Raw genomic sequence first — 60,948 nt, 5'->3', positions numbered from 1 at the left:
AAGTGACCATGTTAGTCACTTCAGTTTGTCACAAAGAATTCACGTTTTCTCCGTCATATACAGGAAGCAAACAACATTCCAAGTCACGGCTTTGTTTTCATTTAAAGGGTGTTTGATGTGTAGGATCATCTTGCCTTCAGTCCGGTCTGCCATTTTGCTTAGTTTGCCAAAGGTATTTTCTGTCACTGTCTGTGGGTAATTAATCTGTCTCTTCTCTTAACCTTCATTAACCAGGGCAGTAAAGGATATACTGAAATCCCCACTGAAATGAATATCAGGGTAAGCAAAGGGTGAAACAGAAATAAACTTGCTAACATCTGAACAGGCAAACTTAGGCCCTGCCGCTGTTTCTGATACAGCTGTCTGTAAGTATTTCACAGTGGTCCACAAGCTTCTCTCACTCTCTTGCCAAAGTAGATTTGCCAGTAAATCTCCAGCAGTGTACATTTACTGACTTCGATATGGCAACTTATTTCAAGAGCCCTACTGTTGCTCACATCTGGCTGCTTTGCCAGTTGTTAACTGACAAGCTATTCTGTGAGCGCTTCCAGGTCATTGCTTTTCTCATGTTTCTGTTCTAAGTCCATCGCTGGCCTTCCCGTATTTCCACCATAAACGGTGTCCATATTCTCAATCTCACGTAGAGGGCATCTGCCAGGAAATATAGTAATAGCTCAGCCCATGTTCGTATGATCCTGTTCTGTTGTTGTCACTTAGCTCCTGCTTGTCGCTGCAAGCTGTTTCCTGTGTCTTCTCTGATGCATCTTTTGGCAGCAGCTACTTAGAGACGCACCAGATAAACACTGACTCCGCAAAAAACGAAGCAAAACCATGGTGGCTAGTAAATCCGGTTAGGGTAAGCTGGATCCATCACTTCTGCTTGTAATAGCGAGTTCTGTGGTCCTCAGATAACTTGCTCTATAATTTGCTCCTCCAAATAGAAGCATAACGAGATGCAGTTGCTGTGGCTGTGAATCATGGCATCTATGCCAAATTAGCATGACTACTCGCTGTGGCCAAGTGCCACGCAGTGAGAAAGTGGAGCATACAGCAAGAGATCTTCATTTTGAAAGCTGTAAGGAGATTATATCGTGCAGAGGAGTTAAAAGTCCTCAGAACGGTGAAGAATTACAGAAACATTCCAGGCCCCAGTTGGGAGGAGATGATCACACCCCATGCTGTAAGAAGGGGCGCTGGCAAATCTCCCAAATCAGCTGCTCAACAGGGCAAGTGGACGGCTGTGCTGCTTTGATCGTTCTGTCTGCAGCAAGGAAGGAAGGGTAACTGGAGATATGTTAGACCTATGAGGTTACCAGCATAGCTTCAATTTTTTTCCTGATATTCATAGTATTTCTTGTTCCTTTTTCTTCAACTATTTTTCCTTCAGTTCTGCAGGGAAGCATTTAAGGTGGCATGAAAATGGTACTGGAAGCTGAAAGCCAAGAAATCAGAAAAAGTCTGGTGGAGAATAATTGGGTTTTCTGAGTCACTAATGTTCTTCAGTGTTATTCTGGCAGCAGGCAGTGTGAGACTTACAATCACCTTTATAGAAATGAAGGAGGTACTTTCTGTGTCAAAGAAAGAAGGGTCTTCAGGACCTCTCATTCTAAAAATGTGGGGTTTTTTTGTTGCCAAGGTAGGCAAGCTGGGTAAATTGTTCTCATTTGTTTCTAGTAGAAACAAGCTTTTGCTTGTATGAGAAGTTAGCCATACAGACATAGATGTTCCAGTTCTATATAGTTTTTTACATATATAGTTAAAAAGCAACTGCAATTTTAAAAGTGAGAGAAGATAGAGGTGAACAGATATGTGTAAGTAGAGATCAGATTGCTGTATTATTAACTCACCAGGAGCATATTTTTCCCTCTTCAGAATACAGGCAATGCATGTTTAAAGGAGTTAACTCAAGGGAGGATATTCGTATCCTGCAGAAAGAGAACTGGCCCCACAGAGCTGTTAAACAGGACAAGTTGCACACTATCACTTGTTTGCTACTACATTCTGCTGTTTTTTCCTGGCTGATTCCTCCACATACAAACTCCAAGGGCAATCCTGCTTCTTTACTTCTGCCTTAAGAGACTCCTTAGCCTTCTGCACTTCTATTCAGCCTGGTCTTCACAAGAATAGGTCCCAACTATTTCCGTTCTCATTAAGTTCTTTCCTTAGGTAAGAATTTGTCTACTCTGTGACTGAAGCTCAAGTAGGTTTAATAATAAGTTAACTCAGATATGGCCATATGGTATGGAGCTCAAAATGCTCTAACTGCCTGGCTAGTTACCTGAGGCTCTGAGCTCCACATTGCTGCAGCTATGCTGCTGTCAGCACTCAAAATGGCTAGTTTAATGCTAGGTTGAGTACATCTAACCAGGCAGCAGCCTCACAATTGTTTGCTGAAGAGACATACTTGCCAGATTATGCGTTCATTGCATGCTAACCTTGGATTAAATAAACCAAGGAAAGGGAGCCTGAAGTTCCCGAACTTGCACAGTGCAGTCCTGCTATTATTAAGTCTGCTGCTGAATGTGTGAAAGTGTGGGGGATCAACACAAACTTCGCAGAAGCAAAGCTCTGTGGTAGGTGGCAATGGCAGCCTTGCCACAAAATCTGCAGAATGTGCTCTGAGGCAGTGCCACTGGAACAAAGCAGAGCAGTACAAGAAACATTACTATAGATATAAAAAGGGAATTCTCTACAGGCACTCTTATTCAGATCTCCTTGGGAAAGAGAAGGGGTTGGTATGGGTAATAAACTGCAAAGTGAAGGTCTCGCTTGAGGCAAGAAGAAGAGTGAGAGAACTGGTGGCAAGAACAGTACAGAGGATGAGAATGAGTGGAGGAAAAGAAAGCAAGCTCTGGACTATTTGGTGACGAGGTGTGCATGCCCAGTGTCCTGAGGAACGAATACTGCTAGAGAATATATAGGAACTGCCAAGGCAATGTGTTTTACTTGCAGGGCCTGATACCCGAGCACTGTGAGTTACCTCCACTGACAGTGTGTCACAACCACCATCCAACTCAGCATCCTGAGGTTGCTGATATCTGGCAGAGTGATTTGGAAATATGAAGAGACAGTCCAGTGATCATGGAAAATGTGTGGTCAGAGAGATAGGGAAGACCTAGCAGAAACAGGAATGTTGTGTTCCAGGATGTGCTTTGTCCTGGGACAGCAGAAAACTGTGGAGCAATATCTGACAGATTTTGCTGTCCCTGGACAACAGAAGTTAGGATAAGCTGATTAAGATGATGACTCTTCTGTGGCCTAGTATATATCCTTCAGCACCCTCAAAAGTTGAGAGAAATCAAATTTACTTTCAGAGTTATCACATTTCCTCCCCTCCCCTTTTTGTTATAAACAGCAAGGAATGTTCTGGCTTACTGGGATCACTCCTTTTGCTGTGATGTGCAGGATTAGTAATGAGCTACTCTGTATTAAACATGATGTTGGAAATAAACATAGCACTTCTGGAAAAATATGCAACTCCTGTGATGATGTAAACCCAAGGTTTATTTCTTACTACTTGTGTCTCTTACAGATTGAAGCAAGTGTCATTTTATTTTTAGAAGCGTACTGCTCTACTGCAGCTCTTTTCAAGTAGCATTGACGGTTTTCTTTAGCAATTCATAGTTGCTGAATATGGGCACCTTTACGTTTAAGAATGTGCATGTTCTGTCTTTGCATTCTTATAATAACTTTTAAAATCTTTAGAGTTGTTTAGTTTAGTAGTACGTGCCTTTGTAATCAGGTTCTGGGGGTGGTGCCTTTCGAAATAAATTGCCTGAAGAGTTTTAATAAAAGAAAACAGCCTGAAGGCAATTGATTTGCTGCAGGCTGGAGCAGGCCCAGTTAATCTCAATGGTCGAGCCATCCCACAGCAATCATTTGAACCTTAATAATCTCAACCCTTCAAGTTCATAAGTGTTCCATGACTCTATTGATTTTGGCAAAAATTGAAAATAGGTTTCAAGAGTTAAAAATCAGCAGAACATATCATATTACTCTTTTTCTATGCCACTTACATGCAGAACTCCTTAACTATCATCTGGAGCCTGTACATTTCAATCACCCAGCCAGCAACAATAGCCTCCTTTGGTTACTAAATTTATGACAAGGCTACATGATTAAAATCAAATATGAAAAAGAGCAGATTGTGGAACTTTTTCTCTTGGAAAGCAGGTGGGAAAATAGTACGTAGTCTTCAAACATCCAAATGGTCTTCCTTTTACGCTTTCATTTATATTTAGTATATAATAAGCACAGATAAAAGTTTCTTGAAATATGAAACTGCTACAGGTAATTCATGCTGGAAGAAGGGCCTGCATGCTCAGGAAACTGGCTGTTTTACATAACTATATAAGCTGGTGAAATGAAAAATACTATTTTTTCCTTGCTCATTTTCTGAGATCAGTGTAACACATGCCCTTTGCAATTATCTCCCTAAAACAGCCGGGGGTAGAAGGACGATTTTCCCTCAACAAGCAAAGAAATGTGGAGCCAAGAGTGGACACGCAGGCCCTCTGTCAGTTGTTTTATCCGACTGTACCAGCTTGCATCTTTATACACTTATTGTGGTAACAACCTTCCTACTACCACAAAGACAGCAAAGGCCGTCCTGCTCTCATACATTCGTTGCCTCAGTAGCTGAATGTGGACCAAAATTACCTTCCTGTGCTAACAATATGCGGATGATATATTTATTAAACATATTTTTTAAATACTATCTCAGTACGGTATTTGCCACATAAGGGTCAAACCTGGTGTTTCACAGGATAGGATTCATAAAAATAATTAGGAAAAGGAGATGAAAATAAAGAACAGAAGTTGTAAATATTTTAGAAAGAGCCCCACATCTGTTATGTCAGAGGAAAAGGGTGGAAAGGCCAGGAAAAATAAGAAAGGAGTTGAGTGGAAAGATGATGCCAGGAAAACTCAAACAAGTAGAAAACTTGGGAGCAGAAACATATAGAGAGAAATGAAGAGTGAGCAGGGTCAAAGAAAAGCCTGAAGACAGCAATGAAGAGCACCTGGGAGGCAAGGAACATGTACGGTCGAGAAAGAACTTCGAGGGGAAAAAAATAACAAGAGGTCAGGGAGGAAAGAGTGAAATGGATCCGTTTGGAGAGGTTGCAGTTAATGAAGAGGTTATACTCTCTATATTTAATCAACACTATAAAAAAGTGGTAATTAAATTAATATATCCCTATCAGATGAGTCACTGTCTGACCACTGTTGTGTGCTGAGCAGAAAAGCACAGGCAGGAGGAGGAAAGATAGTTTTGCTGTAGCCGGGTCTTGTTCGACAGTTGTGTTGTATATTCACCACCCTTAAAAGAACAGCAATTCCAGCTGTTAGTGTAGGAGCTACCGTAATTGATGCTGTGAGGTGCTGAAGATGACCGCTCCGGAGGAGTCGTGAAGCAACACTTCAGGTCTCGAGGGTCCGTGTTACACAGGACCGCTGCGTGACACGACCTTTTAACCTCTGAACCCAGAGAAATGTTCTGGCTGGAGTTGCACGCCGCCTGCGAGCCGAGAGCTCGGCGCTGCCGGCAGCCCTGCCGAGCTCTCCTGCCTGCGGCCGAGGCCACAGGGGTGTTGCCACATCGCTGGTGCACGATAAGGCAAACCCACCTTTAAACTCCAAAACAAGGAGGAAAAGCAGAAAGAGGGGGTGTTTTCTGTGGCCAGGAAGCCCCTGCGACATGGCAACAACGCAGCCGGGTCACCTCCTGGCAGTTAACCTTTATGGGAACTTGACGGGTGGGCGCTCCAGAGAGATCTCCCGTCTTTCTGGGGCGGGCTTGATTTAGCTGAGACGATGCTTACAAAGCTAAACGGCTGAGGAACGGGCAAGGGAAAGGCAACGGGGAGAAACACCGGAGGAGAGGGAACAGGAGGCCACGGCGGAGAGGGAACAGGAGGCCACGGCGGCGCAGGGGGACGGGCAGCCCCGCCCGCACGGGGGCCGGCGGGAAAACCGCGGCCGTCCCTCGGGGGGGGAAGGGGAGCAGGAATAGCGCCGCTGCCGCCGCCGCCGCCTCCTCTGAGAGAGGGCCCTGCGGAAGGCCGCGGGGCGGCGGGAGCCCCGCGCGCGGGGCAGGCAGCACGTGCGGCGCCGTGGGGGAGGGGGCAGTTGCTCCCCGCCGCCGCGCGGCCGCTGGGCTCCGGGGCGGCGCGTGCGTGAGCGGCGGGGCGGAGCGGGGGAGTGGGGCGCTGGGAGCCGTTACCCGCCCCGCCGGGGAGCGCCGCCCCCGCCCCCACGTGGCCAACCGGGCGGAGCAGGCGGCGGCGGCGGCAGCGGCAGCGCAGCCCGGCGGAGTACTGACCGGCCGCCCCTTCGCCCCGTTACTACGAGCTCGCCGTCTCCGCCCCGTGGCCTCCGGGCCCTGCCCGGGGGTGGGGGAACCTCCTCGCTGAGGACCGCCCCCTTCGCCTCCCCTCCCCTCCCCTCCGGCGCGGCACCCCGGCCCCGGCGGGGACTATGCGGAGATGGTCGTCCCGACCCGAGGCAGGAACAAAGAGTCGCCGCCGCTCAAGCCCGGGCAACAGCAGCACCAGTCGCCGGGCGCCAGCCCCAGGAGCGGCCGCGGGCGCCCGCCGTACTCGCCCGGCAGGCAGCTCCCCGGCGGGGCCCGCGCCATGCGGAAGGGAGGCGGCGGCCGGCGGGGAGCCAGGAGCGACCCCCAGAGAACCTGCAGGGAGGGGCCCGCGGCTGAGGGGGAGCGGGACGTGCTGGGCCGCGCCCCCCTGAGGCTCCTGCGCGTCTGCAGAGACCGGCTCCGAGGTGAGGTGGGGGGTGAGGGGAGAGAGCCGCCCCCCTCTCTCAAATCCTGCCCCCTCCCCGCTCCTTCTGCCCCCGCTCGGCTGGGGGGGGGGACGGGAGGGGGGACAGCCCTTCCGCCCGGGGGAAGTGCGATGGGGCTCGGTCTCGCCTCCCTCCCCCCTTTCCGGGTGTCGGTAGACTTGCCCGGCACGGGCAGCGGAACGGCGCGAAAGCCCCTGTCGCACGGGGTGGCTTTTCCCTACCGCCTGGGGAAGGGGAGCGCCGGGACGTCCTTCCTTGGGAGGGCGATGCCGGGGGGGGAGGGAAGGGAGCAGAGCGAGGCTCCTTGGCCGGGAAGCGGGCACCGCTGTGGCCTCACGGCGTCTCCCCGCGGGAGGGAGGCGGGAGGGTTGTGTCTGGCACTGCCTGGGGCAGCGGCTGGCGGCCGGTTGCTTTCCCGCTCTCCCCGTGCCCGTCCTCCAGCCTGTCACAACGGGACGAGGTTAAAAACAAAAAGCTGGTGAGACCTACTGGTATCGGGTGAGAATCGGGGGCGAGGTAAAGGCAGAGGGCTTTTTACCGCTTTAGCATCCTTTGGGGGAGAAAGGGGAAAATGTGCTGGTTTTGTAACTAACTTGTTAAAACAGTCTCTCTCATCTTGTTGACTAGCTCAGCTTATAGTGTTGGCGTGACCAGCTTATTTCTTGATAACGCTTTGCTGAAAGGATGGAGGGTTGATTATTCTTTAAAAGGCTGACTTTCTGTTTGAGCAAATTTGTCAATAACATATCTATGTAGAAATCCTCTTTTGACAAGTTAAATATCTATGTAGAAATCCTCTTTGACAAGTTATTTTGTAAAAGTTATTTCAAGAATTAAAAACCTGATGATTTGTGTAGTCACCTTAATAGTCTGTGATGTTTAAAGCTTTTATGTGTAGTTACTAACTTGCTGTATGAAATTTGTTTCAGCATTTTTGAAGTCTAGTCAAGATTTTTACAGAAAACTAATGCTGCAGAGTTAGAACAGATTTCCTTTTACAGAGGCTGTTCTTAATTGATGCTTAAGGTATTTGTTTTCTTTTGACAGTATTTGTTGATGACAGAAAGGCCTTCATTGTAAAAGCTGATAGCAAGATATGGCTCACTTTCCTTCTGGGTAAGTAGAAGGAATACGTTGGAGGGGGGGGAAATACTGTTCTTTTTACCTTTCTTTCTCTGGAATTGTAAACTCTATCAAAATACATTTGCAAATATAACTTGGAAAAACAAAGCATAGCTTATGTTGAAAAGGGACAGGAAATAACTTCCTACCTGGTAACTTTTGTAAAGCTGTTATTGCAGCAGTTGATGTGGTATCAGAACATTGGTAGGAAAATAATTGTCCAAATATTTATGGATCTCTCCTATCCAGTCATTAATTTCGGGGGGGGGGGGGGGGGGGGGGGGAGGAAAGCAACTCTTATTAAGTAATGTAATCAAAACAGCTTGTTTTGGAAGATTTATGGGTCAAAGAACATAAAACTGTAGGGGGATGTAAATTCAGATGTTACTATCTTTGGGAATATTTTGGAGTAAATAATAAAATGGCTAACAGACAGTGTCTTGGAAAAAGCACCTAAAGTATTTGCAAAATTAAGTAAGAAATGCATTCGTAAAGCTAACAAATGTTAAATAATAGCATATTTGTCAGATGCACAATTAGATATAATCTTAAAGGTATTATATTAAAAGACTGTCAGGGTATTCCAAAGATGCTGGTACTATTAATCAAACCACCAGTAGTGCTTGTTACCAAAGGGAATTTCTTCAGTTTGATGAATTACATTGCAAAGTAGTAGCAGGGAAACAACCCTTAGCTTACAAACTAATTGATGAATAAACTGTTCCTGAATTGCTTTGCTTGCCTGTGTTTGTTCAGCATTTTGTGGACTACTCGTTACTCAAATGACATAGAAACATTAAACTGATGGTCAAAATTGAAACTGCTTTCCTTTGACTGAAACTTGAGAGCAGATTAGGTAGAGAGCTTTATAATTTCTGGGGTTTGAATTCGGCTGTGAAACCCAGATAACCAATTAAATACTTCAGGAAGCTATATTTTTAATAGGAGTGAACCCTTAATAGCGAAGTATGTAATAGCACACAGTATTTGCAGTAGCAAAGAATGTACATATACTAAATATGAAATAGTGTTTTTTGGTTAGTTTTAGTGGTATTTGAATTTTTGTTGTTGTTTTGCTTAAGCTGTAAGGTCCAGATTTTAAAAACAGAGGCTCCCACAGTTGGAGCTAGTTTTGTTACAGGGTGTGGATTTTTTTCTCTTAAGAATTATCTCCAATTTACGTGCAACAATAAAGTTGTCAGGTTTTCATGGACATTCCTATACAACACTTTGCCCTATTATGTTGGGGTTTTTTTTTAAATGACCATTGAATCAAGGCCTTATTCTTGAAGACATCCTTTGGAGATTGCACAGAATCTGACAATGAAACATCTTGACTAAGCTGCAGAAGTAGTCAATGCTTGCACATTCCTCATTGTTCCCAGTTCTGCTGTATTCCTACCTAGTCACTTTGGGGATACTTGCAAAGTATTAATCAGTTTCTAGTATGTTTCACATCCTGTTGCAGTACAGTATCTCTTTGTTGTTCTCTTGGTAAGTGAGTTCTGTATATTATGGCTTTATTCTTCAGTATTTAATTTCCAGAATTAGAATGCTTTTTATATGCCATTCATATTGCTTTTCTTAGAACAGAACACAGGCAAAAATAGGAAATCTGAAGAATAAACTATCAGATTTTACATAGTAGCCCTAGTCTGGAAAAATCTGACCATATGCTTTGCTTTTAGGGATTCTTAGATTGGGTGAGAAAATGGCATCTGCAAGTTCAAGTGCATAGTAGCTGTATAAGTCTTTGTAGCATTAGGACTCGAGTATTCCTCTCCTGTCCTCTCCTTCATTCCCTCCCCAGTAAGGACATTAATGGGATCAAAGGATGGTAATTTAAGAGAGCTGATCTGCATGTTTTCCATCAGAAACTAGCTTAATGTAAGTCTGGATGCAGTCTGTTGAAAAGTGCCGATTTGGACTCATAGTGGAAGTCTATGAATTAAGCGCATTGTCTCTTGAAATCTGAGTAATTACATGAATTGCTGTGTGATTATAAAAGGTCTTCATTTTATACTTCTAATAGAGTGATATTATGAAGTTTTATAAAAATGTATATGAAATTCTCCAAAATAACAATGTATTTACACTTAATGCATTGACTTTAAATGAAACATTTACTGAAGGGAAGAATCAGATTTAAATATATTGTTTTCTCTATGAAATAAGTGGTATGTTTGAATCTGAAATGTAATTTCCATATTAATAGGTAATTTATTTGCAACAATGAAATACTGCATATTGGGGTTATTTGGAACCACATGAATTTGAGATCATGAACAGTACTGGTGGCTAATGTGCATTTATTTTGACTTTACTGTATATTCTTACCTAACATGTAATCTGTCTTTAAAGTTGATATTTTTTTATAGTTGAGGTGTGTATATGTAAATGTATTTCAGCATCTAATCTTATTGGGAATCTTAGAAATGTTGCTGAGAAATGAAATAATGCCTTGTGCAAATGTGAGACTCAATAAGTAATAACAAAGAAAGGTATGGATTGCTCTGTTTCTTTCCGTACAATTACTGCAAAACGTGTTTGTTTATGGAATATGGTTTGCTGTGTTGCTGATATAGCTAATGTGCTTACCTGGAATTCCATATCATATCCATATCTGCTTTTCTGAAAAAGGAATTTACAGCTCTCCGTGAGAACTAACGTAAATGTCCTTAGTATAAAAAAAATCTGTGGCTTCTGAAACTTTCCTAAGGCATTAAATTCCACTTAATGTGAACTATACTGAGCAATCCTTTAGTGAATTTTTTTTCTAGAAAGTATATGTAAAAATGTAAAGTTTTAAATGAAAGCTTGTGATATTCATTTTCTAAATGAAATCCAAGCTTCTCTGAGAAAACTACTTCAGTGACTGAAGTGGAGCTGGAAAACTCTTAAGGAAGTTTCGGTGTGGTATTGTACAACCTCAACTACTATGTGAAGTATGTAGCTTGAGGTAAATGTTAAATTGTACAGGCAGGTAGTTTAGAAATTTTTTTTCCCCCTTAGGTAATTCTTTTTTTTTTTTTTTTTCTGTCTTACCCAGTTTCACCTCACACATCTTTGTATACAAAACTTTAATATTGAAATTGAGTTTCATAAATGTAGTTTGTTGCATTATGACCTGTGGTGACAATGATAACAAGTACTGCCAGCAGCAGCATTGTGGTAACAATGACAACAAGTACTGCCAGCAGCAGCACTTCCAGGCTCTGTGTTGGAGGAACATGTGGTTTGGGAATATATACTAGGGCAGGAAGTGTACATTCAGTCCACTCCTCTTCCACATAAATTTAGTGGTTTTGCAAAGGTGTTTTTCTTTCTCTTGTCCCTGCTGCTTTCCAGAAACAGACCACCATATGCATGTAATACGCAGTCTGAACACATGCGCATTCACTAGCTCTCCAACTATATTCTGCATCAGTGTGCAGGCATTTGAGGTATGTTTTACCTATGTGCAAGCAACTTGACCCATTCCATGTCATCACAGGAGGTGAGGGCTGTGCCTGGGTGCCTGTAAGCTGTAGGCGGTGTGTGCGGATCAGCACCCTGGAGAGGGACGCGGTGCTCAGCACCTTTCTGGCTCCAGCTGGGTGTAAGCAGGGAGGATGGTTGTCCTCTCTACTTGCTCTCTGCTCCGTATAGCCTATGTGAATAAGAGGGCTCTTCATTAACCATAAAGATTTTCTTGGATCGAAGGCAGCCAGTCTACCTGACCTTTCTATGGCAGAGAGCCACTGTGTGCCTAGAGGGCAACCAAGACACCTTCAGTCTAGAAGGAGCACGATGGTCCCTCTAAATGCCTACCCTTTATCCCTCACTCATGCTGGCTTTGCTGCCATAGTGAGCTCTGGATATGCTGTGAATGCTGCCCAAGCAAAATGGAGTGGCTTATGCTCTTTGTGGATCTTGTCATGCTCAAGAAGTCAGAGACCTAGACTGTTTACCCACCACTTTATCATCATTTACTTTTCCCTTTGTCCCTCAGATTACCTCCCTTGTTCTGTACCTACGTGACAACAGTGCAGATAGTCTCCAAATGGACAAATGGAACGTTATTACATACAGAGTCTACCTTTTTTAGCAATTATAGTCTCAATTAGATTTGTGTTGGTTGTCACGGTCCGTTTGGATCTCAAATTTACAGGACAATGTACTCTGTAAATTAAACTTTTTTTATGAGCTCATTAGGAAAGAAAACAAACAAACATGACAAACAAGGGCTCAGTCCACTTTTCAGACTAGTCTAACACAGGAATTCACTAATTCATCGCTTAAGGCATGAGGTTTCTAACTCACTAGTTCTCTAATTCGCAACTCATAACTTGTAACTCCTAACTTGTGCACCTATGAGCAAAACAGTTACCTAGCCGATGGTGGGAGTGCTCACCCTTCCTCTTCCATCATGGTGCAGATGTCCCCGGTATCACACTGGGAAGCACAAAAGCCTCAGCAGTCCAGCTGCTGCTGGATCTGCTTCAAAAACTTTTTGGGTAAGTTGGTGTATTTATACCTTCCAGCTTGGAAGTTTGGTCTATACCATTTCCATGAGTTAGCAGATTCTGAAGAAACTGCCAGCCAATCAATATGTGAGGATTATGGCTGCAGGAGACAGCAAGCTGCAGGTGATAATGGCTGCATAATGACCTTTAGCCCTTTCTGGCCACCAGGTCCTGCCTGTGTGTTGCCCTTGCTTTGACATAACAGCGCTGCTCCTAGCATACATCAGGCCTTAGCATGAGCTGTGTGCTAGCCAAAAGCTGAGCAGGAGTTGAGTGAACAGCCACAGTAGGTATCTTAAAAATGTTAAAAATATTTATACTTATTAAAAAAATGCTTATAATTCAGTTTTGTTATTGATAGCTCACATGGGTGCATTAGATTCTGATGGATCAACTTGAGTGATGCAGGATATAGGTGGGAACATTGCCTATTGCTGAATGCCATCAGTATAATTTCAGATTTTCAAAGAACTGGCCATAAAAGTTAACTCAGATGTTCCTGTTCTTCTGTTCCTCTGGAGGCTGAGTACCTTCTGTGCATCTCTGAAGTAGTACTGTAATTACTTTAAAGAACATGATTTCATGTTCAATGATTTAAATATTTGAGTAACTTGACACTTTTTGTTTCCTTTACAGCCGCTTTTGCAGGAGTCCTACATTGGTAAGGTTAAAGTTATTGCTTGAGAGTAATATAATACTTTAAAATAATAAAAATATCATTTTGACTTGTATTTAGACAAGCTATTGGGATAATTTATATTTAGATCTTTCCTCTCAAAACCAAATTGTTGTCTCTAAGATGAATAATTCTGTTCTTGTGAAGCTGATGTGAAAGGTTTCTTAAGCCTGTTCAGTGAAGAGTGAAGCCTGCTTTCCAGGTGGAAAATTGTTGCTTAGCTATACAAATTCAGTGCATTTCTATTAACAGACCTTTTTACCCTCAGTGGGTTTTGAAAGTCCAGGTAAATCCTTTCAACTCTGTCCTATGTTCTGCTTATTTAGATTCTGCTTTAATTTCTTAGTTTTAAATCATGTTTTCTGTAAGCTCTTCAGAGAAGTCTGGCCAATGTTTTCTTTGTGTACAGAAGAATGGCCTTTCAACTACTTTTTGTCAACGTAATCCTTGTGTTTCAGGTTCCATCCTAATCCTCACCCTTCCTTTTTGTAGTATAGACTTGAAATAGAATGGCTTCTAAAGTGATTTTCACCAGCTGCTTTTGCAGAGATAAAAAGTAACAGATTCTGCCACTCTGTTTTTGTTTCCTAGCTCAAAAAGAACTATTGATTTTCAGTAGTTTGTTTCTTGCAAATTCCTGTTCAGAAGCAGTCACGTGCACTGCTCTGTTTCTTTCTTTTTCCATTCTTTCTGGAGATGAAGCTCCTCTTGGAAATTACAAGTTTTGCCTCCAAAATTATTTGCATTTTTCCTGACTTCCCCCCCCGCCATAGTTGTACCTTTATTTAAATATACTTTTGATGCTAAGTGCATCTATATATAATGGCAGATAACCGCATTAGAATACAAGTCAGGGAAGATTTTTGTGGAAAAAACATACACTACTTGTATGTGCACCATTATTTTCACCAGTTTTTAATCTGCGATTCTTTTCATTTGTCAGATATTTGAATTTTCTTTCCTAATATGTAGACTTGATAGTTTTAATAGCTTTAAACTTTTGATCCTTAAGTTAAAATGTATTAGAGTATTATAACTAACTCCATAATAGAATTTACTAAATGCTCCATGGAGTCATATTTTTTTCCATTTAAAATAGTCTGAATAGAGGAGAATGTTGGCATAATATATGAGTAAATTAAAATAGCAGTTTGTAAGTAAACTTTGAGTCTTCAGTGAATGTTTTGCCAGCTGTTCCTTGGTATATATGACTTAGTACAGGTTCTAAAACTCTTTATTCAGTTTTAATTATTATTATTTTTTAACAGGTGTCACATAACAACTCTTTTTGAAAATGACCGTCATTTTTCTCACCTGTCAACGCTAGAAAGAGAAATGGCTTTTCGCACGGAAATGGTTAGATGATGTTTCAATAAAAATTCAGTGATTGGAAAACTTCTGTCTGTAATCTTGTGATTGTGGGCTTTCCAAAATTTCTTAATGCCTTCTGGATAAGTAAATATATTGATATCTTGCAACTAACATGCATTACATTGTTACATACAGAGCATTTGTGTGTCTTGCAGCTGATCACTATGAATGCATCTCTTCACAGTTCATTTTAAAATATGATTCTAGAGGACCTAAAATACAAAACTACAAGTACCTTGTAGCATACTTTCAATTATAGTCTTGTTATGCAGCTTTTTTTAAAAATATTTTTTTAATTAATAAATGTTTGCATACGTATACACTTTTTGGCTGCTTTTATTTTGAGAATTGTGAAATACTGTGCTAGTGCATAGTTACCAGCCCAGATGAGAGATTTCCAGATGTGCTATGATACAAGGTGGAAGGAAACCCACATTGCTTGTTTCCATGGCGCTAATAGAAGAGATTTGAAAAACTGGATAGTCATTTTGAATCGTTTTGTCCTATTTGTTATATTACAAGATTTGATTTAAAAATGAAGCTTGTATATGGCAGTTCATGAAGCAGAAGTGACCTCTTTAATCGTAAATAATGATTCTGCTCTCCTGTAGGGTCTTTATTATTCCTACTTCAAGATCATTATTGAGGCACCATCGTTTTGGAATGGAGTATGGGCAATTATGAATGACAGACTAACTGAATATCCTTTAGTGATTAACACCTTACAAAGGTTCAATCTTTACCCAGAGGTGAGCTATGTTTTAAAAATAATACCTTCTGATAAATCTTTGGTTTCTTTAGAGTTGACTAAAGATGTGTTAGAAATGTTACTCCGGAAAATGTGGTTGTAAAGATATAGTGACTAATGAAGTGTTGCTTAAATACCTTATTTTAGTTCCAGATTTAAAATGAGAAAGCTACTTCGTACATGGCGATCAGTTCTCAGACTTCAAGTAGGTCCAATCAAATGTGAATACTTTCTAGACCTTAGTATTTCGTGCCCTGAAGTTGCACTGTATTGCTGCAATTTTGTACTTCTTGTCTTCTTTTGTTCTTTTCACTGAAAGCAAGTAAGTTGCTGACATTGTGTACTTCAGGAAATACGACATGAAGAATCAGTAGTATGTGACAATAACATCTGCGGTGATATAGGTACTGAGAGATTATTTTGGCTTGCATTTTGTGTAGGACAATGAACTAACGGATCGTCACAGTTCACTGTGGCCCTAAAATCCGGGAATGGTAATAGTTTACCTACATGTTGCAGTAGAAATTCCTCTGTAGAAGACTGACTGCTGTTGTTTTGTATGTACTTGATGTTAGATTTGTTACCTGGTTAGATTACGTTCCTACTCTGCTTATTTGTCACTAAAAAGAACATGTCTTTAAGTACAGAAATGTTTGTTTTTCTCGCTCTTATGGTTTTGCCAGTGTGTGTCAAACATTTTGCAAAGGGAAAACTCCTTTGGTTAATGTGCATTTCTGTAACTCCATATGTCAGCAACAGCTTATTTTCTGGAGAACCAAGGACTAATAATGGCTGTAATTGTTGGGTACTAGCATTTGTACTCATTCTCCTGCTCTGTCGGAGCAGAGCTGCTTTCAAGAACTGTATGTGTAAGAGTTCTCGGCATGCATGTATTTATACAACTTGCATGTAGTGGTTTCATTTGCTTCTTAATTCCTTGCTCTGGAAGAACTAAATGCTATAGATGAATGCTTTTTGTTACCCTCTCACTGGTTTTGGGTTTGTTTGGGAGGTTTTTTGGTGGTTTTGTTTTGGTTTTGGTTTGTTTGTTTGTTTGGTTTTTTTAACTTCAAAGGGATTGCGGTTCAGTTCTGGAAATGCAACATTAGGAACATGTGCCTTATTTGAATACTATAAAGTTATTTTCTTTAGCTGAGAACGATTTATTGACTTCAGCTCTAGTCTGACTTGCAAAAATCAAAGATAACTGGTCAAATGAACTTGCTCTTAGAGAATCATCAGTATCACCATGAAAGATGACTAAGTAAATTGGATGATGAAATCAAAACAAGAGCAAGCAGATGTAGTGGCTGGCATTCTGTAAGAACGTTAGGTAGATTACTGTGCAAAATGTTGTCTGTTCATTTAGAGTTTTCGAGGATCATAGTTGCTCGTAGAACTTGGTGATAAGGCATGAATTCATTCATCTTTTCTGTGCCTGTGTGGGCCTGCAAAGCAGACAACTAGTCTCCTCTGCTCCTTTCAGTCATTTACTGCTTGATCTCTAGCCTTCCTGTAAATATTTTTTTTTTTAAGGTGTATTTCTTGAGTACTCTTGTTGCTACATAACTACATCTATAAAACTGTCAATAGGTGCAACTTGACATTTGAACTATGTTCTCCAAATTTATCTAATTTTACTTATGATTATAATGGGGCTGAGTGGTGGGAAGATGCATGTGGATTTATTTGTTGGCAGTGAAATTTTTCCTTCTGATACTCAGTATCCAGTCATGTTTTCTGAAAGTGTTTCATTTCCTGTTTGATATTTTAGGATCTTTCCAGTTCATTCAGCCCAATAGTAGCATTAAGGCTGAATTTTAATAAAAATTTTTTTTTGTTTAGTGGATTTCAAAATTAATTGCATCAAAAATAGCCTTGAAATCCAGTTATTAAACAGGATGTTAAACCCATTAAGAAAAGTAGAACAATTTACCTGCATGTACAGCCGATACTAGCCATGAACACTTCAAAAGAAGGAAAAAAAAAAAAGGTTAAGTGAGTCCATAGCAATCACTACATCATCTGTGTAAATTATAAATATAAGCAGTAAAAAAAAAATCTGTCAAAAGCAACAAGTCAGTCTTTGTAGTTGTACAATATTATAGTCCCAATAAAGTCTTGATTTTCCAGGTATTTGCTGCATAGTCAGGTTGTTCCAGTAGTTGTGGTGTTGTTTTCATCTGTGATCCCTGATGCAAAATGGCAGAGAGATAATGTGTTAATTTCTGTGGTGGAGAGATAATGTGTTAAGTTTACTCTCTGGCAGTTCATCATTACAGAACAGTTGATATTTCTGTGTGTGGCAGTGATGATGAAAATTTGAGTTGGAGTGATGAGTGTTGCGTAGTTGGTGTTAAAGTACTTACTCAAAGGCAACTAGTAAAAGGGATTGACTTTTCTACATGTTCTTTTACAGCAAAGGACTGGCCCACCCATAGAGATCTCCTGGGTCTGAGAGCCAGTCTTTCATTTTCCAAGTTTTGCCTTTACTGCCTCAGCTGATATGGGACAGTAGAAAGTCAAAAAATGCCATTGTGCTCTAATTGACCTAGCAATTTTGTACTACTGATTTGCTTCCATTTTTATGCCCATGTTAACTGTTTCATGTAAAGTAGCTTTTGGCAAAAAATGTTTCTGTGTTTTGCATGAAGTACCTAACCTGGTACCTTTTTAAGGGAGTATTCATGTGTGGTAACATCTGCAGCAGATACAAGCACTTGTGACGTGAAAAGGTTAAGCTGATAAATCAATAAAATTTTTTTGTGCAAGAATGTTTTATATGCTTACGGTAATGTCAGCTTCAGGACTGGTGATGCAAATATGCTAGACAGATGTGTCTAAGCTGCCACGTGCATTCTGTTGGCAGCTTTCAGGTGCCATTCAGGTGATAAGAGGAAAGATTTGGATTTGGTTCCCCAGTCCTGTTGTTGCCTATCTGGAGATGGGGCAGGTGTCTGGTTCATGTATGCACACATGCATAGTCAGAAGTGCCAGGGCACAGATGTTCAGAAAGCCTCCAGGAATTCAGGATAGTGTACTTTGCAGGACAGAATATTGAGGCAGGGGTCTTGGTCTAGAAAGATGTAGTTGTATTTTAAATATGTAAGATTTCCATTGTGAGAATGTAAAGGGCACAGATGAAGTGAGCCATGATGATTGGAGCCCTGGTATTAAAAATTAATGAATTACAGAATCGCAGAACAGTTGAGGTTGGACTGGATGTCTGAAGATCATCTAGTCTCAATACTCTGCTCAAAGCAGAGTGAAGTAGAGCAGGTTGCTCAGGGCTGTCTCCGGTTTTGTTTTTAATGTCTCCACCTCTGGGCAACCTGTTCCAGTGTTTGACTTACTTTGAGAAGTAAGGAAGTTTTTTTTCTATGTATAAGTGGAATTTCCTGTATTTCAGTTTGTGCTCATCGTCTCTTGTCTTGTCAACTGAAAAGAGTCTGTCTCAGTCATCTTTACTCTGTCCTCCTTGTCTTGGGCAGCCCAGAACTGGATTCAGCACTGGAGATATGGTCTTAGCAGTGCTGAGTAGAGGGGAAGGATCGCCTCTCTTGTCCTGGTGATGTACAGCCGAGGATACATTTGGCTTTCTTTGCAACAAGGGCTTATCGCTGGCTGAAGTACAGCTTGTCCACCAGGACTCACAGGTCCTTTTCTGCAAAACTGCTTTCTAGCTGGTCAACTCCAATCTGTACTGGTGCATGGTGTTGTTCCTCCCCAGTGCAGGACTTCGCATTTCCCTTTCGTGAGGTTCCTGATGGCCCGTTTCTCTAGCCTTTTGAGGTCCTTCTGAATGGCAGCACAAGCAGCAACCACTCCTGCCAATTTTGTATCATGTGCAAACTTGCTGAGGATGTTCTCTTGTGCCATCATCTAGTCTTAAGACGTAGAACAGAATTGGCACCAGATAAAAAAAAAAAACATGCACAGCTGTCCCCTCATCTACCATGACAGTCATCTCAGAAGGTTATGAAGTTGGGCAGGCGTGATTTCCCCTTTGTAAATCCCTGCTGACCGCTTCCAATCACTTTTTTGTCCTTAGTATGTTTGGAAGTGGTTTCCAGGAGGATTTACTCCATCACATTCTCAGAGATCAAGGTGTAATTCCCTGGTTTTTCCTTCTTGCCCTTCTTGAAGACAGAAGTGACATAAAGGGTTTTATTAATTGTATGGGGAAAGAAAAGAGGGAATCATCCTTCTTGTACATGTTTTCTGTGACACAGGGCTGAGACAGCTAATAGTGCAGCAGTGAAACATATTTTCAGTCTGGGAACCCCTGGGTTATAACTTTCAAAGCAGCTCAACTGGAATGGCCACATTACTCATTTATGAACGCTGTAAAGTCAGTTATATCCTGACAGAATAGGTTGGTAACAGTGACTTTGCTGTGAGATGAGTCACACATTTTTCTGTGTGTAAAATACTGATGTTTTTTGTGTCAGGTGTTGAGATTTAATTTGGTTGTTGTTATAAGAACATTACAACCTTTGCATGGAAAATAGAAATGCTGTCTTACATTGCATCTGGAAGCCCTTTCTAATGCATGCTTAAATTTAACCTATCAAAGTTTATCTGAGTAAAAATCCTAAAGATTTGGTCCATTAATATTCTTGCCAGGTGGAAAAAAATTAATTGGTTTTAATGGATTTAATTTGGCTAACTGTCCTCTGTCAACAAAATCTGGGATGTTAATATTTGATAAACAATAGTTAAATGGGGAACCTTCCAGACAATATTGAAATATATAATTTTTTCAAATATTGCAGTTTGATACATGAAATTATTTCTGTTCTAAAGCAGGCATAATTTTAGTCTATTAATGAACACTTGGTCTATGCCTTTAGGAAATTACGGTCAAAAATGCTAAGTAGTTGAGGTAAGTTCTGAGTTTAAAAAAAATCCTGGATGAGGGCCAATTGTCATGAGAGGTTACCTTGGGCATTGAGCTAATCTCGAAGTTCCTTTTCAGAAACTTCAAATCCTGTTTTCCACCTAGGTGGTCCTCGCCAGCTGGTACCGCATATATACTGCTATTATGGATTTCCTTGGTGTACCGACGAAGACATGTTGGACTGTAAACAGAGGAAAAGGACTTAGTCCTGTTGAAAGTTGCGAGGGTAAGTTGTGTTTTATTCCAGTTTCTTCCTGGAAGCATATAATTGTGGCTTTATGTATTTCAGAAGTAATAAATATTCCTGTGTCTTTATCACTGACATGCTTTCATTTGGCTAAGCCTGTGTTTTTAGCAGGTTCACAACATAAGTGAGAAGCATGAAGAAAAGATACTTTTAAGAACACCAGGGGTGAGAATGTGGGCTTTGCTTATTAGATAGCTCCTCCTACCTAGGTTGAATTCCTATACTGCACTTCAGAACTTCACAGTTGTAGTCTGAGCCTTCGTAATGTTGGACTGTTATGAAGAATAAGATGTCCTAAATGTAATTGGAGGCCACTGTACATATATTAAATTTTTGTATCTTCTATAGAATCCCCAATACATTCCAAGTTCCTACATTTCAAAAACTTACCCTCTCTATTTCCTCTTCTAACTACAACTTGAGGAGTGGGGAGGAAGGGGAAAAAGGTAACCACAAGGCTCCCTTTTGGAGAAATCTTGTGTAGTGATTCTGCTGGGAAGAATCCTCTTCCTCTTGTGACCTACTATTCAGCATAAGAATTTCAATCTTATACCTTGATTTTGATACCAAAGCTTGGACGCTGCCACTTTTTTGGGTTTTTTCCCACATTTAAAGTATTGGCTTGTCAAGTAAGTATTATGCAATGAAAATACTTTGCCGAGAAGTGATTTTGAGATGTTCTACAGTCAGTTAAAGCTGAATGATAGATGGTAGCATGTGAAGTTGTTTCATTTTATCATTTAAAATGTCTTTGTGTGGTGACAAGTTAGTATTTTTCCTTTGCACAAAGGCTATAAGAACTTTCTTCAGAGCTTGTTTGATTCGCTTTCTCTAATTTTTTTAGAAGCAATAAACAGTGAATAAGTGTATAACTTTTCATTCCTGATTTTTGTAAAAACAAAATCAAACCAACAAAAACACCAACTATTGAGACTACCATGTTTGGTGAGCATATCATCATCTTTCTTTAGAGAGCTGTCTTGTTGTATTTTCAGCAATGGTGAATAATTAATTCTGCATACGAAACTATGAAGTTTTCCTACCTTCTCTATAATGAATAAGGCTTTTTATGCTGTACTGCTGAAACGATTAGAACCAGGAGGGTTTAAAGAAATAATGGGAAAGAGAATAGCAACAGAAGTGTGAACACAGAAGTGTTTGTGAATGAATAAATTGAAAGACTTGCATTATTGGAAAATCTCTTGGCTTCTGATGAAACAAAGAAAGCAAAGAGCATTGTGTGTGATATGTTTAAAGATGAATTTACTCCTGTAAGAGATGGGAAGTGAGAGTATAAGGGAGTACAGACCTGTTCTAAAAAGCCCTATGAATTCAAAATGTAGTCTGTAGAGAATGTTCTTAGTGATGCTTATGCCTTCTATACATTACAGGTTTTTTCTTTACAGTTAAGGCTTCCCTTTTGGCTTGTTCTGTTGCTGACTGCCCCAATGCTGTGTCCGCCCCCCCCCCCCCCCTTTTTTTTTTTCCGAAGTGTAGTCTTCCAATTGAATCTCCACAATGACCTTGGTGACACTAACTTTTTTTTGTTGTCTCTTTCTGTAGATATATTAAGGTAGTATGCTATGTGCTGTATTATACTGATTGTATGGTGGTTTATAAGCAATTTGATCTTTCTTCTATATTTGACAACGTGTTAACTGTTTGTTTGTTAGGGTTGGGAGACCCTGCTTCCTTTTATGTTGCTGTGATTTTTCTTTTGAATGGATTAATGATGTCACTGTTCTTCATATACGGTACATACCTCAGGTAAGGCAGTTGAGACTGAGCTATTTAGTTGGTACTAGCCGTCAGTTTTTATATGAAATTTGAAAAAGTGAATGCTAAAATATTTTTATGGGGTATTGCTTATTTGTTTGTACAGTAGTAGTGTTTTTTATTACATATACATTGTCACTAAAAAATAACTGGAACAGAGAAGCTTTTTGCTTAAAATAAATGATGATGCTGGAAAAAGTTGTGGAAAATTTCCATGAAGTGGTAGCTCATTGATACCAACAGGTTGTGGATAAAACTAAATGCTGTACAGGTTTTAAACAGCTTTTGACAGGTTCCTACTCTTAAAATTATCAGTGTAACTCATTTTTAAACAAAGTTTGAACGACAGTGTAATTTTAACCAAGACTGGAGTTTTCCCAGTGCTTTGCCTCAAGTCATATTGCATGTCTTTCAATTTTAACTTAACTGACAAGGCAAAATATTTTTTAAGATAATGCGTTCTTTTGGAGATATGTATACACTTCCTTTTTTCTATGAATTTCTGTTTTCAATAGCTGTCCTTAAATTTCAGGAACTGTAATACACTTTCATACAAAAATAGACTCCACATTCAGCAGAAAAACAGAAGTGGAAGTATTTTTCTGTTTAGTTCTATTTTCATTTGTCAGTTTTGCAAAAAAGCAAAAGGCTGCTACTTTTTCCTCTGAGAGGTGTGATTGTTTTTCCTCCTCATTCCCTGGGTTCACTGTCTTGTGGTTTTTTTCCTGCTCTCTCTGAAGCATGTGCTGATAGTTCAAATAAAGAATAGTGCAGGGCAGGAGCTGACAGTGAAAAGAAGTTGCCTAGTGCAACTATTAGGTGTTTGGGGGTAAAGCGTATATGTTTGTATTCCTTAACATAGGAAATTAATGTCTCACGTTTTGAGGAAGTAGATAAAGTTTCTATTCTTTATATTCGTATCATTAACTTGTCATTTTTCTCTTAAGGGAGTGTCGTGGTTTAACCCCAGCCAGCAACTAAGCACCACCCAGCCGCTTCCCCTTCCCCGCTGCCAGTGGGGTGGGGAGGAGGAAAAAAAAAAGGGAAAACTCATGGGTTGAGATAGGAACAGTTTAATAACTAAAGTAAAATAAAATACACTACTAATTAATAATAATAATAATATAATAATAATTGTGAAGAAAAGGAATAGAACAAAAAAAGAGAAAAATAAAACCCAGGAAAAGACAAGTGATGCACAATGCAGTTGCTCACCACCTGCTCCAGCAGCACTGATGCTCCAGCAGCAATCTGCCCCTCCCGGCCAACTCCCCCCTGTTTATATACTGGGCATGACATTCCATGGTATGGAATACCCCTTTGGCCAGTTCAGGTCAGCTGTCCTGGCTTTGCTCCCTCCCAGCTTGCACACCTGCTTGCTGGCACAGCATGGGGAACTGAAAACATCCTTAACTTAAGAGAAGCGCTACTTAGCAATAACTAAAATATCAGAGTGTTATCAACATTATTCTCACACTAAATCCAAAACACAGCACTGTACCAGCTACTAGGAAGAAAATTAACTCTATCCCAGCTGAAACCAGCACAGGGAGGTGTATGGAAACCCGCATTTTATATGTTAATGTCATTGAAAAAATCAGTAAGGTCTTAATTTCTCAGTACTTTCCTTAGACTTGGGCTGTATTGAATGTAAATAACTATCAAATATTGATAGTAATTGAGTTTTTAATATAAATGATCTGCAACATTAGGTAGTCAAGATGACTAGAATATAAATGCAGTTCTTTCAAGGTGTAAGCCACTAGCTATCTGGGGTTGTGACAAATAACAAGTAACTGCAAAGTTTCCTGCAGGTAGGATTTTGATCTTATTTATTTATTTATTCTGACAAATATTCATAGTTGGATACTAGATCTAGGTGACTGCTTAGTCATTATGGGTGTTCCAAAGTTTCTCTTAGTCAAAGCAAGCCAGAATATTTAGGCTTTTCCATAAGGCATGAAAAATAAAATAACTGAATCTGGAGTAATGCAGTTCTGCTACACGGAAGTAGGTAATCTTATGAATTGGTGTAAGTCTCCTTCATAAAGCTGATTTGTTTCTGCTATGCATTTTGAAAGGCTTTTATATAGCCTGACTCATTTGATGGTGTGAAACCATCCTCTAATATTTTCTCCGTCTTTTCATTCCTGAATTTGTTAGCAGTAATCATCTCAAGCTTATGTAATTGTTTTTTCTAGGGTGTTTTTGTGTCCCTATATGTTCATAGACTGTGTAATCTATTTATTTCAGCCTTTTTTTGCTTTTAGTCTCTTTGCAACTTTGACTAGTGATGGAACGTGATAGGATAATGGAAGACCACTTTCTTATCATTATTATCCAAGCTAGCATGTGTTCTCATATCTGTGCTTGCTGGACTCTATAATGATCTTGTTCAAAGAGTTAAGCTAGCAGAAAGCTAGTTGCTTTTGTAGGACTAGTTTTTTGTTGTAGGACTAGTTTTTTCTGTTTAGCTTCCTTAACCAATTTCCCCACAAGGTTAGAAGATTGCCAGACATAGTATGTCCCTGCCCTAGCACTCTGTGTACGGTCTCTGATTATGCAAATGCGCTTTGGAATCTTCTTATATGATGCAAGTTAGTCTCAAGCTCTGGAGCATTCTCTGTTAAGATAACTGAAGCAATACAGTGAGAACTCGTGCCATTTTTTTAGGGTTTTTTTGTGGACAAAGGAATGGCATTTGGACAATAAGTACTTTATACGATTGTAAGATTCTGCCTCCCCCCAACCTTCCCCACCTCTCTATTCTTGTAGTCAAGGGACAGAATACTTAAGCTGATTGTCAAATACTGCATCTTGGGGAACTACCAGTAAATTTCCCATACCTCCTTCTGACAGTACTTTTTCCTTTTTCAGTATTGTGTTTCTTGCATGTTAATCAACAATGAATTACAGCATTTCCCCAGATGACTTTAAGCTTCAGCTTATTGTATCCAGGGAGTCAAAAGACTAGTTCTTTCATTATTCCAGAGCTGACTCTACCAGACAAAGTGTAACTGTTCGGGTCATCTGCAGTTCTTTAAAAATTACTAATTGTTTATTAAATTTAGATTATTCTATATTAAACATGGGGGAAGTAGGTTCCAACTGAAGAGCATGTACTTCACCAATTGTAGTGTAGTATGGGAGTTTCAGTGGAAAGAGTTAACCTTTATCTTTGATACTTAACTACTTTAGGCTTAACTACTGTATCTCCTGTATGATAGCATTGCACTATTAGAAGATAACCAGTCTAACTCAACACTATACATTACCCTCTCTGAAATAGGCTGTGTTCACTTCCTTTTCTGGAAAAGATACTGACAAGGTGCATTTCCCTGTTCTGTGCTACAGATTTACTGATCTTTTCTCATGTGGTAAAACAGTGATCCCTTATAGAGGCTGATAGCTCCAAAGTATTCATAATTCAATTAAGACCTTTGTATTCTAGACTTTAAGGTTTTATCACAATATTAACCTTTAGCATAGACCTTGAATTTTGTTTCTGGTTTGGGTGGGTTTTTTGCAAATTTTTAGTTTGCTTTGTTTCTAAGACTAACATTTTTTAATATTAAGCACATTCTTTTAGTCATTCTGGGTTTCAGCATTGATGCTTTTGGAATTTGTGGAATGAAAGATTGATTTTTATGTGCAAGAATGCACAATTCCTGGAGATTGTTTTAGCACTCAGTTGGTATCTTTAATCCTCAGATTTTGTACCCAGAACTCACTGATTCTGTTTGACTTGTATATTAGTGATGGGTGAAGGATCTGAGAGGATCTGAGGTTGGTTTGGTTTTTTTAAAGAATCTTAACAACTGGCTGATACTTTTGTTTAGTAGCAAAAATGGTATATTCTGTCACTCATAGTAGTTAGTAGTGCACTTCTGTGCACAAAAATGTTCTTTGCTTTATATCACAAGACATGAGTAATTACAAATCTAGTCAAACAATTAGGAACCTTATCTATTGCTGTTTTGAGATGGGATAAATCTAAGTAGTATCTTTGGTTTTAGTGTTGACTCCATGGTGCTAATTATTCAACAGGTGAATTTGGTTTAGAAATGTATAAAAATCCCTAAGTCAAGGGCCTAAAAAAATTTCTCATGTTAACGTCACAATATTTCACATAAGAATTAAATTGTATCTTGCATTGACCATGTCATGAATTAATTTCTAAATATGTTTTTTGAATGTGCTTGATTTGATTACCCTTACATAGTCTTAGATTCAGACCAAAATTCCCTGTTGGGTGATTGAGCATGCAAATTCTAAAGTTTTCTGCTCAACCTCTTAGGGAAGAAATACTCCATTTCTATTGCCTGGTGTTAAAAAACAAAAACAAAAACAACAAACAAAAAACAACCAAGTTCGGCACTTTTCGAGACTGAGCTCTGGGTACAGCAGATGAAGCACCAGATGTAATGATCTAAACCAAAGTTTATGAAGAGTGGAATAACTGTTTTCCAAGTTATTTACGTTAAAATTGGTGTTCTGCAGAAAAAAGATGATATATGAAGAGCGGTCTGCTCTGAAATAAACATTACGTGACTAATTAGTATTTTAATATTGTATATACATTGTAAATTGCTTTCCCGTGATGCTTGAAATCATTCCCCACCCCTCCCTCAATAATCTTAGCTGTACATTAACTGCTGCTTCACATTTTTTAAGCAGCATTGACCATTATGAGATTCTGTTGTACCTACTTTTCCTGTTCTTTTCACAGTGGGAGCCGTCTAGGAGGCCTTGTTACCGTGATTTGTTTCTTTTTCAACCATGGAGAGGTAGGTCTGCCTCCCCAAACACCCCCATCCCCCCTTTTAATTTTTTTTTTTAAGTTTAAGCTAATTCTCATTTCATTAAAGATAGTGATGTTGCTTATCTATTCGGGGATGAATTTAAAGGGAATAAGACATTATTGAAAGCAAAGTAGGCTATGACTCGAAAATGTATAGCACAGTCCAATGTGTCACCTTAGATGATAAAAAAATAATAATTCAGAAAGGAAATATATTGTAAAGTGGTCCTGAGATTGAAATCTTAGTAGCACAATGACTTCAAGTTTCAAAACATCAAAATATTCTATTTTTGTGCCCATTCCAGACATAACTGGGCTACATGTACCATATGAACAAGCTTCAGAAATGGAGGAGGTTTTCTTTAGATTGCTATGTATTTTACTGGAAATTCATGAATACACACACACACACACAAAAAAAAAAAAAGCAAAGAAACCTCTGTAGTACTGATATACTATAGCCAGGATACACAGAATTTAGAAACTCTCTATATGTATATAGAGAATTCCAATGCTAAACTTCTTCATTAAGCTGCATTACAGAAGAAAAAGAAACTGTCACTTAAAACATCTTCCTGTGTCCCCAGCTAATGCTGTTCATGTCATTGTTTCATATTTTAGAAGAAAACTCATGGCTTTCATTCTGATACCCTTGGGCAGTGTTTCTGGTTTTTTTATGTTAATTTTATGTATATAAATTTATATAAATATTTGTTTTCTTTTACTTAAAATGCAGCTGTACTGTAAAGATTTTCTAGATGGCAACTAGCTACCTTATGATTTTGTTAAGGGTTAAAGTTATGTTTTGTTTTCTTATTTTACTGAGCTGAACTTGATAGAAAACTCTGAGTAGTAAGGATAAGTAGAATCAAAGATGCTTCTATTCACAGTGAGCTTTGACAGCTTTCTTGTAAAACAAAAACCTGTGTGATGAAATAGCTATTTTTAAGTTTCATTTGAAATGTTTTTCTTTAAATATCCTCTGTGAAGAATTTTCACCCATGGATGTTAACTGCCTGGTCCAGACCAGATAAACATTACAGAGGTTCTAAACTTCTTTTGGTGCTGTAAGAGGGTAAATACAAAGCTTTGTGTGAGTTTCCATTCTTCTTAATGGCATTCTGAAGTGAAGTGAATGTTTTATCCTTTGCTAGGAAATACTGATAGAGTACGCACTGTTTTGCCAGGTCTGTGAAGGTGATAAAGTGTAACTTCGGAAAGGAACAAGTTGAAAACTTCAAAGATAGTGGTAGCAATAATGAAAAGAAGCATTTATTTCACTATGGCACAAGCAGTTCTCCTATCCATAGGAGACTCTGTAGGAGAGCTCATCTCTCTATGTGGATGACTTGACTTGGGGGAAAAACACAGATAATGTGCGTATTTTGGAGAATGGCATGAGATTAGGTTTGCATAGCTCTACACAGACATAGTCTCGTCTTAGGTAGAGCCTAAGTAGGGGAGCCTGATTCAGGCTTGGCTGTATGGGTTTCTGGAGAGCCATAGGACTTCCTTGCAGAGGTGCAGTGTTAGATCTCAGCTGGCTCTTTGCGTTTGTACTGTACCTAATGAAATAACTCAGAGTTGTTTGATATTGTTGTGTATATAGAGTTATGGTAATAATGTAGTTACACGTATGTAGGTGGTCTAGCTTCACTGTGCATACTGTTGAATTATGCAAGGAGTATGCATGCGTGCGCATGTGTGTATAAAAAAACTATTTTATTTAACTCTTCAATATGCCTTTGATTCTGTGGAAATTATCTTGCATGTGGTTCAACAGTACGTACAGTGAAGCTAGACCAGTTGCTAAAAATTGCTTTCCTTTTCTGGAAGGATAGGACTGAGCTACATGAGTAAGTCTGATCTGCAAGTCTTGGTATCTCAGATATAATGTTGTGTAAAAGTGGTTAGCCTTCTGGCATTGAGCTAATGATCCTAAGGCAGTATGTTTTTATTTGTGCTGTGCTTGTGCTACTGTGTTTTAATGGTTTCAAGTTTAGACAGATCTGATGTGTTTATACCTGCAGCACAGTTAGTTTACAGCCTTGATAAATCATCCACAGATGATTGAGTTTAGTATTACATTCCAAATATAGAAAAATAGCATGGGCTACATTAGTCAATCCACTTTTAAGGTAATACTTCCTTTTTATGGTTGTATATGCTCATAATTTCTTTCCTGTTTTTATCTCCTCCAGTATCAAAAGATTTGGTAAATCAAATGTTGCTGTAGTCTTGAAAAATAATCAAAAAGACTACACTGCTTTAGAATAATCATGATTATAGTTATTGCTAATAAAAATAATTTTGACTAATCACATCTGTGCTGTCAGCTGAAGACAACGCATTAGTGTATATATATTTATGAAAAGTTTATTTTAATGGTGATCAGAGTGCAGCTTTTATAGAGAGTGCTTTTAGACAGCAAGGACTGTGTTTGATTAATGTGATGGGCTGCTGTACTTTGCATTTATTTTACACTGTTTCTACACATTTATTTTACACTATTAATTTAACATATTTGTGAAATAGCAAGGCAATAAGCAAGGAATTGTATAATGTTGATTCTAGTGACTTCATTGGTAAAACAGTATTTTAAAAAACAGTTTTAAGATTATAGGTAGCACAGGAGAAAGAACATCCTGGCATCAACATCCTATAAGCTTTCATAGATTCATTGTGGTCCATGCTAAGATGAACTACATTTTTGTCCTGTAGTTGTGAAGAACCTACTTCTAATTTTTAGTGCAAATCTATTCATAGCCATTTTGAACCCATTTGTTTGTATGTCAAAGTTGTCCTGTAAAGTTGTAATTATTTTTTTGATGGTCAATGCCATCTGCAAGCACTTTATGAAGAGCTGAATATAAACATTGGAGATGACAGTTATAGCTGAGCCATTTGCCATGAACCCCAAGAAATTAATGAAAAAGCTATTGAGTTGACTTCATTGTATTATGCTTTGCTTTATTAGGGTTAAAGAGCGAAGTATATATGTTAGTATAAGCTCTGTAAGAGCATTAATTTCATTTCATTCAATTTTACTGGCCCATTTTGGAGGGCAGCTTCGGATTTTGTACTTTCTGTGGTGTTGCTAGTAGAAATGTGAAATGTTTATAACCTAGAGAACTCTAGCATAATGAAGAGTATGTTGGTTTATCCTTCAGATCCTCTCCCCACACACTTTCTCCATCTAAGTGTGGCAAGTCACTGCCTGAATTTGAGAATGGTTTCAGTTACCTGAATGAGTTGTTAATTTCAGCAGAAGCAGGGACAAGAAGCTGCTGTCTTGGCTTTTTTCTTGGATGTTCTCTAGCTGCCACATTTAATTTTGGAAAAGCAGTGATCTATTTTAATTAAACAGTGCATCATAGACCTCAAGTCTGGAAGCTGCTTCCTTTTTCCTCCTCTTTTCTGGTTCCTGGCTTGTTTTTTTTTTTAAGTTTGTGAGTGAAGTCTCATGTAGTTTGGTTTTTGCTTTACTGAAGTATCTGTGGTCATTCATTTTGAAATACAAATGCATTGTTTTATGGAAATGTAGCAGCAAACGTTATCATCTAACCCAGTTCTTATTTTTAGTGCACTCGCGTCATGTGGACTCCACCTCTTCGTGAAAGTTTCTCATACCCATTCCTTGTGCTTCAGATGTTGCTTTTGACCTATATTCTCAGGTACCTCTCAATTTATACTTAGCTCTTTACAATGATGTAAAAAATTGAATGTCACAGGACATTTATTTAAATGCATTTATTTAAATACTAATTTAAGTGCATCTGTGTGCTGTAGCAATGATATCATTAACATAGAAACTTTCCTGTGGCTGTTACATTGCAGACGCTGTACCAGTAGAACTGCAGTCATATTACTCACTTATTAAAAGGAAAAACTTTGCAACTTGAAGACATGATTAAAATAAAAATCAGAATTACTGTGTTGGCAAATACATATCTAAACTAAAAATCAGAATTTTTGATTGATGTCACTTCCTTCCCATGAGAAACAAGCTGATACTTCATCAATTGGTTTTGTCCCTCTTGGAGAGTGGTATGTTGGTTGCATTTATAATAAGCCTATGCTATGCAACAGAGGATGCTATAGGCACCCACAAGCTAGTATGTTCTTGCAGTTTTCTATGACTAATTGACTAGTCTAACTAGTTCAATGATTTAGAGCAATCTAATTACATGAATGCAGGGTTGCTCTTGAGTTCACTAGCCCTGCTTTTCCGTGGTTGTTTCTGGCTTACAACATGATTGTGCTACAAGATTGTGTCTTGCCTCTGTTTTGAAAAATAAGCGTGATAATACTTGAAGGCTTTTCACATCAGATTTGCAGTGTATTTATGATTTAGCTGAACTTTGTACTTGTAACCCCAGATTTTCCTTTATTAGGTCATACTGATTTGTAGTTATTGATGATTAAACAAAAAATATTTTGTGCTCGTCACTAACTTGTGGTTTTTAGGTGACAAAAAGATACATGCTGTCTAGAAAAATATTTTGAGGAATAGTTTGTAGAGTGATTGCTAGATTTCATATTAGGAAGCCAGCTGTTCATTTAATGCTAAGTTATGAGGTTAAACAAAAAACGAGGAAATTACACTTTAAGTTAGGGTGATCAGAGCACATATATTCTGTACCTATAATTATGACACTTCTTGATTAGATAGATTCACTCCTGTTCTTCAAATCTTGGTACATAAAATAGTACTTGGGCTTGCTTACTGATGAGAAGTAGCTATTTAATCTATGCATTTCAGAACGAGGTTCCAAAAAGGGGATAAAATATTTTAACTTTCTGTTTCTCATTTATAATTCCTGCTTCAAGAGCAGCTCTGTTTTATGTATAGCAGTATTCCAATGAAATATAGGAACTATCTTTCAAACAGACTAGAACTTAAATTCTCCATTATTTGTATACCTTGTATCACATTTGTATAATGTATTACTTAATACATTAGACTTATGCTCAGCATGACTTCCAATAGAAGTTAATCTTGAGGCTTTGTAAAAGAAGCTGAAGAAAGTTTTACAGAATTTGGTGAGACTGCTGTAATCTGTTGGGTTTGGATTTTACAGCAGAATATTTATGGTGTCTTCATCTGTTGGAGGCCACTTAGTGAAATTTGAAACACGACGTGTTTCTGAAGTGAACTCGAAGCTAACACAGGATTAAATAAATAACACTTATAGCAGGACATAGAGAATGGGCTGTTTTCAGTTAAAGATGAGTTTCATGTATTTGTCATTGTCTCCTGCCCTGAAACCTCACTCAGGATTGCTAGCAGAAAGTTGCAGAAAGTAAATATGGAAGAAATGTGAGAGAGGGGCATGAAATCACTTTCAAATGCAGACTGTTCTGAGAATAGTTGTGATCCCAGCTGAAGTGGAAATGGTTGTGACCTGACTGTAGCGTTGTTACAAGAGGGTGGACCACTGCAAGTGACATAGGTTGGCCTGCTATATTACATGCTGCCAGGAGAAGACTTGTTTGGTAATGAGTGACCCATGAAATAGTTAAGAAACATTAAGCATCAGAACTATGGTTTTTGGAAACTGATGGAAAATGGATATTAAATTTACTTGAGCAGTGTTACTTTTAGTGGATCAATATTGCTAGCTAACTTCCAAGGTAACTTTGTTTTATTACATTCTCTAATGTACTTTTCAATAATACGCGAACGCCTGTGTAATTTTACTTACTGATGCCTATTCTGTCTCTTTTTCCCAAGGATTCCGAATATTAATACAGGAAGCTTGATTGCACTGTGTGTTTCTAATATCTTTTTCATGCTTCCCTGGCAGTTTGCTCAGTTTGTTCTTCTAACACAGGTAAGACCATATTCACCTCTAAATAGCCTTTTTGTCTTATCTAGGCAAATTGACTACTTTGTATAGACAGCCGTTGAATTCACAACTATACCGATGCTTTCCTTTTAGCCAGATTTCACTCTTGCTCTCAGGAAAGATTCACACCATTTATCACAGTATTTTTCTAGTCTTAAATTTAGAAGTTGACCACTTACACCACTCAGTCTTCTGTTTCCAGGACTAAAAAAAATTTACTTTTCTCTTAAAAGCAGCCTCCAGCCTAAGATCAGTACATTAGAACAAGTGCAGAACAAGAAAAAACTTTGTATATTGAAGTACAAAAATAAAAAAGGCTTGATCTTGCATCTCTTCAGACTATTCCAAATTTTTAAATGGAGCAATGTTTGCATGGCATGTAATATCTGGCATGATTTTGCATGATTTCCTATTTAATTTTGATGAGCCTTTGAGTGAGTAGTGGCATAATCTTACTGTCCGAGAGTTCGGACAGTTGAGGTAACTTTAGCTAGTGTTGAAATATAGTAAATGCTGATGTGAGCAGTAGGATACTGTCATACAGCACACTTCCTTAGTGTTTAAATTGATTGAAGTGTAGCCTGTTGATTGAAATCCATCTGTGTCTCCATACTTTTTCACTTGTCTGTCCTACTTGAAGCAGATGTTGCTTGGTTTGAGTTGATAGTTTTGAGCAATCAATATATGCTATGGTATGCAAGTTTTCTAACTGCAGAAGAAGAAGCCATTAAATTATGTAAAATATTGTGAGAAACTCATCACTATAACCTGTTTAAGATGCTGGGCCTGAAATTTGAAATTACAGGTTCAGTCCGTAATTTCATTAATTTCCCATGTGACTTTTAGCAAGCTGCCTAATCAATTAATCTCATTTTCCTCAGCAGCAAATTATGGATGTTCCCATACTTTGCTGAAAAGTTAAGGTTAAATAATGTTAATGAATGACTTCTTGTTTTGTTTTGTTTTTTTTTTTTTTAAATCTAAGGGTGAAAGATGATGTGTTAGTGCTGAGTTTTGATGACTTGCATTTTTATAAAGCTGAATACTTATTTCTTAAATATTCAAATATGTTTGATAATTGTTACTCAGAGCACCACAATAGGTTTTTTGAAAGAAACCATTATGAAATGCCTAAGTACTTACTTAGCAAAAAAGTAGCAATAAAAGTTAATGATTGTTTGAATAATCACTTTTTTGTATGAATGTGTGTTCTGCCAGAAAGAGTAGACCACTGCAAATTGTTTTAAATTGTCTTTCACTTTTGATTCTAGATAGCTTCATTATTTGCTGTGTGTATTATGGGTTATATTGACTCCTGCAAATTACAGAAGATACTCTCTGCTCATATGGTAATACTTTTTTTTTTTAAAAACTTAAATCCCCTCAAACAGGTCAGAGCATCAAAAGAGGCCATTTGTCTGAAGTGTTTTCCTTAGTTGCAAGATGGTTGAAAAGGTGCAATAATAAGGGATGGAGGGGCCTGGATTTGAATATTTGATCTTACATATATTTATATCACAGTGTCAGAAACTAGGATCCCTGTGGCGCACAGGAATTTTTGAACTCCAGAAAAATTATCAACCTAAAAGATTTGTAGAAATATTTGCCTCTCCTTTCTGTCTCTATTCTTTCCATGGACTTGAAGATACTGTTGCAAACAACAGACTAGAAAACATACCAAGTAATAGAGCGTGAGCAATAAAAAGTTGAAAAGGCAGCATTCATCTCATGCCATAGGTTAGCAGAAACAAAAAAATGACATGTTAGTAAGTCAAAATTAGAGAATAGAGTAAGTCAAAATTAGAGAATAGACTCTTTATTATTGAAAGAGAAGAACCCCAACTAAAATTGGGTTTTGAAGACTACTGTAGTCTTGACCATGCAAAGATGTTGTGGTTGAACTATTTGGGGAGATACTTAGAAAGGACGACAAAGAAAATAAACTGTTAGTCTGAGGAAAAACTGTTTTTTCAGAAATGGGTGAGAAAGTCAACAAAGGAGGGAGATCATAAGTAAAAGGCATGTAAGTTTCTGCATAATATATCTGATTTTCATTTTAAAGTTAAGATAATGATCAAGTTTTGCTACCAGCAGTTTTGCTCTTTGAAACGAGATTACAGTTTTAAATATACAGGAAGATGTAAACAACTTTTTTAAAGAAATATGGTTGTCTTTAAAAATACGTTTTTGCTAAAATTGTGCTATGCAAACTCAGTGGGCAAAAAGAAAATGTTTACCACAGGAAAACTTTCAGCTAAATTGTATTTTCATATGTTTTCAAATGTATTTTGAAATACTGTAAATGATAAATTAAAGGCAGTAGTAAGTTCTGTGCAACTCATTTCTGATATAAACCCAAGACACCAAATGCTTGTTTCCAGTCAGATTTACCACGAAAATTTGCAAGTAAGCATCTTGGGTTAGTAATTTTTTGACAGAAGCAGGATGAAATACTTAAGCCTTTTGCCTTATGTCGATAGCTATATCATAGTTTTGATGCCAAAATGTCATAAAAAGCCTATTTTCAGATAGATAAACAATCATGTTATATTACAGAGAAAGCTTAATGAGGCTGGGTAAACTGCCAGTCTTTGTTTTGTAGTGTTTTCAGTTTTTGCTCTCCCCCACTTCTCTGTGGAAAATGAAAGTCTAACTATGTGAGGAGGGGAGTACAGAAATCTGCATATTTTACAAATAACTACATTGTTTTTCCTTATTCCTGTGTATAGAAGAAGACAGAGATTGATCATTGATTTTGCTCTCCAAGTTAGAAAATGTAATTCAGCTTGCTTTCTATTAAAAGAAAAGCACAGTAGGAGATCAGGATGGCGGATAAAAGTTGTATTTCAGCCTTGACTTTCAACCTCATATACTTAAGTGCATATGATCAAACAGTCAGAGTTCTGCTTCCTTGACTTGGTGATGATTATATTTTAAATATGTGCTTCTCAGTTTGGAAGAAAGAAGACAACAAACATTTTATTCAACATCTCTATGTTTGTCCAGGATTCTGAAAGATAACAAACAGGATGGAGAAATAATACAATTTGAGAAAAAATGAATATGTTAGGAATAGCTTCACAAATGTAGCTGTTATATCATGTAAGATGAGTTAGTCCTATCATCAAATCTTTTTGTCTATAAGTACTTTTAAATTATAAATTAACATAATAATCTACACTTGGCTACCTGTTGCCATTAGGTCCTTATCATCAGTGTTTTCAGAACAATTCTGTAAGCCGAGTATAAAGCTTGCACTTGCTGTGAAGTAGTTGTCTTTAAATTTAAAGCTGTTGACACAAGATAATTTCTATACTTGGGCAATTCTTACCTTTTCTATTTTAAATTTAATTATTTTTATTTTCTTCTTTCAGGTATCTCTTGTAGTGTGTTTTATTCTGATGTTTGGTAATTCAATGTTGTTGACATCATATTATGCTGCATCTTTAGTAGTTATCTGGGTAAGTTGTTCAAGAAAAAAATCATATGACATGCTAAGACTGTAATGCTGTACTGTTATGTATGTATTGATGTAAAATGTGAAACTGCTGCATTACCAGATAGTTGAGAAGTCTTTCACATGGCAAACAGAATTAGACCTTAAAGATATTTGGAGAATGGGTAAATACTAATGTAAAAAATGATGTTTTTACACCAAGACCTTTTCATAAGAGAAATTCAGTTAAGGCTCAGTTCTCTTGTTTTTATAGCTCTCTTCTTTTTATAAAAATATAAAATTTACCATGTATGTATTTTTGACGAGAGTAATTGTAAAACAAGAACACAAGCAAGGAGGAGTTTGTTTTAAATGCTTCTTTATTAATTGTGAAACTGCAAATGCAGAACAAATGACTAAAACATATATAACAATGGTTGAAGACTATTTGAAACTGCTGAGTCGTACTGCCATGTTAGTGAAATTATTCACTGAAGACTCATCATCTCATCATTCACTATCTTAATTTTTCCTTAAGTAGGAAAAACAGCCCCCAACCTCTTTGTTTCATACAGGTTCTCTTAAGGGATTTATGTGCATAGGAAGTAGGAGATAAGACTGTATGAACAGATCTAGTTTAGCATGCTACAAATCATCTCCATTTCTGATTTCTTTTTGCCTCTCCTAGAAGCTTGGGGTGAGCTCAGTGATTTTGGTTTTTTTCCTTTTGTTTATATTTTGTCCATCAGCAAGAAAGTGGTGATTTCTCATGCTAACAATAAGCTGCCTTGGCTACTGATATTTGCTGTAGTATAGTTTGCTTGTTATAAACCCACTCTAGTTTCTTGTAGTAGCTTTTGTAACTATATAGTAAATACAGGTACATTGAGTTTCTTGCCTATTTTCTGCTTTGGAAAAAATATTTATTGTTTGTCTGTTATTTGGGTGCTTATAGTGGCCTCAGTCTCACATATAGACTAGGTTTCTGAAAACTTTTAAGTTCATTCTCAGTTTTTCTTAATTACATTGTTCATCAAATTAGTTTAAAGTGAGTCTTCCTTGTGTCACAGAATGAGGAATGTAACGTGAAACCGAAAGGTACCAGTAACTCCTCCCACCCCCCAATATTCTGTTGCCTTGTTTGAAAATTGTTTGTATTATGCTGCCAGTAATTTATTTATTGCTTCAGATGTCTCTTGTCATTCGTGGAAGGAGACATAATGCAGTTTCCCATTGGCTTTGATTTAAAGAATCTTAGAACTGTATAATACAGAATCTTACTTGTTAAGGAGAAGAGTAATCTTCCATTAATTGTATATAAACTGCAGTAAGAGTTTTTATGTTGGCATGTTTTGCCAGTGCAGAGTAAAATCACAATATTATATATACATTCATATTTCCGGTTGTATTAATTATGGAGGGTTTTTTAATAAATAGCTGCGTGGTACAATAGGTGCTTACCAAAATAAAAAAAAAAAACCCTCATCCAGGGTACTGGAATATCTTGTTGTTACTACATGTTACCTGAAAATGTACATTCGCTTTATTATTAGGGAATTCTTGAATTGAGTCCAAAAGTCTTGAAAAGCAGCAGAAGGGAAGTCTATATATGGGTAAGGAATTTCATATATTTTGAATTTCAGAAAAGAACTATGACTTTTTTTTAATTTTAATGAAATACAGAAATAACTTCTGGTTTAGTTTCTCATAGTTGCAAATCAAGAAATACAACTGAACTACTCTCTTTAATAAATTGTCCATATTCCCAGAAATTAATCTTAAATTACTGAAGGAAGAAAAGGGGCAGAAACATACATTTATATCAGAAAATTGAAATAGCCTTCAAACGGCAACATGTATAATTTTAAATTACCAACTTAAACATGTTTACAAAACCTAAGATCTGTGTGAAAACCCCTTTAAAATGAAGGACAATTTAGAAAAGGCAAGTAAAGGCTAACAGTGCTTGCAGAAATGGAGATTAAGATCCTGCATTAGGTATTCACTCAAATGTGTCCTATATAATTTTTTTAGGATATTTTTATAACAACAGCAAGCAACTTATAATTACATAACTAAGTAAAGGAAGCAAGTTGGAGTAAAACACTGTAGGGTGTGTGGGTGGGGTTTGAGGGCAGTAGGAGTCATGTCCAAACATGGAGGACACTCCCAAAACTATGACAAATAAAATATAACACCGTAGAAATCATGAGAGGCAACTTGCTGCTTAAGACATAACATTAACTTGTAAAAACACCTGAAATGGGAGCCTACCGAGACTATGCCTGGCTTAAGACAGGCCTTCTTACTAAACGAAGGGTAACCTGTTAGCAAAACTGTATGGTATTCATACAGTTGTTATAAAGGAAATAGAATATAAAGGAATTTAAAAAAAAAAATTGTAACAAACTGCAGTGCATGTATAACCTGCCAGTGTAGTTAGCTGTGGTACCAGGGAAAATGGGAGTGTAGGCAAATCTCATGTCAGTTTTTAAAAAGGAAATCCAAGGCATTAGTGGAAATGCAGCCGAGTAGGTCTAACTTTTGTAAAAGAATAAAAACTTGAACAGTGATGAAGTTGTTAAGGGTTATATGTACATGCAATATAATGAGATAGATCTGATACAGCCTCTGTGAAAGGAAGTCATGCCTCACAAATGCATTTGACTTCTTTGAAGGATGTAGATAAGGGTGTGTGGGTGAATGTAATGCACTTGAATTTCAGAAACCTTTTGCGGAAGATATCTAACTAGAACTATAAAAGAAAATAAGCTTCATGGGATAGGGTGTGAATGTTAGAAGGTAAGAAACAAAGGGTGGGATTAAATGGTAAGTTTTCCAAGGAAGACCACCACCACCCTAAGTATGTGTATAGAATAATTGATCCTAAATAAGTCCTTGCCGCTCAGCAGAGAAGTCTTGGTATTCTTATGAAAAGTTCTCTGAACCCATCAATTCATTACTGAGCAGGCATCAAATAGGAAAATACACGGTGGAAGTCATGGAGAAGGAACAGCAGAGAAAGCAGGAAGTATTTTTTTATTTTGTAAACTCATACTTAGCATCCTAAATATTGCATGCAGTCTCAGTCAATGTGTCTTACTTTAAAAAAAAAAAAAAAAAAAAAAAAAAAAAAAGAATGCCTTCCCCCAAAATGTACTACCATCAAATTTAGGTAGAGAGAGAAGATAATTATTAATGTAGAATCGCTAAATAGCTGAGATTTTAAAATAGGTTAGAATTCTACGTCTTGTAAAATAAAGGTAAATATGACAAAGCCAGTGAATAGAAGTAGGATATGATTATAGTTTATTTAGTGCCCCTTATGTTAGCAGCAATAAGCTTATAAGAGAGAAGAAAGATACTGTGGAAGCAAAAAAAAAAAAGGCATTCAGAAAAGGATTAGGTACCTCCTAGGTATTTAGGTTCGTTTGCAGCCATTAAATGGGATGACTGAATGCAACCCATCATCACATAAAAACCCTGGTTACATTAGGGTAAAGATCAGTTTGTATTTTGTTGTTATGTTCTCTCTGAAAGCATCTACTGCTGATCCCAGATACAAGATACTGAGCCAGGTTGTCCAATTCAGTTGATCCAGTTTTATAAAGAATTAGATAGATTAAGCTAGATATTGCCAATAATTTAATCTTTCTGGTACAGGGATAAACATGATATGTAACTAAAAGTAGTAATTGTACATGCTATCTTTATATTTCCTTCAAGTTCCAATTTGAGATTATCTTGAGTAGGTACTATAAATCAGCAAATTCCTCCAAAGATTTGAATTACCAGAGTAGTACAACCTGATAATATGGAGAGGCTGTTGGTGGGAAATAATCACTACACACTGGTGTATGCGAAACAGATGGAATTGACAGTTAGGCTGCCCCTGGTTAAAGTTAACTTTGGTACCTCCTCTGCTACAATGTCGTGTGCAGCGGTACAGCCGTAATATCAGTTGCACAAAATTATTTCAGCTGTAATAGAAAATACAAAAAAACTTAAAACACCCCAGTGTACTGAAATTTGGGAAGTGTAATTGGTTAGAAATTACTGTACTTATTGGTGGTAACATAAGAGAGTTTGTAACTAGTAGCTAAATTTAATAAGCCTTATAAAAAAGAAAAGGTTTCTTTAAAAGTTTATTGAGACGTTCATTTCATTCTGAATATATTTTTTAAGGTCATTGAAGGATGTGCCTGGTTATTTGGGACAGTCACCTTGAAATACCTAACTTCTTTAGCATTTGGAATAGCTGATGATGTAAGTTCTCTTATCTGAGTATCTGGTTGATGTCTTTCAAAGATTTTTTTAATCCTTAATATTTTTATTTTGGCATCTTATTGATATACTTTCCTGAAATTCCAAGCTTTGTTTTGCAGAAATGGGAGAGGGATTGCATATTTACTTTGTCATTTATTATGTATTATAACTTTGAGGTGTTATGAGCGAAGTTTGTGAAAAGACAAATGTTTTTACTATTCAGTTAGTAAATTCTCTGTGTATTTGTTTTTAAATGTGGATTTATAGACCTTTATTTTGGATATCTTCTACCTACATCTTTTCTTTATTTACTCAATTTCTTAGTTCACTTTCCTCTGAAGCTAATTTTTAAGACAGTTTTGAAATGCTTGTTGTAAGTAGGACTCCTCACTTCACTTCAGCCCCTTTATTGTCAGATTCTACTGTTAAAAACCTATCTGCAGATGTGCATCAAGGGGCAAAAGATGGGAAGCTTGTGTCTTAAGATATGAGTATGCAAAACTATACTCTTGTTGAACCCAGTTGCAATGGTAACACCCTTTTTCTGTTGCTTTCTGCTTTTTACTTAACACAGTCCAATCTGTGTTACACTCAAAGATGTCATTTAATATACCGGAAATAGATTTTTGGTGCTCTTATAACATTATTGTAAATGGTATAAACTTCTGTTTTAATTAAAAATATTTCTCATATACATTTAAACTACTTTGTTGTGGAAAACAGGACAGTTTTTGCTTACTACAGCTTTTTTTCTTTCTGTATATCCTACCAGGCCCATATAGGAAATATATTAAAATCTAAATTTATTGGCTACAAGGATTTTGATACATTAATGTATACCTGTGCTGCAGAGTTTGACTTCATGGAAAAAGAGGTAATTTGATCAAAATAGATTATTATGGAAGAGGGAACTTTTTGTTTTATCTTAGTTTATAACTTAAAATGAGAGCCGTAACCTCCTACTGCCATCATAAGTTCAAGTGCTTACTCGTGAAGTTAGAGACATTAATGAACTTAAGCTAAATTTAACTGGTTTTATTCCTTTTAAATGAACTAAAAACAAAACAGTGTTTTGATTTTGGATCTAAGAAATGTGCCTGCTTGAATGAAAAAAGTGCTTGCTCAGGGATAAATGAAAGGTTACAGTTCTGCAACCTTAAGATTTTATGTGGCTGTCAGTAATTAGTTTTGAGTGTATGGAAAATGTTCTGTGAGCTGCAAAGGTCTTGTGGTGGATTTAGACTACAGAAGAGCATTGAAGCTTCTTAATGTGGCATTAGTAGACCTTTTTTAGTTCATCAGTATCTAGATACGCATTTAGAACATTTATAGGTTACTCAACCCATAGTACTCAAATTCAGATGAGATACAACCTACTTTTAGTCTTTGGGTGGCTTGCCAAAGAACTGGGAATAATTTACTAATGACCGTAGTATTATGACCTCTAGTGTGATTGCTGGGTGGAGTTTAAATTTGAGTTTCTTTAAGCTTGCTTTGTTGTTGAATGTTTAAATTTACATTTTTCTCGAGGAAGAACTCTTTATACTGTTTTCTTTAAAATGACCATTGAAGTAATTATAGGTGAATGGAAAGCAATTAATGCAGTTTATTTCCATTGTAGACTCCAGTAAGATACACAAAGACTCTGCTATTACCAGTTGTTCTGGTGGTTTTTGGGGTAATCATCAAAAGAGTAAGTGATTGATTTAATGAATCACCTTTACCTTAATTTACTACTTAGGTTTTTTGAAGGGATCACTATTTATTTTGAGATGGGAAGAAGTTAGTGTGGTGGGTTAACCTTGGGTGGCTGCCAGGTGCCTGCCAAGCCGTGCTCTCATTCCCTATCCTCAGCAGGACAGGGGGAAAAAAGAGTTGAAAAATCTCATGGGTCAAGATAAGGACAGGGAGGTCACTCACCAATTTACTGTCATGAGCAAAACAGACTTGAATTGGGGAAGACTAATTTAATTTATTGTCAACTAAAAATAGAGTAGGAATGTGAGAAACAAAAACAAAACTAAAACCACCTTCGCCTCATCGCCACCCCCTTCTTTCCAGGCTCAATGGGTTCCTCCCACAGGCTGCAGTTCTTTACCAACTGCTCCAGCATGGGTCCTTTGCCCGGGGTACAGTCCTTAGGGAGCGGACTGCTCGCAGCTCCTGCCAGAAAACCTGCTCCTGTGTGGGCTCCTCTCCACAAGCTGCAGTTCCTGCCAGGAGCTTGCTCCTGTGTGGGTTCTCCATGGGTTGCAGCTTCCTTCAGGGCATGTCCACCTGCTCTGGCATGGGGTCCTCCACAGGCTGCAGGGTGGATATCTGCTCCACTGTGGTCCTCCATGCACTGTAGGGGGAAAACCTACATCACCATGGTCTTCTCTACAAGCTGCAGGGGAATCTCTGCTCTGGTGCCTGGAGCACCTCCTCCCCATCCTTCACTGACTTCGTGTCTTCGGGGTTGTTTCTCTCCCATTTTTCTCACTGCTCTCTCTTAAGGCTGCTGCACAATGTTTTTTACCTTTTCTTAAACATGTTATCAACAGAGGCACCACCAGTGTCACTGACGGGCTCAGCTTTGGCCAGTGGTAGATCTATTTTGAAGCTCGCTGGAACTGGCTCTGTCTGACATGGGGGCAGCCCCGATCTCTTCTCACAGAAACCGCCCCTGCAGCCCCCCTGCTACCAAAACCTTGCCACGTAAACCCCATGCAGTTAGATAAAATACAGGTTTTAAAAAATATTTGCTTAAAATTCTGTATTCTCTTTACACAGATTTTTTGCAAAGGTGCAGTCCTGAGTCAGTGGTAAAACTTGCTTTGATGTTAAATGCCAGAAAAATTTCTGTCACTTAGCTGATGAGTACTATAACTGAAGTTTATAACTGTTTTTGTAAATTTGATTATGTATAATTTGTGTAAAAACAACTTACAGTTTACACAGGAACAGATGGGATAACTGTTAACTGCGTGGCTAATTAAACATCCTCAAAAAGAATTTTTATCTGCAACACTGCATGTCTTTTATCTTAGCATTATCTCAAAATGAGATTACCCAGGTGTAATTTAATTTAGCAAATGTTGAAAATGCTTTAAAATGCTTTTGAAAGTTTGTTCATACTTTTTGTTGGCTCTTGTTTTCTTCAGGCGATTAAATATCTTATGTGGGTATTATCTAAGGCGGGCCAATATGAAAGGTAAATACTGTCTTTTTTTAATGTAAAACTGAATTTGCTGCTGGGAGTTTATTTGATTTGCTATATGCTAAATAATTCAGAATTCTACATTATGTTGGTCCTTTTTGAAGGGTAGATTATGTATAGTTCAGTAACTCAACGGCTTGGAGGTACTATATGTGGTATTTTTATAGGATGTCTAAAACTATGTTTAGCTGCTGAACTTAGTTTTAGACATCTTAACCCTCTTACCCCAAAGTTTTCTATTTAATCATTTATTTTTCTGCTGTATTCCTAAACCAATATTTATTTATGTGCCTATTCGCTTTTCTCCTTATAAATAGTCAATGCAAGTTCTTTCCTCATCATTATTTTTTTTTTCCAGGTTATAAAGATTACCTGAGTTTCATCTTTAGGAAAGGATCCCAACTGTATTAATTTTATTTTCTAAATGTCTGTAATATGTGCTCTACCTGTTACAGCCATTTAGCATCACTTGTTGATGCTGTGCTCAAGAGCAGTCAATTTGTCCAATTGAATGTTGTCATTTCCCTGACATATCTTTTTGCTTCCTGTTTTTTTTTTAATTTATCACTAATCATTTCAGTGATCTCTGCTTTGCATAGTCTAATGGCCATTATCAAAATTTCAACAGATGTGAGCAGGATTCAGCATCCTGTCTTCACAGATGTTTTTGGAGAACAACAAGTATACATGATTTTGACTCTTTGCACATTTGTATTTCCTTCTAAGAATCCAAAACCAATCTATGTAGTACCTGTGTAAATGACAGACTCTCATTTTGGTACCAGTGCTCTGCCTCTTTTACGTTACTGAGGTTTAATTTTCTAAATAAGCTGTTCTATATATGAAATAATTCATGGAAGTAATTAAAAAACTGCTAAAATTAATTTTCAGATTTCTAAATAGATATAGGGATTGAGGAGGATAGTTACTGATTTGCAATATATTTCAAAGCTTGTTATAGAGGGGAGAAAAATCTGTGCAGGCACTGACTCACGCTTACTGGATTAGTTAGTTGCCTAGAGCCACTATAGATGACTTTAAAGTAAAACCAGTGCTTCTGTGGTACATAAACAAATAATGTCATTTTCTGTTTTTTATTCAGAGAGGAACATTTTAACCATGGTGAGGTAAGATTCTTTTTCTGCACAATTTTATTCGTATGTTAATGCGAATACTCAGTATTGAAATACAGGTTGCAATGGTCTGATGCTGATACGTGGTTTATTTGAAGCTAAGTATTTGCATCTTTTATTCCCCCATTTTAAATTGGGACTGGTATGTCACCAGAATAACTCTGTAATGTTGAACAGAAAAATATACTAGCTAACGGTGGAGTGGCAGTGCAAGAAAGGAGTCTTGGGCTTTTGCTGTAGCAGTACAGAAAGACACTGAAATTAGGCTGGACCTTCCATTTTCGCCATATAGACTGAGAAGGAGATTGGTTTCTTTGCTGGGGTTTCATGTGACAGATAATGTTAAAATTCTGTTTTGAAATATGCCATAATGAAAATAATTCTACATGTGGTTCTTTTAAATAAAATTATGCAAAAAAATGTACTGCATCCAGCTCTGGAGTCCTCAGCACAGGAAAGACATGGACCTGTTGGAGCCGGTCCAGAGGAGGGCCACAAAAATGATCAGAGGGATGGAACACCTCTCCTATGAGGAAAGGCTGAGAGAGTTGGGGTTGTTCAGCCTGGAGAAGAGAAGGCTCCAGGGAGACCTTAATGCGGCCTTTCAGTACTTAAAGGGGGCCTATAAGAGAGATGGGGACAAACTTTTTAGTAGGGCCTGTTGCAATAGGACAAGGGGTAATGATTTTAAACTAAAAGAGCGTACATTTAGACTAGATAAAAGGAAGAAATTTTTTACAATGAGGGTGGTGAAACACTGGAACATATTGCCCGGAGAGGTGGTAGATGCCCCATCCCTGGAAATATTCCAGGTCAGGTTGGACGGGGCTCTGAGCAACCTGATCTAGTTTAAGATGCCCCTGCTTGTTGCAGGAGGGTTGGACTAGATGACCTTTAAAGGTCCCTTCCAACCCCGACTATTCTATGTTTCTGTGAAATAGAATTGAATGGCAGATTTCCTATGTGGTTCCTTAATTTGCGATTAAGTCAGCAAGGACAGTGCAAAACTTTCTTAACAGTTTATTTTGTGGTTTGTGCTATGAGAGAAGTCTCATGCCATTCAAAATATGATAATCAATCAGTTAGATAAAAGCACTGATTGCAAAAATGTCTCTATGATTTACCACAGCACTTCCACAAGTAACATAGATTCAGTGTTAGGAGTGGTGAGTGACATCTCTGATACTTTTTAACCTTTTCTGAGAATACTAAAGCAAGCTGCCTGTGGTTGTGTGAGTACCAAGGATGATTTTATTTGCTTCTTTCATTCCATACTTAGGTATTTTAGGTATTAAATAGCAAGGTCTCTTTACTTCTATAAAGAGGTTATACGAGAAATTTTACATATGTTATTGTCTGTTTATGTTTCAGGATCTTTTGCATAGCTAGCCATTTCTCCAGCTCCTTTTGGTTTTATTGTTAATGTTTATCCTTCCTGTTGTTCCATACTTTAGCATATTACATACACTTCAGAAAAAAGATAACAGAAAGTCCTTATCACTATCTGAAATGTGAAGATCTTTACTTTGACTTGGACTCTTTCAGACAAGCTCATCATTTAAGCTATACTGAAAATGAAGTTGCATGTTTAAGACACAAATGAAAAGTATGCAAATATTATGCTTCTGTGTGTTTTGGGGTTTTTTTTGCAGCTGGTATACCATGCATTGCAGCTGTTGGCGTACAGTGTCCTAGCGATTTTAATCATGAGACTAAAACTGTTTTTGACACCACATCTATGTGTTATGGCTTCCTTGGTTTGTTCAAAACAGGTAAGGTCTTTTTTTAATCCTGTAGCTATCTCAGTACTTAGAGTATTACCCACATATTTGTCCTAAAGCAAATTTATTTGTGTGTAATTGCTGAATCTAAGTGTACCAGTTAAAAATAAACCAGATTATATTGCCTGTTGAAAAATATGGTTACACAAGTTCCATTCTCCCCTCTCCCCAAATAAAGCAAATGTCTTGTTTTATGCAACTTGTCCAATTGCATTATTATATGAGTTAATATGCTGTGTATTGAGCTTGAGCATAGGGAGACATATACTGGATTTGACTGTATTTATACACTTCTATGACATTGCAGGTTTTTTATTGACTATTAATTTTATGCCTAACTCAGATTTAATTTTCCTAGCTTGAAATCATCCATAACATAAAATGTTACTAGATTTTCTCCAGATATAAAAGATCTTAGAATTGGTTTTCCATGTTTCAGTATCTGTGTTTTTCAGAAGTGAACTTGATTGAATCTGTATCTAAATAGCTGTTTTAGAAGCTTTGCAGTTGCAGCAAAAGTAGGGTAAGCAGTCCTTTGTCTGGGAAGCAGACAGGCAGGTAGATTGAAAACTAGCTGAACAGCTGGACCCAGAGAGGGGTGATCAGTAGCACAAAGTCTGGTTGAAGGCCAGTAACTAGTGGTGTACCCCAGGGATCAATACTGGATCCAGTCCTGTTCAATGTCTTTGTTAATGGTCTGGATGATGGGGCAGAGTGTACCCTCAGGAAGTTTGCTGATGGTACAAAACTGGGAGGAGTGGCTGGTACACCAGATGGGTGTACTGTCATCCAGAGGGACCTCAACAGGCTGGAGAAATGGGCTGACAGGAACCTCATGCAGTTCAACAAAGGGAAGCACCAAAGTCCCGCACCTGGGGAGGAACAACCACAGGCACCAGTACATGCTGTAGGCTGCCCAGCTGAAAAGCTGCTTTGCAGAAAAGGACCTGGGGTTCTGGTGGACACCAGGTTGAACATGAGCCAGCAATGTACCCTTGCTGCAAAGAAGGCCAACGATATCCTGGGCTGCGTTAGGAGGAGTGTTGCCAGCAGGTTGAGGGAGGTGATCCTTCCCCTCTGTTCAGCACTGGTGAGGCTGCAGTTGGAGTCCTGGGTCCAGTTCTGGGCTCCCCAGTACAAGAGAGGCATGGACATACTGGAGAAAGTCCAGCAAAGGGCCACAAGGGTGATAAAGGGACCGGAGCATCTCTCTTATGAGGAAAGGCTGAGAGAGCTGGGACTGTGCAGTCTGGAGAAGAGAAGGCTCAGGGGGATCTTATCAATTTGTACAAATACCTGAAAGGGGTGTGTAAAGAGAATGGAGCCAGGCACTTTTCATTGGTGCCCAGTGACAGGACCAGAGGCGATGGACACACACTGAAACACAGGAGGTTCCCTCTGAACATCAGGAAACACTTCTTCGCTGTGACGGTGACCAAACACTGGCACAGGTTTCCCAGGGAGGCTGTGGAGTCTCCATCCTTGGAGATATTCAGAAGCCATCCGGACACAGTCCTGGGCAGCAGGCTTTTGGTGGCCCTGCTTGAGCAGAGGGGCTGGACCAGAGGTCCCTTCCAACCTCAACGATGCTGTGATTTTGTAGAAAGTGTCCTAAAGGTGAATTAGGGTTGTATGGTGAAGGCAATTGCTGTCTGTGGAACATCTGACACCTGTATCAAACAAATGGAAGATGAGTGAATAAGACAGAATTATGCAAAGAGGAGAAAGCTGTCCCATGTTAAGACAGCTGAACAAATGATTTTTTCCCAGAAAACTGAATTGGTTCCCTGGGTGTCAGGGAAGCACAGTTCTTGATAATGCTGGACAGGCTGCACAGTATCAGTCTGCTTAAATGTTGTGCTCCTCACTTTCTTGATGCCTGTTTTGTTACTTAGCATAGGTAAAACTGCTGTAGCATAGGTAAAACTGCTGAGTGTTTGCCAACATCAAACGAATCTATACAGTGAACATTGAAAATGCTAAAAATGTGTCAAAATCTCTTTAAAAAGTAACTTTTTTTAGCCACCTTGTAACTGAGTATTGGGACTTAAGAGAAATTTACTTTTCGTCTATGCTTTCGCTATTCTGTAAAGTTCACAGATGCTCTGTTTCCCAGCTCTTAGTTGTTCTTGAAGTATTGGTGTTCTCTTCGGTGCTCTGGTTGTTTAAGTAATAGCAGTTACACTGTGGTTAAATTTTTCTAAATGAACTTTCAGGAGGTGTTTCTGAGTAATTTAAAAATGAAGTTGCTTTTCAAAAGTCAGAAAAGCAAAAAGAAAAAAGTTGTTTTCTTCTAACATATGATTTCTAGATAACAATTACAATATAAATTAATTGTGTCTAAAGTTAATTTGTTCGTAATTCTTCTTGTTTTAACTGTGTCTTCCTAGAAGAAAATTGATGGGCTTTTCTGCCCTGTTGTCACTGAAAAATTTTTGTCGAATTTTCTAGTGAAGTTTAGAACTAAAAGTATTTCTATGTTTTGTGCCACAGGAAAAGGCTTCTCAGTCTTCTGAGAATTGAAAAACAATAAAATCTGAACTGCCTTTTTTTTGGTGTATAGAGAGAAATAGTCTCTGAAAGATAGGAAAAAGTACCTTGCAACTGGTAATGACTGAAAGATGAGCTGCTAGGAATGCTGTCTATTAATATGTAGCCTCATTTGCTTTTTTCCATATAGTAAGTTAGCCGCTACATGGCAAATTAGTAAAGGTTTTCAGCTGGTGATCTTTATATTTCTTTTTTTTAAAGCACCTGAGTAATGGCACTACAGTAATTCATCCTGGATTGTTGTGTTTTTTGTTTTAGTACTGCAATTACGATCATCAGGCCAGTTAATGAAAACTGGTGCTTTTGGTAATCATTGTGTGTTGGATCTTAGAGGATGCCACATGTTATCACTGTATAAATATTGGAACAAGGACAGGTTCAGGGCATTTTGTCAGTATTATCTTTTCTTCTGCTTCCAACTGCATTTTGGCCCTTTGGTTGTTCTGCTGTTTCCTATGGTTGTAGAGAGGGAGTAAGCTTCTCAGGAAGCTACAGTTGCAGATGATAACCTATTCTGGGAGCTGCCCCTGTTGGACCAGATGGCTCAGGTCCAGCGACTTTTTCTTCCTCCTTTGCAGCATCAAGGAGACATAGTTGGTTTGAAAGAAATAGGTCTTGAATGCTAGGGAAAGTAAGGCTTTAGATTACTGCAGTTTGGCAGTTCTGCGCACAAGATGATAAATGACCAGCTGCCCCATATAATAAGGCCTGTGATTATCCTCGCCCTGGCTTGGGCCTTAGGAGAAGTATATACTTGTGTTCAAGACTACCCAACTTCAGGTGAAGAATGTAAGTAAAAATAAAATTAATTCCCTTGTCTTGTTATCAGTGGAGGTTCTTTTGCCTGTTCAGCATGTTCCCTAGGTTGGTGCTGATTGATACCTGTAAAAGACAAGCCGGATTTTTTTATTGGTCTGACTGATGTACACTTTCTTTAGTAGGGAGCAGCTGGTAATCTTCCAGGTAATACATGACTGGCTTCAGCATGAGAGAGAAACACTGGCCTATAAGTCTGTTGAGCCGCTGTTGGTCAGACCGCTTCTAAGTCTGCTCTGACTTAAGCGAGCAAAGGGATAAGAAAACTCCTTGTTTTTTGTAGGGTCAGGAAAATATCAAGTGGGTTTTAGTGAGCTTTTTCTGTCCTACTGGCTGCCGAACAGAAGTAGTATTTTAAGATTGAAAAACCTGACTGTATGTGCAATATTGATTCAGAAGAATTGCTGCGGTGGGGGGAGATGAGAAGGGGAAGATGGGACTTGTGACCAGATGATTGATTAACACTTGGTACATTTATCATTATGTAAAGTTTTAGATGTTTGCATAAAGGATAAGTTAATAAGCAACAATTTGTTTTTACAGATGCAAGAAAAATTTAAGCAAATTTAACATATGCAATTATCTCATTGTGATTGAGGTCAACACTATCCTTTCCTCTAGCAGACCATGAAAGTTTACCTGCAGTGGTATGTTAGTGTAACTAATTTATTTTGAGGCTATAGATAGATAACGTGTTAATCGGCTGCCTTTCAAAATATATCCTTTTATTAGTGAACAGTCAGCCTGAGATCAATGTTTGTAACACAAACCAAAACCGAACAAACAGGCAAAAGACATACTAGAATTATTCTGCACATGGAAAAGGAATTTTGTATGTTGTATTCTTTCAGCCCATTGCATGAATCTGTGTACTTTCCATTACCTCAAGGTTACAGCTTGTGGCACCTGATGGACAATAAAAATGATAACTGTTTGCATCCATACATTTCCTCTTTCTGTTAGGAGGAATTATACTATCCTGAGTGGAAATTTTGAAAGCAAAGAAAGCTGGAGAAGGACTTAACGTATTCATTTGACAAAAACAAATAAAAAATCTTGCATCGATATAAAAACCACATGAGGAACATCAACCTGTAAAAGAAATGCTTCTTTTGCTTTGCATATGTGTTCGACCATTCTAGGCTCTTTATGTAAACAAAATAGTGGTAAATTTAGATACTTTGAACATTAATGAGGCTTTATAAAAGCACGATAGGAATGTGATTTTCTTTGATTTGAAAAGCCATGGAACTCAATAAAGAATTCCGAAGTTCTAACATGTTCTTGAAGTGAGATTTTTGCAACTGTTGGTAACAAGGAAGTTTGCTCATGCAGAGCAGCGTACAAATGAATTCATTTCCCTTCATCTTTCCAGACCTACACAGTGGTCAGGCATATTTGGTGTATTAAGTTTCCCTGAATAGTATTGCTGTTCTTGCTAGAGTGTTTAGCAAGTCTTTGAGAATGAGAGTACATTGTATTTTTGGAGAGGTGGCTTGAGAGTTTTAATAATCTAAAGTAGTTTACGGTTAGTATATAACAAAAGTAACATACACTACCTAATTGGTGTAGTCAGCCTAGAGGGAGGTTTTACTGTGAAACTTTATTTTGTCATTTCATGCTTTAATTAAAAAAATGGATAAAGGTACTCTGAATGAAATGTATTTATTTACTGCAGGTTTTATATTTTTGAAATGTGAAGCCTTATTTCTAATTAACAATAGCTTGGAAAACAAAAAAATAATTCATACTTTGTCTTATTTAAGGTTTAGGTCAGATATGGATGAGATAGTGTTCTTGCTCAAACTAAACTTCAACACAGCATATTTGTACTTCTTTCTTCTTACCTACCCATTTCACATATTTATGAGTATTTGCTTAGAGCCTCCAGCAACTATCTTTAGAAAAAAATGCAAGGACCATCTTTTTTCAGTTCAAGAGAGGGAAGAGTAGGATATAAAGCAACGCTAACCTTATATCCCCAAAGTCTGCTTTTCTGATAAGTTTTCAGAAGTTTGCAGTACAATCTCTAATCCATATACTACAGCTAGAAACTCTTGATGTAAATAGGAGATAAAATACTGTAAAAGTGCAGTTAGCATTATTGAATCATCTGTACTTGCAGAATTTGACATTTGAACTACAACTTTAAAAGCTGCATTAATGTCAATTTTTTTTTCTTTTTTTTTTTTGGTAGAATTACAAGTATAATGCCCTACATTTGGTAAACATGAATACTTCTTATGAGTTCTCACCGAAGTTTAGTGGAGAAGCAATAGCAAGTTGTTTCATATTGTAATATATGTTAGGTTCCTTATAGAGAAATAAAAATGAACTGTGCTGCACACAACATTACAGAATTGTTGTCTAGAAGTTAATCGATTCTTGCATTTCAGTTGTTTGGATGGCTCTTCTGTAAAATCCAGCCCAAAACGTTGGTCTTTGCTATTTTAGCATTGATGGCAATAGAGGGATCAGCAAACCTTCAAACTCAGTGGAACATCATGGGAGAATTTAGTAATTTGCCACAGGAGGAACTTTTAGAGTGGATAAAAGTCAATACCAGACAAGGTAAACTATTTAATAATGTATGATGTTCCCCATTTACTGTGAGATGTAACTGAAGAACTCGGTGTGAACGACTGCAGAGGTGTTGCTACTGTCTGTGGCTTTACCTTGGGACTATCCTAAAGCCGTAGTTTAGTCACATATACTTGTCCATATAGAAGCTATCTCAAATGAAAAAAAAACACTGAAAGCTTGCTTTGTTAGACTCCAGGCTACCAGTCTAGAGGTTCTAGCCACTGGTGTAGTATCTCTACAATTAGAGATTAGAAATAAGTGCAATTAAAATAGGTTTTTACTTAAATGACACCGGTCCTGTATGTGGGTCCACGATTATCATTTTGCTAGAAGAGAATTCAAAGTGTGTGTGTTGTGGTTGCACCCGTCCTTTTACTAAAATGAGTAAAAGTGTCAGAAAACTAGCTGGAAACAAAGTAGTTACCTTTTTAGCAGGAAAATACTTTCAAGCCGAAGTGGACTGAGACTTTATTGCTCATTTAACAATGGTGTAAGAAGTGACAAATAAAAACGTGTTGTCATAATGAATATGTTGTTCAACCCATTCAAGAAAAATAAGATGTGTTAAATCTCTGTTCTTAGATGTTTAATTATCTAATAACTTATATTAAGTTCAAGGTTTTAAAAAAAAAAAAAAAAGTGATTTTGTGGTTTTCCTGTTGGTGCCATGTAAGGCCTTTTCAAAAAGAGTACCCTACCCTCTTTACGTTTTTCTACAGGATTACTGTTTAGATATTTGAAGATTGCTTCTCTGTTTTTACTGTTTGAGTCTTCATTTCAAACACGCCTTTCATTCTGTATTTCAGATGCGGTTTTTGCAGGAGCAATGCCTACAATGGCAAGTGTTAAATTGTCTACACTTCGCCCTATTGTAAATCATCCTCACTATGAAGATGCAGGATTAAGGTAAATTTCAAAGTTGAGGATTTATTTTTATTTGCTATTAATTCTTTTAATGTTGGTAATATACAGTACGAATGGCATCACATTATATTGTAAAATTTGTTAAAAACCCATAGAACTTGATTTGTTATTTTAGTCAGATTGAAAACACATGCAGTATTTCTTCAGGATTTGTGTTCATCAGAAAGGATATACTGTAGGATGGATATGGCTTCAAACTTATATACAAAAAGACCCAGAATATAATTATGAAATTGGAATTAACATATACTATTATATCCTTTCTTCATTCTAGTTACTCCTGACATTGTAGACAGACTTGATTTTTTTCTCAAGATAGCCAGTTTAGTTATTCCAGTTATCTTTCTGTGATTGGTTGTCATTTTTTCATGATAATATATCTAATTATTGAAATATTAAGACTAGTTGAAGCTGAAATTTTGTAATGGAATTACTGAGTTTTGTACTTTGTTATTTTCAAACTCAGGATATTTTTCTAAATTGAAATTGATTTATCTGAAAAGGTCATGAATTTCTTTTTTTAAATTTTAATATGATAGCATCATTTTTTGGTAATTTGGTAAAACTGGTTAAAAAAAAAAACACAACAAGAAAACAAAAAGATAGAGAGGGGTAAAGGAGAAAAGGAGGGGATTCATTTTACATGCCTTATGTCCTTAGTTCTGTGTCTGGCATCAGCTGGCTTTAACTTTTGGTCAGCCCTGAATTGGTCAGGCAGTTGGACTAGACGATCACTGTAGGTGCCTTCCAACTGAAATATCCTATTCTATTCTAACTGCAAAAATATAGGACAGGGCATGTTTGAGGAAAATAAGCTAGAGATGATACAGCATCAGAAAATGAACAGGAGTTAACAACGTCATGCTTTGCACAATCAAAGGAGGATATTACTGGGTAATATAAACAGAATCATGGTTTACAAGTGATGATTTTGCTTGATTCAGCATAGGCAGACATCATATCTTGCACTCTGCATTTAAAAAAGTCCGAAGAAGGGCAATGAGTATGACCTTTTGCGGAGAGACTGGGCAGATGATTTCTTCTGATCACCTCCAGTCCAAGCAAGGTCGTTTCTAGCCTTGAATATTACATGGTGAATGCATTGCTTTGACGTCTTCACATTTTCTGTTCACAGTAACTGTGGATCTTGTTACAAAGTTGTCTCCTGCTACAGAAAAATCAAAGGGCTGTGTACATTGTTCTTGGAATCACTATATTTGTGAAGAAACAATCACATTAAAGCAAATGGCACTATTAATTTAAACTTTGTTTTATCCTAGTTGTCTTGTGAAATAAAAAGCCTTCCTGTCCAGTCTAAAGTTAAAGCTTACATTTTCATGCTATGTTGCTAGCTAACTTTTATATTTCTCTTTTTGAAGGGCCAGAACTAAAGTAGTGTATTCCATGTACAGTCGAAAACCTGCAAAAGAAGTAAAAAGAGAACTGATAAAACTAGGAGTGAATTACTACATTCTGGAAGAGTCATTGTGTGTAAGCAGAAAAAAGTGAGTAATCTCTCTCTTTCTCAGAAGAATGATATGCCGCTCAAATATGTAGTCTAAGATCGATATCAAGTAGTACTTTTGAAATACTCATCTGTGCTTTATTAAAAATGTCCAAAATACATTTTTGTCCAGCATCTCCAGATATTAATAAGTATAATTAACTTTACCCACATTAGCAACCTTGTGGTCTTTGTGTGCACCTGAAAAGCTGTGTTGTATGTATTTTTAAACTTCACTGTAACATACAGAAGAGACTCACAAACGAAACAGGTAATTATTCTGTGATGGCAAGAACAGGTGTGTGTGTATAATGAAAGCCTAGTATGAATAAAAGGTGCAGAGTAAAAGATAGTTTGAGCACCAAAATATTATGACCGTTGTTGGTCACTGAAAATTTTGTCATATTTAAGCTGTCCTTAAGAAAAAGCTATGCGTCTTTTTTTTTTTTTTCCCTTCCTTTCCAATTTTTGGCCTTTAGAACACGATTAGTTTGGATTTTTTGTTTTATTTTCTTTGCATTTCAAATAAAATGAAATGAATGTTCTATTTCTTTGCTATTATCTTTGACAAAATTAGGAAATTCTCAGTAATTCTAACTTTGAAAGATAACTGTACAGGGAATTGATGTTGGTTATGTGCCTTAATAAAAAAGCAAGGAGTTATTACTTTTTTTTAAAAGGTGTTTTATTTCCTGAGTTTTCTTTAGAAATGTTAGGAGTGTGAACATCACCCTCCATTTTATAGGAAGTTTTAAGGGTCCCTGGTAATGTATATTGTATAATTTGAGGGTTTTTATATGCTTCCTCCTCCAGATTAATTCTTACTAATTGTGTAATCACAAAAGCAGACAAATTTTACACATTCTCAATACTATTTTTTAAATTAGTACTGTATTTATTGATTTTGTAATCTGATAAGAATTTCTAGTATAAAGACAAAAAAAAGTATAGATGGCACAATCAAGTATTCATTGGGGGGGTTATAAAACTGAGTTCAGCAAGCTGTATGGTTTTTGATGGCATTTCTTCATTTCTCTTTTTGTATTTGTATGTTTTCTAGGCCTGGTTGCAGTATGCCTGAAATTTGGGATGTCGAAGATCCTGCTAATAGCGGCAAAATTCCTTTATGTACCCTTATGAGCAAGGATTCCAGGCCATATTTCATCACAGTATTTGAAAACAGCAATTACAGAGTCTTGAAGATTCCAAAGGAATAACATTTCAGTGCAAAGAACCATCAGTCTTTCAACTTTTTAAACTAGTAACTATAAGAATTCTAAATCAGAAATACCTTTTCTACTAGACTTAAAATGGAAAAATGTGTATTTTATTTTTTACCATTTTAAGTGAATTCTGATTATAGAAATATCTTAAACCTAACAGTTTGGATTTCTATTTCAGGGTCAGTCCCTTGAGATTTGCTATGCAAATGATTATATGTTTGCACATTTTATTTAACACTGATCCAAAAAGAGTTAAAAGTAGCTGTGGAAAGTAACTCCATTCTCAAAACCAATGATATTGTGAAATGGGACTGTCAGAATGTCTTAGCAAAGCAAGTTTGTTTAAAGCTTTGGTGCTAGCAGCTAGGAACAAAGGAATGGTGCTATAGCATCTGGCATCACATTTCTCATGTCACTTTCATTCCCCATCTCTGTTCTGGACAAGATGATACTAAAAGTTCTTTTAAAAGTCACGTAGTTTCAGTAGTCATGTCTGAGAGAAATATGTTTTTTCTTTGAGAGGATTAAGAATATTCGTCATTTTGGATCACTTAACACATGCTTTTAAGCTTGCTTTTGAAATGGAAAAGTTTGTAGGCAGACTTGAAACTTCATTATTTAGGTGCATGTTCTTGGAATCTTATTGATATTAAAAAAGAAGACTAATAAGGGTAATATTCGCAGTGAGCAATAGTTTAGCTTCTCAGTGTCCAAGGATTTTTAGCATTCTTATGCATTCAGAATAAGCTGGCATAATATACATGAAATTTTTAAGGGAAAATGCTTTATTCAGGAAAAATCTGTCATAGCCTTAGAAAGATACTAAAATAAATCCTTCACTGCCTTAACTAGACCTCCAGCGCCTAACTTGGTAAGAAATTACTTTCAAAATTTATGCCCTATTTTCTTTCCCCATGTATTAGATCCTGCCTGGATTTTATCATCAGCATTAAAGAACAATGAAATTTAACCCAATTGTGATACAGATACAGTCAGTTGCGTGGGTATAATTGCTCCAACAATATTAGACTGATTCTGCAGTTTTTCTGTCATCTTGGTGCCACACCAATATTATAGGTAATAAAGAATTTAGAGAATTCACTTTCCAAGATACCCAGTGCAAGGACACCCTTTAGTCATTTAACTGACTTGATAGAATTTTTGTATGTTTATTGCCATTGGGAGGTATCACAGTAATTGTGATTCTACAGTATAAGACTTCTAAAGTCTAATGTTTCTCTGAATATCATTCATTTTGGTTTTGTCTTGGCTTGGGTTTTTTTTGTTCAGACATCAGTCTATTGATATGACTGGTCTTTTTAGCCCTAATAGCATCTAGCAAGATTAGATGCTATAGGAATAGCATCTGTCACGCCTACAACAGTATCAATTAAATGGGAACCTATGATAAAGTAGTAGTGTAACAACTGATCAGTATTCTAAGACTTCTTATTTTTTTAAAATCTGTTTTATTGAGATGGTGAGGGAGAATGGCTGAAAATGCATTAGCTTTTTAACTTTTACAGAATAGATTTTGGAAAAATTTCTATAAGGAAACTATCACAAAAAGGGCTTTTGGGAAGTCACTTTTTAAGATGTTAATTGAATTCAAGGAAGCAGGAAAAAATCTTTATATAAAATTGTGACTAGTGTTACAGCACAAAAAGGTACTGTATTTTTATGAAGTTTATGCCAACTGTTGACATGTACTTATGTGGTTAAATAAAAAAGAAAAAGATGGAAGTTGTTCTCATGTTTGTGATGGATGTTACATTTCTGCTCGTATGTCTGTTAAACTGAAGTTTAATACAGTTGCCACAGCAGATATGATTGAAGCTGAACCCTCAACTAAACAATGCACGGAAGTGCTTCAGATAATTACACCAAACTCACACACCTCTTTCCAGCCTCCATTTTATTTGGAATATCAGTGCAGGAATATGTGAAAGACAGTGAGAAAATGTCAAATACATATTTACAAGCAAAGTGAACTTGGAAGGCATTTCAAAATTATTCTCTTCTTGTTCTAAGTTTCTAAACTCAGGTAATCAAGAGTGAAGCCCAAATAGTGGTAGAATGAAGAAACATTTGAAAGTTAAGGTTCAAATATGTACTTTTAGAAAAAATGTTCTTCATTTGATGAGGAGGCTGTTGTTGCATAGCCGGACGCTGTTTGTAAATTTTCAGCTTATGTTGAGGGATATTATACTGTTCCTCTCTGAACTGGTCTTAAACCCAAATAATTATTGTCATCTAATGTTAAGATGATAAAATCTAGTAATGGAAAAATACGAAGTAAAAAAATGCAATATATGATTGTGGGGAAGAAACATGGGAATTCTTGAATTGGGTGTATCATGTTATAAATTTCTTGTCATCTCAGTAATCTGCTCTCAATTCCAAAGGAAGGAATTTGAGTTTAAATAATACAACATTTTACACATAGGAGCACCATGTTAACATTATGCTTATCACTGCAACTTGAACCAGAAAACAGAAATTAGAGATTTCTTAGCTCTCACTGAAGTTGTTTTTCCCTTTGCAAGATCCTAATCAATAAATCTGTAACTCAAGTTCATTTTTAAATATGTGCTGGCCTTGACGTAATTTAGGCACAGGACTGGAATACTTCAGTACCTGAAAACAGTTTCTATTACATTCTAGTAATACTGGATCATATAGATTTGTCTGTTGGAATCTGAAATACTGCTAGCTTTAGGTGCAATAAATTTCTTCAGTGCAATGGGCACAATTACAATTCAGTATCAAACTTCTGATAATTGCGCAAACTGTAATATTTAGTATGGAGACCAAATGAGGCACTTCTGTGAAACAAAGGTGCTAAGTCCTATTCAGTACTGCCTTGCGCTTCATCATTCTCATCTACCATTTAAAAAAATGCCTTTGCTTTTTTTTTTTTTTTTGCAATTCAGCTTAAACAGTGAAACTGAATCAGTATCTCTTGGATTTTTGTGATTAGACATTGAGTTCCGCAACACAGGACTTACTCCAAGTGAAGTAGAGAAAACTCCTTCAGCAAAAGCAAATATGTAAGGAAGAGCATAAACACAGGGTTGTCAGAAATCAGCATTGTTGAAAGCAATTACAAAATGCTAATTATGGCTTGGGGCCTGTGTTTTCAGATTCCATTGTTGTGTAGTTTCTATAAACGCTGTTGTTTCACCTAAGTTACATAATGTGAAGGACTGCAGTAAAACAACATGGTATTTTTAAACCCAAAAGAAGAAGGTGCTCCTGAGTCGTTTCAGCAGCTGGACAAAGGAGTCCAAATCCTAACTGATAGTGGTGCTTTTCTGTGTAAGTTTTATTGTACTATGAGGAAAGAGTAGGATGGCAGATGTGGTGTGAAAGGAAGACTTTACTGTTTGAATATGGATAGAGTTTAGATGTTAAGGAATAATTATACTTCAAGTGAAATTAAGACTGGGGACATAAAATGGCGTGCAGAGCTTCTAAATCTGAGAACTGGTCAGCTGTGCAGGAATTGCTTGGGCAGTGAAACCTCTCAGTGCGATGATAAACAAATTCTCAGCTGTAGCTATATGACATAAGTACTTCTATTTCAGTACAAAGTCAAAGTCAAACATTATGATAAACTGTCCGTAGCAGAGCTTTAAGCTGACCTGTTGGGTTGGAACAGAGGAGTAGAAGGATTTACAGGGTTCGGCAGAATCTCCTTCCTTGTCAGCAAATTGGCTTGTTTCTGATCTTGTGCTGTAATTCTCCATTACTGATGAAATTCATATAATGTCTGAAATCGTCAGTTGTTTGAGTGGGTTCATCATGTAGTAGTTCAACAACTTTATTACTTCCTATTACAGCATGTATAGAACATTTATTGCCAATAGATCATGAGAGATGTATAGAACACACAGAGTGAATGAATAATACTGGTTTCATATCTGGCTGAGGACTCGGGCCAGATCCCTGTGGCCAGTCTTCCACCCTGGCAAGATGATCAATGTATAAATTGATTCTCGAGTGCAAGCAGCACTTGTTTTGCCTGTTTGGCAGGAAGGATGAGATCTAGCTTTTAGCCTGAAGAATATGAAAACGCTTACTGGATGTCATTGAAAGGTAATACTGAATCTGAAACAGGACAACTTCTAAGGGGAAAACCTCAGTCCTTTTCAATGTTCAGCTGAAAGAAAACAAGTCACTCGAGTTCATTCTTCAGGCTTGACCAAGCTTATTTTCAAAGCCAGTGCACCAAGTTCTTACTTTCATTACTAATTATTGCTGCATTCAGGCACCTGAGCGGTATCATCTTCATGTTCCTGAGCAACTGGTTGCTCAGCTTCTCTGACTACAAGTCCCGAGGGTGTCTTAGGATGCAGTTAGCAAACATTATTTGCAAGCAGTTAGTGTTTTGCTGTAGATACCTCTGCCTGAGTTCTGCAAAATATCCTAGCCTCTTCTGAAGTATTGGCTTCTATAGTTTAACTATTTCTAAAAATCCAACTTTTTTCTTAGCTAAAGAAATATAGCAAAGGCTGAAAATACCCCAGAGTAGGATGCCTCCTGTTTTTTTCCTGAATTAGCTTTATGATGATGCTTGAATTACCGCCTTGCTTTTCTTTGATTTTGATTATGAAAATATAACGCATCTATATTTGGAGAAGTTTATCTTCCACTGCTCATAAAAATAAGCTAAAGTTAGAATCAAGCTTAGTAGCTGGGTAGAGTAGAAATTTTCATATTCCTGAAGTATTTCAA

General features: G+C 37.5%; 1 protein-coding gene across 1 annotated transcript; it reads left to right on the top strand.

Annotated features, from left to right (window-relative positions):
* Nucleotides 1-6,378: 6,378 nt before the first annotated feature.
* On the top strand, nucleotides 6,379-56,287 carry DPY19L1 (dpy-19 like C-mannosyltransferase 1). The gene is made up of 23 exons (XM_050892579.1): nucleotides 6,379-6,780; nucleotides 7,849-7,917; nucleotides 13,065-13,089; nucleotides 14,373-14,460; nucleotides 15,087-15,224; nucleotides 20,229-20,349; nucleotides 22,044-22,137; nucleotides 26,876-26,933; nucleotides 30,530-30,621; nucleotides 32,682-32,781; nucleotides 34,068-34,145; nucleotides 36,171-36,257; nucleotides 37,786-37,845; nucleotides 40,418-40,498; nucleotides 41,271-41,372; nucleotides 42,120-42,191; nucleotides 43,642-43,691; nucleotides 44,800-44,824; nucleotides 46,483-46,602; nucleotides 52,374-52,548; nucleotides 53,367-53,466; nucleotides 54,864-54,989; nucleotides 56,049-56,287. The coding sequence occupies exons 1-23, from the start codon at nucleotides 6,486-6,488 to the stop codon at nucleotides 56,203-56,205; spliced, it is 2,313 nt and encodes a 770-aa protein (XP_050748536.1). The 5' UTR covers nucleotides 6,379-6,485; the 3' UTR covers nucleotides 56,206-56,287.
* Nucleotides 56,288-60,948: the final 4,661 nt, after the last annotated feature.

This window comes from Gymnogyps californianus, chromosome 2 (assembly GCF_018139145.2).
Source record: "Gymnogyps californianus isolate 813 chromosome 2, ASM1813914v2, whole genome shotgun sequence".
NCBI lineage: Eukaryota > Metazoa > Chordata > Aves > Accipitriformes > Cathartidae > Gymnogyps > Gymnogyps californianus.
Note: the sequence above shows the minus strand (reverse complement) of the source record. Positions and strands in the feature narration are given on the sequence as shown.

Bases quoted from the DNA above. Each gene is read 5' to 3' on its own strand.
- DPY19L1 (XM_050892579.1), top strand. From the start codon at position 6,486: ATGGTCGTCCCGACCCGAGGCAGGAACAAAGAGTCGCCGCCGCTCAAG. The intron at 13,090-14,372 runs GTAAGGTTAAAG...ATTTTTTAACAG, and splicing joins TTTGCAGGAGTCCTACATTG to GTGTCACATAACAACTCTTT. The intron at 15,225-20,228 runs GTGAGCTATGTT...TTTTCCACCTAG, and splicing joins GGTTCAATCTTTACCCAGAG to GTGGTCCTCGCCAGCTGGTA.